We start from the raw sequence: 72,089 nt of genomic DNA, 5'->3' as shown, positions 1-72,089 counted from the left end.
CTTAGGTTTAGTTAATATCATATGGGTCGAGGTCTGACCCCGGGCACCCTCACTGATCAGCTGTTCTTAGCTCCGGCGGTGGCCAGATGTTAACAATGAACAGAACTGCCAAGTCCTGCAGATCCTATGCTCACTATTTTATCTCACATGTCATAGATCTGTATTCCCCAACTCCAGTCCTCAAGAGCCACCATCAGTGCATGTTTTCAGGATTTCCATAGCATTGCATAGGTCATGGAATTATCAGGTGTGCAATAGTAAGGAAATCCTGGAAGCATGAACTGTTTGTGGCTCTTGAGGACTGGAGTTGGGGAATACTGCCGTAGAAATATTCACTCACTTATTTGGGGAATACTGCCGTAGAAATATTCACTCACTTATTTGGGGAATACTGCCGTAGATATATTCACTCACTTATTTGGGGAATACTACCGTAGATATATTCACTCATTTATTTGAGGATGCTATTAGCAGCTCTCTCCTGTTCTTTCTATAATACGGTATGTATTTTACTTTCCTAAAATGACGCTTAGTGCTCCTTTTAGCTTATACAGACGCTATCGAGGATATAAATGGCTACAGACAGTTATTTAAAAATGATCCTTCACTGATAATGACATATTGCACATAGATAAGCTGGTCTGCCCAGCTTGCTAAGGTTTCAGCACTATCCCTTTAAACTGTGAAGCCTGGGGATTGGCTCGGCACCGATATTCAGCAAGCGGAAAGCTGCACCATAGCAGGTGTGAGTGGGAGGAGTGGGAGGAAGGAGGAGGAGGAGAGCAGGGTGAAGCTACACACAGATGTCCCAAGGTTCTCTCACTATGCCTGCCTTTCCTCTCATCCATCCTTGCTCTCTTCCCCCTGCCTTCCTCTCCATGCAGCATATTCATAGTACGTAACGCAGGCTGTGCAGGCAGGTGCTGTCTGTATACTGGTGATATGACTGTTGCCAGGCAGATATGAAATATGTGTGGACGTGAGTAGGTGTGGCGGTAGAAGCTGAATGGAGGAAAGAAATAATAATGTCAGGGTGGAAGTGAGATCTCAGTCATCCGTGCCCTTACAGATTGGTCATTGGCGGAGAGACCCCAAGATACGGTGACACAAGCAAGTCCAGGACGAGGGAATTATTCTGCGGAACAGATATCCTCTACATGGGCATTTCCTGTGCAGCTATGAATGATTGGTGGCTTATAGAGGGTTAACTGTATATCGACACAATACGTTTCAGATTATAACTATTCGATGACCAGGCATATTGTACATGACCAGTCCCTGCACAAGTCATCAGATACAGGACTTAATCAATGGAACAAATAATTTTAGAATTATTACTTCTATTGGTTGTCAATGTTGAGGGCAATGGAGCTCGGTCACTAGAGATGCAGATCTACAAGAAACAGGAAAATGTGAGCGGATAGAACAGCCTGTGCTGAAGGGGATATGCAACGCAGCTTTAGGGTGGGAGACCTCCTTACAGGGCTCGCTACCTAAGGTGTCGCCTATGTGTCCTTGTTAAAAGGATCATGGAAGTAAAGTAGCATCCGCACCCCCAATGTCCACTCCAGAGAGCCGTACACCAGGGGCTCTAAATATCCACAGCTTTAAAGGGGTATCATTATATCATGAAAACATAGCATTTTTCAAGGTTTTTCTTGAATCTATCCGCCATTGTTTTTTTTCACAATCTCTATTTCCAGTCATTCAATGACCATAATCATTATTTATGTCCATGACCATGTCATCAGTGCACAGACTAGTATTTATAAAGGTCTGCCCAATACCTGCAGGATCATCACATAACCAGGACAGATCCTCTTTTAGATTATTGATGAAGATAAATCTGGTTCACAATAAATAACAAAACACAGACCTTAAAAAAAGGGGGGAATAAATATGGAAAATAAACTAAAACATCTGTACAATCTTTTCATACATAAGAGCTAAGCATTTTTTGCTGAAACTATTCTATCTCCCCAGAACAATAAACCTACTGTATACACAGATATATCCATTTTTTCAAGAATTTTTGTCATAAAAAATTAGGTCAACTTAAACTATTGATTTTTTTTTTTAGGATGAAGGGGTAGTCCTGGAGAAAAAACCTAAAATAGGCCACCACTGTCAACTGGGAATGCCAGAAAAAGGTGTGAGCTTACGGTACTAAATGTGCAATGCATTCCCAGTGGCTTTTGGCTGTGGCTAGGAGATTGCGTGCTAATAAATGGTCCAGATGCCAAGACATTTAAACCCCCATAAAGAGTTATATTAGGCTATTTCCTATCTATTTGATAGGTTATAACTTACTAATTGCTGGGGGTCTGACCACTTGAACCCCTTGCAGTCCTGAGATGGGGGGTTTGAAAACCAGGAACCGAGCATCTTGATTGGTGTGGAGGTGCCCGTGATCAAGCTCCATTGATTCATTGTCTATGGGACTGTTGGGCAAAGTTGAGTTCTGTACTAGACTATCTCTGGTTGTACTATTGGTCGAGGATGCGCGCCTCCACTCCTTTCTAGATGTGGAATTGCAGAGCCCAGTTCCAGGGATCCGGAGTCCCAAACCTGGGATCACAAGGTCTTCTTAGTAAATGGATGATGACCAGTGATCACTTAGTAATTCTCTGTTATTTTCCATAAGGGTTAACATTTTTTTGGGACTAACTCTTTTAAGGGACACAAACAATTATTGCCTCGAGCAGCATGGTCAGGTTTTTCAGAATGGTATATGCATATAAAACTTCTAACCTTTCATCAAAATCAATATGATCATTCATAACGTCTCTTTAGTAGGAATGTGCGGACCCATGGCAGTTGAGGTTTACCCAGACTTTAGCTAAAAGTTTGATTCTCGACTCGGACTTGACTTGAACTTGATCCCAAACCCCATATAAGTCAATGGGAACCTGAACTTTGGTGCTGTGAAATGGCTGTTAAATAGTAAGGGCTAAGGGGCTGCAGGAGGAAGCAGGATAATTTCCCTGCAAACCAATGTGGATAGGGAATAAATAAAAAAAATCTAAGTGGGGACCCCCTATTTTTGATAACCAGTGCAGGCAAAGCAGACAGCTGTGGGCAGCAGCCCTCAACTGTCAGCTTTTTCTTGCCTGGTTATCAAAAATGTAGGGGATCTCATGCCTTTTTAAAAAATCATTCATTGAAATAATTTGAAAAATAGCATGGGTCCCCTCTATTTTTAATAACCACCCAAGGTAAAGCAGAAAGCGGAAGGCTACAGCCCGCAGCTGTCTGCTTTACATTTGCTGGTTGTTATAATGGGGGGAACCTCACGTCATTTTTTAAATTTATTTCTTTAAATAATAAATTGGTAACCTAGGGAGTGTGGGGAAGTCTTTATTCCAATAAACTATTTTTTCCAGTATGTGTGTTTTCTCAATTGGACTCTTACTGGGTTAGTAATAGGGGTGAATGTGGTATTTGAATTAGCATACGAACACCACACAAACACAGACATGGACTTCTGTTAAAAGTCCGTATTCGAGTTCGAGCTCCGGACACCCGGTGTCTGGTACAAACCCTGAACTTTACTGTTCGGGTTCGCTCATCCCTACTCTTTAGCTTTACCTATATAGGAGGAGGAGAGGGTAGTGAGGATCAATTATGTTCTTTTATTGTGTTTAGTCCACCATAGAATAGGCCACTATCATTGTTGCTATTGACCATTGAATTTGCTTGCAGAGAAAATGCAGTTTGAAGATCCAGCCAGCGGCCACAGCCACAGATAAGACTAGTCTCGTGCCACTATTGGCTTTTCCTAGTTCATTAAAGGTGATTGACAGGTCTCTCAATGTACACACTCATGGGAGATATCTGTCAATCAACCAGAGTGATGTGGGGAGAAGTCAACCAGAGTCAGCCTTGGATTAGTCTCTTCCGGTCTCTATCAGAATTTCAGATATTTTCTCTGCAAGAAGAGATTCAGAGAAAAATATACCTGGCTACAATTGTGCAGCCGGTCTCTGATTCATGCTGCCCTTGGTTGGATTGGTTGAAGCAGCATGAATCAGGTGACACATTCCTTTTAAAAGCTGATAAGATGCAATAGAAGACAGACTGATTGTGTATATTATGTGAAACACTCCGAGTTACCATATTTCAATTCTATGTGTTGTGACTCCACTATTTCAACACTATTCTTCATAAACCCTTTAACTCACACTCTGATTTCAAGTTTGAACTGTTTGACCATTTCTTTGTGTTTCTTTCTGACCTTCGCTCCTTTCTCTGACTTTACAGTTTGGCTTTGATAGCCCAATGATTCTCTTGTTTTGAGCCCAGCTTGGTTAGTCATTGCAGTTTGCTACTCCAGTCAGTGTCTACTCTACAGATGGCGTCTTGGAGCAACAGCAGCAAACTCCTGCTCCCTGTATAAGGCCCCTTTCACATTGTGTTCTGAACCCCCTACAAAACGGGTTTCGGATGTATGCACCGACGGGGCCATTGACCATAATGGTGCAGATGCAGTCACCGTGTGCTCTGTCGTGCATCATCTTCGGGAGTATACGCTTTCTGGAGGCAAACACTCAGACATAGTAGACTGCATCTGTGTGTCCGCTTCCAATATGCGTATACTCCCGAAAATGGTGCATGGCAAAGCACAATGGCCCGTCGGCGCATATATCCGAAATCCGTTTTGTGGGGAGTTCGGACAGAAGCCCCGACGGAACCACTGAACCGAAATTGAAACGCAATGGGAAAGCAGTCTTAGGATCTTAGGTGAATGCAAGGGATCTCCCTAGCTTCTGCCGCAGAAATTTATTAGCACAAAATCTGACGGTAGAAGCCCATTTGAGCTGACAGTACCAGTACACATGTGAATATTATAAACTTAGTAGTAAACTGAATACTCCCATGCAGGGCCAGACTGGGACTAAAATTCAGCCCTGGCATTTGGGGGTACACAAGCCCACTTTTTGCGTGGTGAATGTGTAATATCTTTGTGCACTTGTAGATGTGTGTACTGTATGGCATTATGTGAGCACTATATGGCACTATGTGACACTGTATGGCACTATGTGACACCGTATGGCACTATGTGACACTGTGTGGCAGTATGTGACACTGTATCACTCTATGTCACATTGTATGGCGCTATCTGACACTCTAGAGTCATGGCCAAAAGTTTTGAGAATGCTACAAATATTAATTTTTACAAAGTCTACTGCTTAAGTTTTTCTAATGGCAATTTGCATATACTCCAGAATGTCATAAAGAGTGATCAGCTTAACATCAATTACTTGCAAAGTCAATATTGGCTAAGAAAATGAACTTCAACCCCCAAAACACATTTCAACATCATTGCATTCCTGCCTTAAAAGGAGCAACTAACATTGTTTTAGTGATTGTTCCATTAACACAGGTGTGGGTGTTGATGAGGACAGGGCTGGCGATCAGTCATGATTAAGTAAGAATGACACCACTGGACACTTTAAAAGGAGGCTGGTGCTTGGTATCATTCTTTCTCTTCAGTTAACCATGATTATCTCTAAAGAAACACGTGCAGCCATCTTTGCTGTGCACAAAAATGGCCTAACAGTGAAGAGTATCGCAGCTACAAAGATTGCACCTCAGTCAACAATCTATCGCATCATCAAGAACTTCAAGGAGAGAGCTTCCATTGTTGCCAAAAAGGCTCCAGGGCGCCCAAGAAGGACCAGCAAATGCCAGGACCGTATCTTAAAACTGTTTCAGCTGCGGGATCGGACTACCAGCAGTGCCGAGCTAGCTCAGCAATGGCAGCAGGCTGGTGTGAGTGCTTCTGCACGCACTGAGAGGCGGAGACTGCTTGAGCAAGGCCTGGTTTCAAGGAGGGCAGCAAAGAAGCCACTTCTCTCCAAAAAAAACATCAGGGACCGACTGATATTCTGCAAAAGGTACAGGGAGTGGACTGCTGAGGACTGGGGTAAAGTCATTTTCTCAGATGAATCCCCTTTTCGATTGTTTGGGACATCTGGAAAACAGCTTATTAGGAGAAGAGGTGAGCGCTATCACCAGTCTTGTCTCATGCCAACTGTTAAGCATCCTGAAACGATTCATGTGTGGGGTTGCTTCTCAGCCAAGGGAATCACTCACTCACAGTCTTGCCTAAAAACACAGCCATGAATAAATAATGGTACCAGAATGTCCTCCAAGAGCAACTTCTCCCAACTGTCCAAGAGCAGTTTGGCGCCCAACAATGCCTTTTCCAGCATGATGGAGCACCTTGTCATAAAGCAAAGGTGATCACTAAATGGCTCATGGAACAAAACATAGAGATTTTGGGTCCATGGCCTGGAAACTCCCCAGATCTTAATCCCATTGAGAACTTGTGGGCAATCATCAAGAGACGGGTGGACAAACAAAAACCAACAAATTCTGGCAAAATGCAAGCATTGCTTATTCAAGAATGGACAGCTATCAGTCAGGATTTGGTCCAGAAGTTGATTGAGAGCATGCCAGGGAGAATTGCAGAGGTCCTGAAGAAGAAGGGTCAACACTGCAAATATTGACTTGCTGCATTAACTCATTCTAACTGTCAATATAACCTTTTGGTACTCATAATATGATTGCAATTATATTTCTGTATGTGATGTAAACATCAGACAAACACAATTAAAAACCAGAGGGCAACAGATCATGTGAAAATATAATTTTGGTGTCATTCTCAAAACTTTTGGCCATGACTGTATGGCCCTATGTGACACTATCACTCTGTCACACTGTATGGCGCTATGTGACACTTTATGGCACTATGTGAACACTGTATGGCATTATGTGAGTACTGTATGGCACTATGTAAGTACTTATGGCATTATGTGACACTGTATGGCACTATGTGAGTACTGTATGGCATTATGTGAGTACTGTATGGCACTATGTGACACATTTTTGCAGTGTGTAGCAGACCTTGATGTATTTTCTGCTCTTTGCTTCCCTGATTTGTGGATTGTTCCGCCACATACCTGTGTCCTAATCACTCTACAAGTGCTGCAGTCACTACAGAGAATTGTACCTGTGTGGACAGGTCCAGGACTAATATCACTGATATCACACTAATTAGTCCACGATTAATGACTCCGTGCCCCTCGCCACACACACACAATACAATGCACCCCCATTACCCTCACACACACACACACACACACACAATACAATGCACGCTCCATTACCCCTCCCCCCCACACACAATACAATGCACCCCATTAACCCTACACACACACACACACACAATACAATGCACGCTCCATTACCCCTCCCCCCACACACAATACAATACACCCCCCATCATCCACTACACACACACACACAAATACAATGCACCCCCCATTACCCCCTCCCCACACACAAAATACAATGCACCCCCCATCATCCACTACACACACACACACACACACACACAAATACAATACACTCCCCATTACCCCCTCCCCACACACACAATACAATGCACCCCCCATTACCCCCTCCCCACACACACAATACAATGCACCCCCCATTACCCCTCCCCCCACACACAATACAATGCACCCTCCATTACTCCCTCCCAGACATAATACAATGCATCCAGCATCACCACCTACACACACAAATTACACTACCCCATCACTACACACTCCTGCCTCCCCCCCTCGGAATACAGTACTGCCCCACTGCCTGTCACAAAGCTCTGCTCCTTCACAAATGTTCCCGTGGTGCCCTCAGACCCTCCCCACTCATTCCCATTAATTAAACCTGTCTCTTCGGCTCCTCCATGGAGCGCTTACCGCTGCCTGATGCATCCAGAGTGGCGCCCGCAGCATTGTGATGATGTCAGGAAGGTGCTGTTCTCATCACGTTGCTGCACGTCGGGGGCGGGGCCCAGTCCCGGCGCACTGTTCAAATATATTTACGTCTGAAAGACGCAAATACATTTGAATAGGAAGGAGGAAGCTGCGGTCACCGGCACCGCCACCGCCGCACTCCTTAGCAGTATGTGCATGCCGGGCACACTGTCACACAACAGAGCTGCCACAGCAGAGCGCAGCGCCTCCTGGTACAGCTGCAGCTAATGTGCCCGGCATGCACACACTGCTGAGGAGCGCGGCGGTGACTGCAGATACAGCGGCCCACTACAAGGACCGGCCCACTACAGGGACCGGCCCATCTGGCATTTGCCAGAATTGCCCTATGGTCAGTCCGGGCCTGCTCTCATGGGTTAAGCAGAAATACTGGACATGGGAGAAAATCTATATGTGGCAGAATATATCTAAAGGCTGCTTTACACGTTACAATTAATCGTGCGATCGCATTTGCGATCGCACCCGCCACCATCGTTTGTGCGGCACAGGCAATTTCTTGCCCGTGTCGCACAATGCTGTAACCCCCCGTCACAGGTACTTACCTTCCAAACGACCTCGCTGTGGGCGGCGAACATCCTCTTCCTGAAGGGGTAGGGACGTTCGGCGTCATAGCGACGTCACACAGCAGCCGGCCAATAGAAGCGGAGGGGCGGAGATGAGCGGGACGTAACATCCCGCCCACCTCCTTCCTCCGCATTGCCAGCGGGATGCAGGTACGCTGCAGTTCATCGCTCCCGGGGTGTCACACAGAGCGATGTGTGCTGCCTCGGGTACAATGAACAACAGGACGTTCGATTTTTAGAAAATGAGCGACGTGTCAACAATGAACGAGAAGGTGAGTATTTCTGCTCGTTCATAGCTGTCACACTCTACGATATCACTAACGATGCCGGATGTGCGTCACTTACGACGTGATCCCGCCGACATCTCGTTAGATATATCGTAGCATGTAAAACCAATCTTAAGTGCTCAGGTGGTTTCTGTGTCATTCTTAACCATTGAAAGTGGTCACCAGCTGAACTACATCTAGGATTAGACTATGAAGTGGTGTTACTATGTACTTTTATTTGTTAGTCAAATTAACGTCGATGTGATAATATGTGATAACTTAGTAATTGGTGGCTGGGACCCACAGAGATCAGCATCATGGGGCTCTTTTAAAGAGGACCAACCACCAGGATTTTACTACATAAACTAAAGCCAGTGCTATACTGGCGCTATCAGGGCGATTCTATACATACTTTTAGTTGTGAGATCGGATATATAGTTTCTGAAATACAGACAAGTAAAGTTTATGAAATACACTGTAACTTGATGATAGGTACAACAAAATAACTAATAGGTGGGTTGTGTTTTGCTAGTTATTCCCACCCTTATCTGCCTGCCTGTCCGTCCCCCCCATCTCTGTTATTGCAAGGGGAGGAAGGAGGGAAGAAGGACAGGGGGGAGGAAGGCCAGGCAGCAGACAGGGGCGGGAATAAGTAGCAAAACCTGACCCACCTATTAGATATTCTACATCACCTATCATCAAATAACAGTGCATTGCACAAACTTTACTTGACTGTATTTCAGAAAGTATACATCTGATCTCACAACTAAAGGTATGTTTAGAATCAGCACGATAGCACCAGTATAGCACTGGTTTTAGTTTATGTAGGAAAATCCTGATGGTTGGTCCTCTTTAACTTGATAAAATGGAGCAGCCGTGCACATGCCCTATAGCCACTCCATTGATTCTCAGTGGGGCAGCGGAAGCTGCACTCGGTGTTTTCTAGTAGCCTCATAGAGAATGAACAGATCGGCAGTCAAGTGTCCAATCTGCCTCACCATTTTGCCACTGGGAGAAAAAAATCCACTGGGGAGTAAAAATACCCCATTCTGTCAATTGGTGCAGGTCCCAGCGGTCGGACACCCACTGATCAGCAAGTTATCTTGCGAATTGTTGATAACTTTCTGGAGAATCCCTTCAAGGTTGTGTCTGAGCTGAATTAAAGGTTAATTTAGTAAGGTAACATGTTTGTGTGGAATAAGAAACTTTGGTGAAAAAAAAGTTTTTCATCCAAGTGAGGAACAATTTATACCGTATTTATATCATTCAATTGTATTTTTCGGGGGTCGCTTGCTGTTTGCAGTTACAAAGTGTGACACCTGGATATTGCTGTTTATGAGTGGGTATTTAATACTGGGCACAGAGTGTAAACTGTGACAATCATGGATAGTTTCTGTTTTAATAATTGATCATGGTAATAGGAAAGTAAAACATGAGTGAGCGCACTCGGTCACACAATTCCAGGCTTCATAAACTGAGTCATGAAAGTTTAATCATCAAACTTTTTTTTATTTCCTATGATTCCAGTTCGATGAACATTCCCTTTTTTCTTTTCTTTAGCCCACGTGCACACATTGAGTATTTGGTGAGTTTTTTACCTCAGTATTTGTAGCCAAATCCAGGACTGGAACAATCAGAGGAAAAGTATAATAGAAACACGGGCACCACTTCTGTATTTATTACCCACTCCTGGTTTTTGCAACAAATACTGAGGTAAAAAAGTCACCAAATACTCAATGTCTGCACATGGCCTTAGGTTACATCCTTATATTGAGTATTTGGTGAGTTTTTTACCTCAGTATTTGTAACTAAGCCAGGAATGGGACAATCAGAGGAAAAGTATAATAGAAACACGGACACCACTTTTGCATTTTTTACCCACTCCTTTTGGTTTATAAATACTGAGGTAAAAAATTCACAAGATGCTCAACATGTGCACGTGTCCTTACTCTTCTGATTTTCCGCCTCACTCACTCACTCACTCACTCACACACTCACTGAGTCACACGTACTTACCTTCCATATGACCTCGATGTGGGCGGCGAATGTCCACTTCCTGTAGTGGGAGGGACGTTTGGCGTCACATCGACGTCACGCAGCAGCCGGCCAATAGAAGCGGAGGGGCGGAGCTGAGCGGGACGTAAACATCCCACCCACCTCCTTCCTTCCGCATTGTGGGCCGGGAGCCGCAGGAGGCAGGTGAGATCTGTTCATCGTTCCCGGGGTGTCACACACTGCGATGTGCGCTACCCCGGGTACGATGAACAATCTGACGTTCAATTCGTCAGGAATGAACGACGTGCATGCGATGAACGGTTTTTCGTTCAATCGCAATTGCAGGTCGCTGTCACACACTACAACATACCTTACGATTCCGGATGTGCGTCACTTACGACGTGACCCCGCCGACACATCATAAGATATCTTGTAGCGTGTAAAGCAGGCTTAACAGCTGACTGAAGCTCTCAGTGCTGTCCACTACACAAACGAATGGACCTGTGCTGTTCACCTCTGTTCAACGTGTACATTCGGCCACCGGAGCTCCTAACAGTTGATTAATGAAGGTGCTGTCAAATCCCCACTGATGTAAAATGCTGATAAGCTAAGTATTGGTCATCTTTGTTAGATGCCTGTACAACCCCATTAAGGCTCTGTGCGCACGTTGAGTATTTGGTTGCAGAAATTTCTGCACCATTTATATCTACTGGCTATCATGTTACAAAGATATATTTTAACTGCACCATGCGTCTCTTGGCAGAAAAAAAGCACTGCAAAATCGTAGTAAGAATTGACTTGCTGCAGATTATTTTCTGCATCAAATCTGCAATTTAAAGAAAGCAACAAGTGCACAAAACTTCACAAAACTTAAGGATTCTTATTGACTTTGCTGACAAAAAAATACGCAATAAATATGTCTTCAGGAGCATTTCATAGCTAAAAAGGTTACTTTTTTGTTGCAGAGATGCTTTAAATCACGGCGCAATACTTAGAAGGTTCTGTAAAATTAACTTTATACTCTGCCTCAATGTGTCAAGAATTAATTCTAACAAATCTTCTATATCCAAATATATTGCAAAACATCCATTTTAACATTTGATAAAAAAAAAATACTTTAAATAAAACCATAATTTGGAGCTGTATGTTTTAGGGCTGCTGATCCTTCGGTGAATCATAATTTTTCTTTGAATGATACTCCGATATGAAAACTTAGTCCCCTGATCTTTCCATCCTCCCACCTTGCTGTTAATTCTAATCTATTCTTATCCGTCATCCGAGTCATGCAGTTGAATGCGTAGTGCAGACGAGGCTTGAAATTTACTTGCTAAACCAAAGGTTTCTGCTTACACTGATGTATCACTACGAATGTTCAGAAAGTTATCACATTAGTTAATGTGTGAGACTGATCATTTCACAACTTTAGTGCTAATTTACATATAGCATATTACACTAGGATTTCCTTCATTTGGATATTTTTAGCCTTTTTTACATATAGAATAATAACAATATTTCTGTTTTATTTGTATGTATAATTTTGTTATATTTAATATTATATCTTAAAAATTACTCTCCCTTTTCCCCTCATAACATTAACTTTCTTTGTATTAAATATTGCTTGCAAGGTTTGCCAAACCAAACTCATACCATTGGGTGCCATTGTTACTTACCTTTCTCTATACCAATGCTAGGCCTACTCCAGCTATAGGTCTACTCCAGCACCAGGCCTACTCCAGCACTTGGCCTATTCCAGCGATGGGCCTTCTCCAGCGCCGAGCCTATTCTAGTGTCGGGCCAATTCCAGCGCTGTGTCTACTCCAGTGCCAGGTCTACTCCAGTGCCGTGCCTACTTTAGCACCAGACCTACTCCAATGCCAGGCCTACTCCAGTGTGAGGCCTACTCCTGCACCAGGTCTACTCCAGTGGCAGGCCTACTCCAGCACCAGATCTCCTCCAGTGCCATACCTACTCCAGTGCCAGGCCTATTCCAGCACAAGGTTTACTCCAGTAGCAGGCCTACTCCACTGCAAGGCCTACTTCATCGCCAGATCTACTCCAGCAACGGGCCAACTCCAGTGCCAGGCTTTGCTTTCTCCTTCTCCAGGATCAAACTTCTATTGTGCCTGTGCGCTTTCGGATACTGTTGTAAAACCAAGTGCACACCTTTGATATCATGAATCTATGGCCTTTTAAGGCAGGCACAATCAGCTTTTGAGGTTTGAGCAGGCAAGCTCACACTATTACTACATACTATCCAGTAGTATTTTCAAATATCCTACTCATCACTGCTATAACCAGGTGCCCGATTCCCTACTGAACACTACTATTCCTAAGTGCCATCAGCACATTCATCTCCACTACTGCAAGGTGCCTGATTTTTTACTCAGCTCATCTGTTCCTGAGTGCTCTCCACACATTCAGCTCTTCTACTACAAGTAGCCTGAATGTCTACTCAGCTGTGCTGTTAAAGGGTGCTCTCCACAAATCCAACTGTCCCTCTACAAGGTGCTTAATTGTCTACTCGGTTCTGCTGTTCCTGAGTGCTATCCACACCTGTCACTCTGCTGCATCACTGCCTACTCATCTCTACAAATTCAAGTAGCTGTCCGCACCCTCAACTCTAGTGTATCTAGAAACATCTCTGCTTACTCAGCCCTGCTGATTTCAGGGGCTGTCACACAGTCAGCTCTGTTGTATCCAGTACTGTGGTTGTAATTGTTAGCTCTGTTTCATTTCAGTGAAATAGGCAACACAGTTAAAACTTGTCAGGGGTGACATCTGTTCAAAGTTTATATGATTTTTATGAGTTTGATTGCATTTCTTCAGGATGTTTCAGCGTCTCAAAACTTTGTACTCCTTTCTAGAAGTTTGTGGACTCAGAATACACAACCTTTACAATCTCCAGCATGATTCAGAGGTCTCCATACTTTGGGAATAATAGGTTTCATAAACCTAGTCTTCAAATGTTAACCTTTAAGCCACTGTACAAAATAATGGGCCTCTGGGTACCTGAATAGATCGCTGTGCTTTACTCAGTAGCCCCCAAGGTCCTTAGACCTCAGCCCACGTGATTTTACTTGTGGACTACTTAAAAGTCATCGTATTCCTGGATTAGATACAAAACGTTAGTCACCTAAGGAAATGCACTTGACATGAAATTACACATGCATATAAGAAAATGTAAGATCTCAGAGAATGCGGGAAACTTAGTTATGTATCATGGTGGACTCTGCTAGATATGTTTTGACAGAGAAATCTCTCTTGGGACACAAGAAAAATAGGAAAATGTTCCTTTCCTCAGAATGCCGGCCTGTATCTGTACGATGGTGGATTGACGCTCCAGTTCTTAGTGTATAATGGCTCTTCAGACATATGACAACTATTAGATGATGCCTTAAGTCCAGAACTTCATTGATTCTTGTGTCTGCTGAAGTTATACAACATTCTTGTTGGAGATGGTGTACAGTATTGGAAATCACTTAAAGCATAACCGCTTAATTATTATTTCATACATCAGTAGTACACATGAAAATAAGCAACTGTGTAATGTATCTTATCAGAGGAATCTGCTTCTTTCTCTGCCAGAATTGATCAGTCATTATCAAAATTCTCAGTTCTGAGGTAAAATCTGTATTCAGTGAAGACTTTCCCATTACTGAGATAGGAGATGGCAGTTGGTGCTGATGAGATTTTATGATCACAGGAGGAAGAGCTAGAAGCAGAGGGAGGAGCTAAATGCAGAGGGAGGAACTAGATGCAGTGCCCAGCCCAACCTCCCTCTTCTATCTACTTAGAATCTCATCAGTACCAACTGACATCTCCTATCTCAGTAATGGGAAAGTCTTCACTGAATACACATTTTACCTGAGAAAAAAATTCCAAATGCCAAAATTACTTTTTTTGGTTGCGGCAATTTAAAAAAAGAAAAAATGCAATACTAGGCAATCAAAATGTAGTAACTGCACAAACATGCTATCATTAAAAATGGCAATACAAGGTGCAAAAAATAAGCTATCACTGATCCCCAGATTCAGAAAAATGAGAACGCTATAGGTCTCGGAAAATGGTGCCAAAAGCTCTATTCCTTCTTTGGACAAACTTCTGAATTTTCTTCACCCCTTAGATAAAAGTAAAAGTATACATGTTTGATATCTACGAATTTGTACCGACCTGAGACATCATCCCGACACATGAGTTTTACCATATTGTGAACATGGTAAATAAAAGACCCCAAAAACAATCGTGCATTTGCAATTTTTGTGCAATTTCACCGCACTTCCCGATTTCCAGTACACTATATGTTAAAACGGATGGTTTCATTCAAAAGTAGAATTCGGTCCACAACAAACAAGCCCTCCGATGGCAAAGATTGCTGGAAAAATGACAATGTTATGGCACTCGGAAGAAGGGAAATAAAAAAACAAAAAGAAAAACGGGAAATCCTCCAGGGGTGAAGGAGTTAAACATTAGAGGTGAATACATTTTACAAGACAAAAAAACAGTTTTCTATGTTAGCAATAGCAATGACACCAGTAAAAATCGCATGTTGTATGGTTGATCGGTATGGGATCTGATTTTTGTTTTGTGCACCCAAAGACTAGAATGGGTAAAGGCCCCGTTACACGCTATGATATATCGGGCGATATGTCGTCGGGGTCACGGATTCGGTGACGCACATCCGGCATCATTTGACATATCGTAGCGTGTGACAGCTACGAGCGACTGTTAACAAGCAAAAATACTCACCTTATCGTTGCTCGTTGACACGTCGCTCATTTTCAAAATATCGGTCACATTCCTGGATGCCGGTTGTTCATCGTTCCTGAGACAGCACACATCACTCTGTGTGACACCTCGGGAACGACGAACACAGCTTACCTGCGTCCCGCCGGCAATGAGGAAGGAAGGAGGTGGGCGGGATGTTTACGTCCCACTCATCTCCGCCCCTCCGCTTCTATTGGGCGGCCACTGTGTGACGTTGCTGTGACGCCGAACGTCCCTTCCCCTTCAGGAAGAGGATGTTCGCCACCTACAGCGAGGTTGTTTGGGAGGTAAGTACGTGTCACAGGGTGACCGACTTTGTGCGACACGGGCAACAAATTGCCCGTGACGCACAAACGATGGGGGCGGGTGCGATCGCACAATAAATCGACTCGTGTAACGGGGCCTTAAGTCTTATTCAAGATACGGAAGAAACTAGTGCCTGCTGACATTATTTTCATGTGAATGTAACCTACTAATGGATTTTGAAAGCCTTTTTTTAAATGATAGAATTAGAATCTAGAGTAGTTTTACATTTTATTTAACTTGTGACATATTTTCAAATTTTACTTTTGGCGGCTAGATAGGGGGGTGGAATGTAGCATCATGGCCAACATCTATATGGTCATGTTCCTTTGGTAGACTCTTCCCGGCACTGTTGGGTGCGTATTTGTCAGAGTCTGCCCCACACATAGTCAATGCCCCCTCTCTTCTACACACCGCCTCGCTGTCCATTGCATGTGTATTGCATGTAGCCCTCAATGGCTGCATAGAGAAGTATTAGCAGTGAAATGTATCCTCCTGGAGAGCCCAGTCTATGAGATTATGGCACATAGTTATCTGATTTTGTTATATAGAATATAGAAATGTGGCACTCCTTCTATAGTCGCTGGTGCTTGGATAGGGTCCCACCCCAGATCAAAAAATTGAAAAAAATCCAGCACTCAAAGCATTCAACTGAAATTGTTTTATATTTTATTCATTGATCTGTGTAATTATTAAAGACGTTTCGGTCATCCGACCTTCATCAGTTTACACAGAAAGGGCTCTGTAGAAATATATGGAAAAGCTGGACCAGAGGAAAAAGCTGCCCGTCCGGGTCTGCAGTCAATGTCATGAGATTATGGCACATAGTTATCTGATTTTGTTAGACATTGCCAGAGCAATGGTGAGTGCTGGTATTGCGAAATGGTAATATCTAGAAGCAACATCATCCGAGCTGTAAAGTGGTATTCTACACAATGGGAACCTCCACATGTTGAAGCTTCAGCAGTTGATTCGACATGTCCCTGAAAACAACACAAATGGTTTGAAACCTTATGGATTGGTTTGCCTTGGTCAAGCAGCCACCCAACAATGCCACGTAAAATAACAGGCATCAATGAAAGTGCTACAATACAATGCCATTGGTCACCAAGTCATGAAAATCTGCTTTCTGGACTGCTGACAATGGTTGTACCAATCTTACAATCTGGCAATTGATTATGGTGTTGGTTATAAAATATCTAATGTTAAAATGTTTCATTTAAAAGGGTTGTACAGGACTCAAAAACACGACTGCTTTCTTCTAAAAACAGCGCACCGCTAGATTAAAGATCAATAAAGGGAATCTGTCAGTAGGATCAACCCTCCTGAGCCGTCTATATGGGCATGTGGTCATAGCAAGCTGAATAAAGGGTACATTGATATCTGCAATCTGATGGCCTACTCTAGGGTAATCCACATTTTTCTTAATATGTAAATTAGCTTTTAAGATCTATGGGCCAGACACAAATCTCCTCCAGAAAGTTCCTTATTATCGGAATCTTTATGACCCCGTACCATTCCAAAGTGTATAAACCAAGCAGGAGCACCACTTGGTGATCAATGCAGATCAATGTAAGTTCACCCCTAACCCCTATCATGTTATGCTGTCCCCCTGTGTTACAAAACGCTGAGTTAGGGTATTGTATATATTGTTGAATATTATATAGAATGTGATAGGATATATTGTTGCTTGAGAAATGCTGTTCCTGATGTAGCAGAGTTGAGACCGCTTTGCGGCCGGTGCCACCTAACGTTGTGGCCTGATAATACAAACGTTGTAGTTATGTGATGTTTAATGTATAATGCAGTGTCTTAGATAAATGTTAGATTAGATATGGCACCTTAGACACTTCCTGGTTTGGAGGGAATTGAGAATCAATAGGGAAGGAATGACAGATGGCCAGGGCTTTGTTTGAAAAAAAACCTGTCCTTCCCTCCCCATTCCCAGGTCCAGCGCTGAGTCTCCGTCACTGGTCATATGGTCTGTTTTTGTCTGCAGTACTACTGCCAATCAGTAAGATCAGTGGCTCTGAGTGGCTTGCGCCGGCAACTCAGGCAGACATGCTGAGCTGAGTTAAAGGGTTTGTCCACTATTCATACAACCCGTTCTCAGAGTGTTTGTCCCCATTAAAATAAAAACACATACTCCCCTCCGGCACTCTCTCTCGCCATGTACGTTATTACATCATGCGAGCCCTGTGCCTAATCAGCGCTGGATTCTGACCTATCAAACATCAGTAGGAAGTGAGTGGCTGGCTGTGACTTCCTCTCGATGCTCAATTCGACTGATAGCGGGGAACCAGCTCTGATTTGGTGCAGGGCTACCATGATGTAACAACGTCAAAAGGGACCCTGGGAGATCGAGTGCTGGCAATGCTGGAACTGTGCCGGCACCGGAGGGGAGTATTGTTGTCGCGGGCAGGGAGGAGGGTGTCAGCACACTACGCTCACCCCTTCTGCTCGGGTCCGGCGGCTGCTGCTCAGTGGTGGCTCGAGCTGTGGGCCGGATCCCGGGGTTCTCGAGCGGCACTCCTCGCCCGTGAGTGAAAGGGGGGCTGTTGGGTGTGGGAATTGTTTATTGTCCGTGACACCACCCACGGTTGTGGTGATTTCACCACCGCTGCTCTATAGGCCCGGGGACGATGGTGTGTAGCAGCGAGATGTTGCGTTTCCCCTCCGTGGGTAGGGGTTGGTGATCCCGGGGCCCGGTGATGGAGAGGGAGGTGCAGGGCCTGGTGGGCGCAGGGACGCGGGGGCAGCGCTGTGCCTTGCGGCACTGTGGTACTCACTCAGCCTGAGACGTTAACACAGTTTTACGGTAAACCACACGGCTGGAAAGACGGTTCCCACGGACGGCTGCACTTGCTCTCCCAGTAGGTAACGGTGATGTCTCTCTGACCTGCACCTGATGTTTCTAAGTTGGTAGCGATGGGTTCCCACCGGTAACCCGCTCCCCGGCTTCAAGCTGGACCGGGGGAGCTCTACTTTGCCCGCAGACGCTGGCCCTGAGGAACTGGTGCCTTGGCGGTGGCGGTGTTCCTCCTTAATGGTCGGACTGTTGCCTTCAATCGGGACTTGGTTGTTGGGGGATCGACATCCCCTTCACTGACGGATTCAGCAAATTATGGCGACTCCTAGCCTTGCCAGGGTCCGAGAGGCCCCTGCCCTGGTGCTGACTGTCCTTTGCACGCTGCTCCAGACCGCTGGGTCACTACCCGTCCGCGGTCCTTCCAGGAACTCCCGAACAGTCACCCCTCTGGACAGTCACCGTTGTTGCTGACCTTGCTGACCCGGTCCTACACACAGCTGGACCACTTCAGGCTTTCCACTCTCTTTCCTTTCTGTCACCACTCTTGCTTTCCTCCTTTACCACTTTACTTCCTTCCACTTTCACTTCCTTAAGTCAACTCATCTTTACTCCTCCACTTAGCTCCTCACTCAAGCTCCCCCTGAGCTATTCTGCCTGGTTCTTCCCGCCTCCAGAGCTGTGTCCTCCTCGGTGGGCGGAGCCAACCGCCTGGCCCACCCCCTGGTGTGAATCACCAGCCTCTAGAGGAAGGCAACAAGGATTTTTGGTTAGCTTTGGTGTTCCTAACTGGGATGTAGGGTGTGGTGGTGTGTTGACCTGTGACCCCTGGCTTGCCCAGGGCGTCACATTCCCCCTTAGCAAAATGCAGACCGTCCGCGGGCTGCCCGTCCAACACCGGTTTTATTTTTCTGCAAAATATAACATGGTAAAACAAAAACATGTAAACATTTTTAATGAATCTTCCCATAACGGGAGGCACATTTACTTTAACGTTGCAAAACGGTTTACGGTTACGGTTTCCGCTCTCTCCCACCCAAGCAACCTGGCCCTGATGCTGCCCTTAAAGCCCAGGCAGCACCCCTTGACCCACAGTCCAGCACAAGTTACCCGAGCGGGATCTGTCCTTCCCCTCCAGAGGGTAGCCACCGGTTCCTTTGGTGGCTGGGCCCCAGCCTGCTCTGCTGAGGGCCCTCCCTCCAACCTGCCTCTCCGGAGGCGGCATTGCGGAAAACGGTAACGGTAAACAACTTATTTACAAGCCACTAACGTTTGTGGTTGCCCTGCAAGTTCACGGGCTTGTCCATGGATAGTTCCCATGCAAAATAACTTTTAAACGGTCCCCACGGGGACAACGGTGCCGGCTCCGGCCGGTTGCAAATCAAGCAGACAATCAGGTGAAGTACTCGGTATCATTTCTCTTATCATTTTCAACTTTCAAACAAAATGGTGGTCCCAACAGGGACTGCTGCAGCGGGCCTCCGCTGCCCTACTGGGTATTTTCGTCCTCCCCACCCGGCTCGGGGTGGAAGGACACGGGCACCAGCCCCTCCAGTGCGTAGCAAGCACGGCGTGGAAGGGCCGCCCGATACCCATTGCCCCCGGTTCGGGGAACATAAGTGGCCTCCATGCCAGGCAGGGCAACGACCCCCTCCTCTTCTTCTGACACAGGCTCAGTGTCAGGCCCGGAGTCGCTATCTTCTGCCCCCGCCGCAGTCACAGAGAGAGGCACACCCGACGGGCCAGGTGCGGTGCAGCACGCGAGTGAGTAGGACGGAGGAAACACAGGAGCCAGGGGCAGACCGGGTCCCTCAGCCGCAGCGGCCGGTCCCTCGGGGACACAGGGGCGTGGGTCACTCTCCAGCTCCTCCATCACGGCCTCCACTCCATACACTCGTGCCACAGCAACTAGCGCCTCCACCTCTGCGGCCCACTGCTCCATCAGCCAGCCGATCTGACTCCGATAGTGACAGCAGATCTCCGCCGCCCGTGCCCTCAGCCATGCCGCTGTTCCAGACACCAGCTCGGTAGTCTCTGCAGAACTAGGTGGGGCGGACATTTCCCGTTAGGGTCGGTGGACCGGGGGGGTCCCAGTGTGTTTGCTGCACCGCCACACTCACATGCCTCCAGCCGCCATCGCATCCCCCTTAGCTCTTTCCGGCCCCTCCTCTCTCGGGGCGGGGTTTTGGCCTTCGCGCCTCTACTACTCGAGAAGACACTCGAGCGGGAACTTTTCGCGCCAAAGATGGCGGCTTCTGAAATTTTTCAGCCGGATACCTCCGGCGGTAACAAGGCGTACCTCTACCAAACGGCAGAGCGGTAAGATCCTGTTCGTGACGCCAAGTTGTCGCGGGCGGGGAGGAGGGTGTCAGCACACTACGCTCACCCCTTCTGGTCGGGTCCGGCGGCTGCTGCTCAGTGGTGGCTCGAGCTGTGGGCCGGATCCCGGGGTTTCTCGAGCGGCACTCCTCGCCCGTGAGTGAAAGGGGGGTTGTTTATTGTCCGTGACGCCACCCACGGTTGTGGTGATTTCACCACCGCTGCTCTATAGGCCCGGGGACGATGGTGTGTAGCAGCGAGATGTTGCGTTTCCCCTCCGTGGATAGGGGTTGGTGATCCCGGGGCCCGGTGATGGAGAGGGAGGTGCAGGGCCTGGTGGGCGCAGGGACGCGGGGGCAGCGCTGTGCCTTGCGGCACTGTGGTACTCACTCAGCCTGAGACGTTGACACAGTTTTACGGTAAACCACACGGCTGGAAAGACGGTTCCCACGGACGGCTGCACTTGCTCTCCCAGTAGGTAACGGTGATGTCCCTCTGACCTGCACCTGATGTTTCTAAGTTGGTAGCGATGGATTCCCACCGGTAACCCGCTCCCCGGCTTCAAGCTGGACCGGGGGAGCTCTACTTTGCCCGCAGACGCTGGCCCTGAGGAACTGGTGCCTTGGCGGTGGCGGTGTTCCTCCTTAATGGTCGGACTGTTGCCTTCAATCGGGACTTGGTTGTTGGGGGATCGACGTCCCCTTCACTGACGGATTCGGCAAATTATGGCGACTCCTAGCCTTGCCAGGGTCCGAGAGGCCCCTGCCCTGGTGCTGACTGTCCTTTGCACGCTGCTCCAGACCGCCGGGTCACTACCCGTCCGCGGTCCTTCCAGGAACTCCCGAACAGTCACCCCTCTGGACAGTCACCGTCGTTGCTGACCTTGCTGACCCGGTCCTACACACAGCTGGACCACTTCAGGCTTTCCACTCTCTTTCCTTTCTGTCACCACTCTTGCTTTCCTCCTTTACCACTTTACTTCCTTCCACTTTCACTTCCTTAAGTCAACTCATCTTTACTCCTCCACTTAGCTCCTCACTCAAGCTCCCCCTGAGCTATTCTGCCTGGTTCTTCCCGCCTCCAGAGCTGTGTCCTCCTCGGTGGGCGGAGCCAACCGCCTGGCCCACCCCCTGGTGTGAATCACCAGCCTCTGGAGGAAGGCAACAAGGATTTTTGGTTAGCTTTGGTGTTCCTAACTGGGATGTAGGGTGTGGTGGTGTGTTGACCTGTGACCCCTGGCTTGCCCAGGGCGTCACATTGTTATTTCAAAGGAGCAAGCACTCTGATTGAGAAGGGGTTGTACAACCTCTTTAAAGGGAACCTGCCAGGTGCAATAAGCACCCAGAACCACGATCAGGTCTGGGTGCATATTTCTAATCCCTGCCTAACCGTCCCTGTATCTAGTAGCATAGATAAAGAGATCTTTAGAAAAAGTATTTCTAAAGATCTTTTATGATATGCTAATGAGCGCAGGGACTAGTCACAAGGGTGTTAGTTCCTGCGCTCATTCTGCCTTCTTAGCATGATAGCACACCCATAGGGGCATGCTAACATGCTTTTCAATGTCTACTGCCCAGCGTCATCATGGGCAGTGACACATGTTCCTGTGTCCATTGCACCACATCAGAACACTGGGCTTAGGGTCAGAGCGCATGATCAGAAGTCCCCGCCACTTCCGGTCATACGCACTACACCAATTTGAAACCGGGATGCGTATACGTGGCTTCATAGTACACATGACCGGAAGTCTGGGGATCATGCGCACTGAGCTGAAATCCAGCGTCGAGTGCGGTGGCAGTACAGGTGAGCGCGACCATGCCTCTGACACTGCGCGTTCATTAGCATGTTAGCATGTCCACAGGGGCGTGCTAACATGTTAAGGGGGCCAACTAGCCAATGGAACTAACGCCCTTGCAACTAGTCCCTAGGAACCATGATCTAAGTTTTCTTGGTTTTTGATGAATGGTCAGTGTAGAAATCTCAGGACCAGCATTGGGCAGAGGTGGATTCCAGGACTGTTCAGAGTACAGAGGTATATGGAGACAGAGTCAGTGAGGGGGTACAGTGTTCCTCTCCCTCAGGCTCAGTGATTAGGATGGGCTGCGTAGGAAGAAGCATATACAGCTCAGCTGGGAGCGCTCAGCACTCTGTATGGGTCTATTGACAGTAGCCCACTCTCTTCTACAGGGAATAGCTGACATTAATGACAGCCTGCGCACAGCCCATCAGCCTCATGTTCTGCACATCCCTAATGCAAGACATCCACAGACGTGAATCTTTAACAGAAGAGACAGTTATAGATGTCCTCTGCTGACAAACATGTTATGCCCCATTAAAATAAGTGATCCAAGATATTGGTGCTTCCTTTGTATATGAGCTGGGTGTAATTCCCCAACCTCCATGATTAAACCTGTCATCAATCTTCTCTGTATCTGAATAAAACGCTTTAAACTCCACCGAAGTTCTAATTCATCCACAGCTTCTGCTTTTGAGGACTCTCCACCCCCCACCAACTCTACAAAAACATCCTCCCTCCTCACCTCATGATGCCTCCCTCCTTTGAACACCAACAACTTGCAAACCCAAGGATCCCAGGCTGCACTATCTGCAATGTGCAAGAGGTGGGTGACTGCTGAGCTCTCTAATGCCTGCTCTTCTTTCTTGTCCCCTTCTGCATTCCATCTCCTACCTGCATCATGTCCTGATTCACTTTCCCATGGATGTAACCTGTGGTGCTCTCCATGAGGTCCTGACCATGGTCTCTGCAGCACTTCTCTATGATCTCTTGACCATGGTCTCTGCAGCACTTCTCTATGATCTCTTGATCATGGTCCCAACAGCACCTATCCATGATCTCTTGATCATGGTCCCTGCAGCACCCATCCATGATCTTCTGACCAAGGTCCTTGTAGCACCTCTCCATGATCTCCTGACCATAGTCCCTGCAGCACCTAATCATGATGTGCTTACCATGGTCCCTGCACCACCTCTCCATGAAGTCCTGGCCATGGTCCCTGCAGCACCTCTTCATGAGGTCCTGACCAGCTCCCTGTAGCACCTCTGCATGAGGTCCTGACGATGGCTCTGCAGCACCTCTCTCTAATCTCCTGACCATGGTTCCAGCAGCACCTTTCCCTAATTTCCTGACCATAGTCCCTGCAGCCCCTCTCCCTAATCTCCAGACCATGGTCCCTGCAGCACCTCTCCATGGTCTCCTGACCATGGTCCCTGCAGCACCTCTGCTGTCCTACCTGCCCCTCTGCTCATGATTTGGGCACTTCTCGCTATAATGTTGCATACACCCCAGCTCCTGGCTGCTTCTGCCTTGTAATACTTGAGGGAGACACCAAATCTGGCTGCAATTTCATCTTGATTAAACAGTACTGGGACATCGCTTTATTTTTGGACTGGATCTAATTATCAGCGGGATATTCTGGTGACTTAACCCCTTGTACCCCTGGCGGGCCAGTCACTTGGGGCTGGTCACCTCTCTTCTTCCGCTGCCCTCTCCCCCTCTTCTCTCCCTCTCTCTTCCTCCCTTTCCCCCTCTCTCCTGAGCCTGCTCCCTGCTGATATAAATAGTAACATCTTCCCATTTCCTACATGGTGTCCGGATGACGTCGGAGACACGTAAATGTGTAGGTGCTGCTTGTGAATGAATGAGGAGCCTCGCTTGCTAGTACTACAGGCTGTGTATAAAAGCAGAGCGGGCACTGGCTGGATGGAGCGCAGAGTTGTGGCAGGAGCTGCTGGGAGCTGTCCAGTGCTGAAACTCCTACAGACGGTGATGGCAGCCATCAGGAGCAGGTAAGTTCTGCACCGTCCTTCATACCCCGGGAAGGGGCATTAACCACGGATAGACCGGCAGAGTGCTGGAGACTAGTGCGCCTGATATTGGGAGAAATACGGTAGCTCCAGAGTAACACGTGCGGGGCTGCTCAGATCAACCTGCAACTAGAAGCCCGCAGTCTTCTGTCTGTGCAGTGCCCGATGTCTTCCAGTATAGTGCCCGATGTTCCCCAATATAGTGTCTGATGTCCCCCAGTATAGTGCCCGATGTCCCCCCAATATAGTGCCAGATCTCCCCAGTACTGTGCAGTGCCTGATGTCCCCCAGTACTGTGCAGTGCCTGATGTCCCCCAATACTTTGCAGTGCCCTATGTCCTCCAATATTGTGCAGTGCCCGATGTTCCCAATACTGTTCATTGCTGATGCCCCCAAAGAGTGCAGTGCCCTGTTCACCACAATACTGTACAGTACCCGATGTCCCCCATTAATGTGCAGTTTCCTTTGTCCCCAAAAACAGTTCCGTGTCCGATGTCCCAAATACTGTCCATTGCCTGATGTCCCCCCAAAAAGGGAAGTGCCCGATGTCTTCAACACTTTGTAGTGCCCGATGTCCCCAAATACTGTGCAGTGCCCTATGTCCACAAATAGTGTGCTGCGTCCAATGTCTCCAGTATAGTCCAGTGCCCGATTTCTCTACTACAGTATATTGTCCCATATAACCAAATACTGTGCAGTGCCCTATGTCCCTAGTACAGTGCAGAGCCCGATGTCCACCAATAGTGTGCTGCGTCCAATGTCTCCAGTATAGTCCAGTGCCCGATTTCCCTAGTACAGTATATTGTCCCATATAACCAAATCCTGTGCAGTGCCCTCTTTACCCCAATATTTCCCCATCTCCAGGGCATTCTCTCTAGGCTGTGATTACATCATATCCTTCTTATCTGTTCTCATGTTTTGACATAATTTATAATTGTTACACTTAATTTCCCATTTTCCCTCTTTGCCATGTGATCTCAGGGTTTAATTTTCTGGATCTTCTAAAATGTAAAGTGATCCTAAAATGTTGAGAATAGTGAAAAATATCTGTGCAGGGTATATAGATCGACGATAGATATATAGATAGAGTTATATAGATAGATGGATGGATGGATGGATAGATATAGACGGGAAAGAAATATAGGTAAATATTGCCTAGAAGGTTTATTCCAATGTGCACATACAGCTAAATACAACCCATCCATCCATCCATCTATCTATCCATTAACTATCTATCTATCTATCTATCCATTATCTATCTATCTATCTATCTATCTATCTATCTATATATCCATCTATATATATATATATATATATATATATATATATATATATATATATATATATCTGCAGTACTTGTATTTCTATTGTTATGCCTATGCAGTATCTCTCTCTATCATGTTTCTGGCTTTCTACATTTTATCTGTTTATCAACTTTCCTCCTAAAACTACAAGTATCCATGTATCTGCAGTAGTCCGGTGTGTTTCTGTACCCTCAGTATTTCTTCTGTCGGGCTGTTAGCAGTACACTGTGTTGCTCAGGATGGCCATTACTAATGCCAATTGCATATGCCCAGTGCTTAGTAATCAGTGCCCCCACATTGGCTTGCGGAGTGCACAGAATAACAATCAGAGCTCCAATGCAAACCCATCACCCCACAACCCGCACCAGTGCTGTGCACCCTCGCCACAGACTCCCACTCACAGGATCATTTTGTTCTTTAGAATTCCACCCACTTCTGATCCACGCATTCCGTTCCTTACAGCCTTCTGTCTGTGCACCCACTCCCTCCCCATTCTGTTACGCATTCAGCCGCTGTCCATCCTGTATATGTGTTAGCGCATGTATATTATATATATATATATATATATATATGAGTATATAGGGTCTATATATATATATATATATATACACAGTGTATATATACACATATATGTGTATATACATACACGCACGCATATACACATACAGTGCCTGCTGCCCTGTGAGTATCCGGCTGCTTCCCCTCTATGTGTTGGATGTGTATGGTGGGAGGTCTTTCTGTGACTCATAATACAGCAGATCCTTTCCACTCTCCTTCCTTCCAATTCATCTTTCTGCCCCTCCCTCAGCTTTCCCTCTCCCTCTCCTGCCAGTCAGTTCTCTCCCCATTTGCTCGCACTCTCCCTATTCCGATTGCAGCTCTTCTCCTCCCTATAGATTTCTTCTCTGACGTGTTTGTGGGGATGAGAAATTCATCTCTGCGTCAATGCAGCCCTTCCATTCACCTGCTGCAACCTGTTCTTAAAGGGGCCCGCAGTTTCCTTTGTACCTGATGGGTCTCCTGCACACGCTCCCCGTCTCATGCACCCTCTACCACCTTTTCCTCTCTCCCCCCTTCTCTCCCTCCTTCTCTCCCTCTGTAACCCTCTCCTGCACCCTCTCCCTCTCTCCTGCACCCTCTCCCCTTCTCCTGTACTCTCTCCTGCACCCTCTCTCCATCTCTCCTGTACCCTCTCCCTCTCTTCTGCAGTCTCTCTCTCTCCTGCACTCTCTCACTCGCTCACCCTCCCCTTTCACCCTCTCTTCCCCTCTCCCTCTCTCCCTCTCTTCCTCTCTCCTGCACCCTCTCTCTTGCCTCTCTCACCTTCACCCTCTTTTTCTTTCCCTCTCTCCTGCTCCCTCTCTCCTGCACCCTATCCTTCTCCCCCTCTCTTCTGCACGCTCTCCCTGTCCCCCACTGCTCCTCTCCTGCACCCTCTCTCGCATCCTCTCCCCCTATCCCCCTCTCGCTCTTTCCTGCACCTTCTCACTCTTCACCTTTCCTGCACCCTCTCCCTCTTCCTCGCTCACTGTCTCCTGCACCCGCTCCCTCTCTCCTGCACTCTCTCGCATTCTCTCCTTCATGTTCTCTCTTGCGCCCTCTCTACCTCTCGCTCTCTCCTGCACTCTCCCCTCTCCTGCACCCTATCCCGTTACTCACTCCTCTCCCACTGACCCCCTATCCCTCTCTTACTCTCTCTCCTGCACTCTCTCCCCCTCTCCCAATCCCTCTTTCCTGCTCCCTCTCTCTCTCTTGCTCTCTCCTGCACCCTCTCTCCTTCACCCTCTCTCCTGTACCCTCTCTTGTTCTTTTCTTCACCCTCTCTCCTGCACCCTATCCCTCTCTCCTGCACCCTTTCCCCCACTCCTCCACTCCATCTGGCCCCCTATCCCCCTCTCACTCTCTCCTGCACTCTCTCCTTCTCTCCCAATCTCCCTATCCCTCTCTCCTGCACCCTCTCTTTCTGTTGCTCTCTCCTGCACCCTCTCTCCCTCTTGCTCTCTCCTGCTCTCTCCTGCACCCTCTCTCCCTCTTGCTCTCTCCTGCACCCTATCCCTCTCTCCTGCACCTGCTCTCTCTCTTGCTCTCTCCTGCACCCTATCCCTCTCTCCTGCACCCTCTCCCTCTCTCCTGCACCCTCTCTCCCTCTTGCTCTCTCCTGCACCCTATCCCTCTCTCCTGCACCATCTCCCTCTCCCCTGCACACTCTCTCCCTCTTGCTCTCTCCTGCACCCTATCCCTCTCTCCTGCACCCTATCTCTCTCTCATGCACCCTATCCCTTTCTCCTGCACCCTCTCCCTATCTCCTGTACCCTCTCTCCCTCTTGCTCTCCCCTGCACATTATCCCTCTCTCCTGAACCCTATCCCTTTCTTCTGCACCCTCTCTACCTCCTGCTCTCTCCTGCACCCTCTCTCCCTCTTGCTCTCTCCTGCACCCTATCCCTCTCTCCTGCACCCTCTCCCTCTCTCCTGCACCCTCTCTTCCTCTTGCTCTCTCCTGCACCCTCTCCCTCTCTCCTGCACCCTCTCCCTCTCTCCTGCACCCTCTCTCCCTCTTGCTCTCTCCTGCACCCTATCCTTCTCTCCTGCATCCTCTCCCTCTCACCTGCACCCTCTCTCCTTTACCCTCTCTCCCTCTTGCTCTCTCCTGCACCTTATCCCTCTCTCCTGCACCCTCTCCCTCTCTCCTGCACCCTCTCTCCTTCTTGCTCTCTCCTGCACCCTATCCCTCTCTCCTGCACCCTCTCTCCCTCTTGCTCTCTCCTGCACCCTATCCCTCTCTCCTGCATCCTCTCCCTCTCACCTGCACCCTCTCTCCTGCACCCTCTCTCCCTCTTGCTCTCTCCTGCACCCTATCCCTCTCTCCTGCACCCTCTCCCTCTCTCCTGCACTCTCTCTCCTTCTTGCTCTCTCCTGCACCCTATCCCTCTCTCCTGCACCCTCTCCCTCTCTCCTGCACTCTCTCTCCCTCTTGCTCTCTCCTGCACCCTATCCCTCTCTCCTGCACCCTCTCCCTCTGTCCTACACTCTCTGTCATTCTCTCCTTCACTCGCTCTCCGTCACCCCCTCTCCCTCTCTCCTTCATGCTCTGTTAGTTGCAGCCATTGTACTCTGGGTATATTTAACACCAGCTTTATTAGTTGCTGTAACTACAGGACTTTGGACAGTGCCCAAGGATATCTGCATGGCTGGAGCAGGCTTCTGAGATCTATTTGTCTGGAATATCTGGGGGTCCGGAGCTGCAGTGACAGCCTGTCAGCTCTGTGCAATACAGAAGGAATGGCTGGATCACTATCAGTATGGAGAGCTCTACATGTAGCTGTAGATAGGGGACAGGTACAGACCTATCATATATAAAGTCTGCACTAACAATGGAGACTAATAGACTGTTTGAACAACAAATTCTGTATATAGAGCTCCGTGCAGCTTCATCTACCTGCCGAAAATTAGAGCCTGGTGTAATCAGGTAATGATCACTTTCCGCAGCAGATTATTCAACAGATTTCCTGAAGACGTGATCTAGCTGCAGCTCCTGTCTGACATTGTGCGACAGTGTGTATGGAAGGAGTGCGGTCCACAGTGGATGTGATTGCATTTCACTTGCAGGCTCCCACGCTCCTCCGAGTCACAGCTACTGCAGAGCCAGCTTTTCCTCCCACATTCTGCCCAGATGACGCCCCTTGCTGCTGCCATGCTCTCTGCTTCATCCAGGAGGTTCCCTGCGCCAGTGATGCCGCTCATCCATCGGTCATTGCTTCGGCACCTTGGCTCTAGACTGCTTACTGTGAAACTGAGCAATAGGAACAGTAACAGTCTACAGTCATGGCTACTGACGTATGACCGTCACTTCTCCACCTCGGCCACTAGGGGGCGCAAAGTCTGGAATTCTAAATGGAAGAGTCAATACAGAAGGACAATAGTGATTTGATCCGGAAATTGTAGATATAAATAGCAAAATACAAGCCGGCTGTATGAATCACCATGCAATATCAGGAGCTGGGTGCGTGCTATTGTAACTTCATAAAGAAATGTCCATGGTGCTGAATATGGGTGCAAGAGCAATGTGCAGAAAAGGTGGGCTCAGCTCGTGTGCAGAGATTAGTGCTAACTGTCCATGGTCCTGACATAGGGTGCAAGAGTATACTGCTGGAAAGGTGCAGTAGGGGGCTACATTCACAGCATGCAGGCATAATAGTGCTGTAGAGTCCATGGTGCTGACATAGGTTGAAGAGCAAACTGCTGGAAAGGGGCTGGAAAAGTGCAGTAGGGGGCTACATTCACAGCATGCAGGCGTAATAGTGCTGTAGAGTCTATGGTGGTGACATAGGATGAAGAGCAAACAGCTGGAAAGATGCAGTAGGGGGCTACATTCACAGCATGCAGGCATAATAGTGCTGTAGAGTCCATGGTGCTGACATAGGATGAAGAGCAAACTGCTGGAAAGGGGCAGTAGGGGGCTACATTCACTGTATCCGATCATATGTTGGACTGTCTATGGTGCTGAATCAGAAGAAAATAAAAAACCTGTTGTAAGAATGTAGGGCTACATTCACAGTATCCCTGCATAATAGTGCTGTAGAGTCCATGGTGCTGACATAGGGTGCAAGAGCAAACAGCTGGAAAGGGGCTGGAGAGGTGCAGTAGGGGGCTACATTCACAGTATCCAGGCATAATATGCTACACTGTCTATGGTGCTGAATCAGAAGAAAATAAAGAACCTGTTGTAAGACTACAACCACCAGCATGCCTTCAGATACTCATGTTTTGATCTTTCTTGGAGCCAATATACAGAGTGCTGTCCATGGTTATGAGTTCTGGGTATCACACATGTATTACTGAACTGTATGCTCACACTAATAATATTAATGGTGATAATAACTGTACAGAGTAATCCAGGGCTTTCATCCTGATAGCAGCACAAACATGCAATTTAACTATTATCTATGGTATTGCACAATGTTCTTTTCAAATTCTCCATTTTTTTCCCCTGTATATAATGCATTTGCCCAGAAACAAATCATTGGCTTCATGCAGCCCATATGACTAATGAGTTTACCTTCTCTTTGGGGTATTTTATATGGGACAATATAAAGCAGTTTTATTACTTTAGTTTAAACGTATCAGACGTGGCATCATTATTTTCTTGTTTTGTATTATTCTGGGTCTTATATAGGGTTGTATGTAACACCTACTAAATCATCTAATGCACAAAAATGAAGCCCCAAACAGACGACAGATTCATCCTTACTAGAGCTTTATGTTGTTGGTAATAAATGGTTCTGCGGACATCGATCTATATCACAATACAGGCTCTGATTTTTATACATTGTGTATTGGGTGCAGTTAGAATAGGATGTCCCTCATTCAAGGCCCCCATTTAAAACCAGGGTGATTACAAAGAGTACCTCTCGCTCCATAGCCTTTGTAAGCCCATACATTTAATATTCCATCCATTGATTTCAATAAGGGCTCTGTAATGCATCACTTCTTCTGTTGTGGGGCTGCGGAGATATTAAACATTGACTGCTGGATCCCACAGATTTCAGCTGATCGCTGACTATGTGATCAGTTTATTGTCGGGGAACCTGTCTAACATAATGAGGATCTCTTAAACAAATAAATAAAAGGCATATTCAAACATATAGGGCTAAGACTCCAGGAGCATGAAAGTGCACCTTGTTATTAGGTAAGATGCTTTCATTTTTTGGGTTGACAACTCAGGTTGGAATTCCCCTATATATACAGATTATTGTATTTGGTCGGAATGAATATACACAAAATGACAATTAGCGTTAGCGGTAGTGAACTAAAGTAAGATCACATTACCCAATTTGGTAGCATTAAAGGGATGGTTCACTACTCACCATCACTGGCCACACATCACTATAAAACGTATAGGGAAGGCTTTTCTCAAATACCTTGTGTAGTAAATTCTGACTCTGAGTGGCGCTATTGTGGTCCACTCATTCTCATCACAGGACCCCCGGGCTCTGTGACCTCTGATGTCTGGTGATGTCACTTCAACTTCCAGTTGACCTGACATCACTGAGGTGGCCTCAGTCTTACTAAGTGACTGGGCTGTGGGCGGAGTTTCACTGCTTGTCACAGCTCAGCATCACTCCTCTTTGTGGCGCTCTGCAGTGATGGAGAGAGCGCACAAGGTGCTGGGCTGTGAAGAGCCATGAAGCTCTGCCCACAGCCCAGTCACTCGGGGAGACTGGGGCCACCTCGGTGATGTCAGGTCAACTGGATGTTGGCGTGACATCACTGGATCTCTGAGGTCACGCAGCCCAGGGGTCATGTGAGGGAGATGAGTGGACCGTGATAGTGCCACTCAGAGGCTGAATTGGCTAACCAAGGTATTTGAGAAAAGCCTTCTTTATGAAGTTTACATCGATGTGTGGCCACTATACTGAGTAGTGAACCACTCCTTTAAATGATCACAGATTGATCAATATTTACCAATCGGCGGCCATTTAACACTAGAAGTCCCAGAAAAGGGTCATTTGACATTTCTACCATTGAAACCCTATGGAGCTCGAAATTCCTGGGACTTCTAGTGTTAATAGCCTGTTTACACACAATTAACGATCTGTAACAGACCCTCAGTGTGCATAGGATGCCATTGTTCTTGGCAGTCCTGTTTTCTTAAGACGATACACTGCCAACAGCAATAATCTTTTTCAAAAGCCAAAAGATCATTTCAGCCAATGAATGAGCATTTTGCCTTTGTAACTCTCATTCACAATAATCTCAATGTACATGTCCCTTACCTTCACGTAACCTGTGATTGTTAGGTCATGTTCATACAACCATATTTTCAGTCCGACTGTAAACTAAGAAAACATCAGATCATCCACCAACCAATGTTATTCTATGGCTTGTGCACATGTCTGAATTTTTCCTTGGACAGAGAAATGTGAACCACCCTATAGAATAACATTGCTGTATGTCCGAGTTTTCTCCCATTTTCGGATTTCACTTAGCCATGCAAGTCAATGAGTGCATGGTAACCATCTTGCTGCACTCGGTTGACATCTGAGTGCAGTCCGATAGCCACAGACTGACAGAAGGGAGACGATAGAGAAGGTTTTTTTCTCCATCTTCACCTCATCCAAGAGAATCGGCACACACTATGCTCAAACCACTGATGGATGGACACAGACAGAACAGAGCCCCTGTGCAAGTACAATATATGGACCCTTTACAATCCAATAGCTCCTCATAATGCACAATCCTACCTATTTTGGAGGTAGAAATGAGCCCCTTAACCTCTTAGATCCCTGTGTGGTTGCACAGGTTGCATCAATGATGTGTCCGTCCCTGGCATAAACTCTGATCAAACTCTAATCAGTGTTTGATCAGTGTCATTTGCATAACCAGCCAGATTATCTTGGATGAGAGCATATACAACCGTCTGCACAAGCCCGTAGAATGGTTTATATCTACGCACCCTTTGTTGACTGACATCAGATAAGACTTTAGAAATAATGCAATATATGAGCACTTTTCAATCACGAATTTTAAGAATTTATGTCTCTATAGTGTTTGAAATTTCACATTTCATTTAGAAAACTTTAATGAAGATTATTTATATTCATATAATTCATTATATACCCTACGGCCCTGATGTGGTGGATTGTGGGGCAAACAGTACAAAACATGTGAATGCAGTTTTGAAAGTTCTGTCGTCATTTGGCTAAAAAAATCCACATGGAACATCAATCATATGGTGGATTCTGAAATCCGGCATGCTCATATTCATCAGATATGCCACAGGGTTTCACCATGAATTTTACTCCTATGTATAATCCAAAGCAAAATACCAATGCAACATATGTGGATTTTGCTGGAGAATGGCCATGAATTTTTATGAATTTGTGGTTATATCCATGGCAAAAAAATGTCAACCCATGTAGCCTTAATCTAAGGCGGGCTTTGCACACTACGACATCGCAGGTGCGATGTCGGTGGGGTCAAATCGAAAGTGACGCACATCTGGCGTCGCAGTCGACATCGTAGTGTGTAAATCCTTTTTGATACCATTAAAGAGCGCAAAAGCGTTGTTATCATATCATCGGTGTAGGGTCCGACATTTCCATAATTTGGCAGCAGCGACTGGTACGATGTTGTTCCTCGTTCCTGCGGCAGCACACATCGCTGTGTATGAAGCCGCAGGAGCGAGGAACATCTCCTACCTGCGTCACTGCATCTAACGCTGGCTCTGTGGAAGGAAGGAGGGGGGCGGGATTTTTACGTCCCGCTCATCTCCGCCCCTCCGCTTCTATTGGCCACCTGCCGTGTGACATCGCTATCACGACGCACGGCCCGCCCCCTTAATAAGGGTTTAACCCCCACAGGGTTCACGCTACCATCAGGTGGACAGAAGTGGGCAAACCACAAACCGGGGACCCCCAGTGTTCCATACCACAGGGACCAACTTATGCGCCACAACTGGTGCGCCACTGATGATTGCCAGTTTGGACCAGTGGCTTGGTTGTAGCGCTGGCCTCAATTGTATGCTGCAATGCTGTAAGCAGATACAGCTTTTCCTGTGCAGCATAAAAGGAGCGCATGAACACTAAGGGTACGTGCCCACGATCATGACTCACTGCGTCTTGGATGTTATGGGTCCTAACCTGCGGGGCCGCGAGTCTCCTCTAAAGGAGAACTCAGCAGTCTGCAGCTGACTGTGCCCACGATCAGGGTTCAGTGCGCTGCGGTCTCTCACTTGTGTTCTCCCTACAGAGGATGCATGTGACCCCGCAGTAAAGAATTAATATGCTGCGGCCTTGGAAAGCTATACCACAGTTCAGTTTCCGCTGTGGGTCGTACACGTACAGTGGGCATGGGATTTCTAGAAATCCTGTCCGCTTTGCTTGTACTGTACTTCGCAGCATTTTGGACGCAGCTGAAGTATGCTGCGTCCAAAACGCTGTGAACACTGATCGTGGGCACATACCCTAAGGGGTACTTTGCACATTGCGACATCGCTACTGCGATCTCGTCGGGGTGAAATCAAAAGTGACGCACATCCAGCGCCGGTAACGACGCGCAACGTGTAAAGCCTAGAAGCATCGATAAACGATCGCAAAAGCGTTGAAAATCGGTGATCTGTGTAGTGTCGGTCATTTCCATAATTTCGCTTCAGCGACAGGTACGATGTTGTTCCTCGTTCCTGTGGCAGCACATATCACTGTATGAAGCCGCAGGAGCGAGGAACCTCACCTTACCTGCGTCCCGCCTGCAATGAGGAAAAAAGGAGGTGGGCGGGATGTTTACGTCCCGCTCATCTCCGCCCCTCCGCTTCTATTGGCCGCCTGCCGTGTGACGTCGCTGTGACGCCGCATGACCCGTCCCCTTAGGAAGGAGGCGGGTCGCCGGCCAGAGCGACGTCGCAGGGCAGGTTAGTGCGTATGAAGCTGCCGTAGCGATAATGTTCGCTTTGGCAGCTATCACAAGATATCGCATGTGCGACGGGGGCGCGTACTATCGCGCTCGGCATCGCTACCATCGGCTAGCGATGTTGCAGTGTGCAAAGTACCCCTAAGGCTGTGTGCGCACAGTGCATTTTTTATGTTTTTTGATGCAGTTTTGGTGCAGATTGTGGCGCAAATCTGCATGTCTATCCTTATGACAGCAAAGTCAATGAGAATTCTCAAGCGCTGTGTGCTCGTTGCTTATTTTTTCCTTGCAAATTTGGCGCAAAAAACAATCTGCAGTGTGTCAATTTTCCTGCTTTTTCAGCCCTTCCATCCATTGATTTCATTAAGAAAAACGCACTTGTTTTTTGGTGTGTTTTTCTGCCAAAAGGTGCAGCTTTGATGCAGAAAATTTCTACACCAAATATGCAACATGCAACAGCCTAAGGCTAGTCGGATACAGCAGTCTGGCTGGACTCAGGGGCACTTTGCACATTACGACATCGCAAGCCAATGCTTGTGAAGCTGAGCGCGATAGTCCCCGCCCCTGTCGCAGCTGCGATATCATGGTGATAGCTGCCGTAGCGAACATTATCACTACGCCAGCTTCACATGCACTCACCTGCCCTACGACGTCGCTCTGGCCGGCGAACCACCTCCTTATTAAGGGGGCGGGTCGTGCGGGGTCATAGCGACATCACACGGCAGGCGGCCAATAGAAGCGGAGGGGCGGAGATGAGCGGGATGTAAACATCCCGCCCACCTCCGTCCTTCCGCATAGCCGGCGTGAGCCGCAGGACTCAGGTAGGAGATGTTCCTCGCTCCTGCGGCTTCACACACAGCGATTTGTGCTGCCGCAGGAACGAGGAACAACATCGTAACATTGGTCCTTCCTAAATTATGGAAATGACCGACGCTACACCGATGATACGATTTGGACGTTTTTGCGCTCGTAAATCGTATCAAAAAGGATTTACACACTACGATATCGACAGCGACGCCGGATGTGCGTCACTTTCGATTTGACCCCATCGACATCGCAGCTGCGATGTCGTAGTGTGCAAAGCCCGCCTCAGAGTAGCATTTGCAAGTTTTATAGCAAAGAACTATAGCACTGCACTTCTAAGTTATTAGGAGACCGGCCACCACTGATAGAATGCGGAGGTGGGTGGTAACCTAAGCAACCAATAAACGATAACATTAAACATTCTTGTTGCTTGTTTCTATAAACAATTTGCAATGTTAGCCACTTAAGATCAGTCAACCCCTTTAGTTGATGCTGTCTGAGGCCAAGCAAAATCAAGGAGAGTCCTAAACAGTCCTCGTAATTCTCTACTGCCAAATAAGAAATGTCTTCAAATAGTAATTGACATGACAAATAAGAATTCTTTTTATGACCCAAAGGATGTATAACCCTAATTAGATAAGCGTTGTGTTGATTGTATCTGGTTGTATAGAAAGGGAGAATAAATAAGAATGGAGCCATGAAGTATAGGCCATATATTGTCCCATGCATGGGATCTTCTATATTTGCAATTATGGAGACCCCCTACGAGTGATGAGACAACCCTTTCAGATTTTCCTTTTCAACCTTTGCATATTTTTCGGGGTATCTATACTTAGGGTGTTAGATGCAATGCCTTTACTATGGTACAATAAGTCAGTAAGGAATAATTATTGTGATAAAATATAAGGTTAAATCACTCTGTTCATCCCAGATCTCTGTAACTAGGGCATTTTTTAGAAAGTATCAGCTCCATGGTACATGTTTTCTATCAAATAGAAGGAAGGAAACAGATGGGACATACGGATAGGAGGGGAAAGCTTCCCAAGCATGAATGCAATGACAGAAGGCAAAAAAAAAGTGAAGACATCTAGCATAGAGTATATCACCAACATTACATAACAAGTAAAAGTAGTAGGCAGACACTCCAAATGGTAATAAAAAGTGATGAGAAATATTACTGGAAAGATGCTACAATCAGATGACTAACTTTATAGAGATATGGAATAAAATTTAAAAGTGGGATAATAATTTTCAGACTGGGTACTAATACTCAGCGGAACTACGAGGGGAGCAGACAGATTTTTACAGTGTGTATATACAGTACAGACCAAAAGTTTGGACATACCTCATTCAAAGAGTTTTATTTATTTTCATGACTCTAAAAATTGTAGATTGACATTGAAGACATCAAAACTATGAATTAAAACATGTGGAATGAAATTCTTAAAAAAGTGTGAAACAACTGAAAATATGTCTTATATTGTAGGTTCTTCAAAGTAGCCACCTTTTGCTTTCATTACTACTTTGTACACTCTTGGCATTCTCTTAATGAGCTTCAAGAGGTAGTCACCGGAAATGGTTTTCCAACAGTCTTGAAGTAGTTCCCAGAGATGCTTAGCACTTGTTGGCCCTTTTGCCTTCACTCTGCCCTCCAGCTCACCCCAAACCATCTCGATTGGGTTCAGATCTGGTGACTGTGGAGGCCAGGTCATCTGGTGTAGCACCCTATCACTCCCCTTCTTAGTCAAATAGCCCTTACACAGCCTGGAGGTGTGTTTGGGGTCATTGTCCTGTTCAAAAATAAATTATGGTCCAACTAAACGCAAACCGGATGGAATAGCACACCGCTGCAAGATGCTGTGATAGCCATGCTGGTTCTGTATGCCTTCAATTTTGAATAAATGCCCAACAGTGTCAGTAGCAAAGCACCCCCACACCATCACACCTCCTCCTCCATGCTTCACGGTGGGAACCAGGCATGTAGAGTCCATCCGTTCACCTTTTCTACAAAGACATGGTGGTTGGATCCTAAGATCTCAAATTTGGACTCATCAGACCAAAGCACAGATTTCCACTGGTCTAATGTCCATTCCTTGTGTTCTTTAGCCCAAACAAGTCTCTTCTGCTTGTTGTCTGTCCTTAGCAGTGGTTTCCTAGCAGCTACTTCACCATGAAGGCCTGCTGCACAAAGTCTCCTCTTAATAGTTGTTCTAGAGGTGAGAAGGTGTGTCCAACCTTTTGGTCGGTACTGTGTGTATATATATATATATATATATATATATATATATATATATATACAGTATATTATATATATTATATACAGTGCCTACAAGTAGTATTCAACCCCCTGCAGATTTAGCAGGTTTACACATTCGGAATTAACTTGGCATTGTGACATTTGGACTGCAGATCAGCCTGGAAGTGTGAAATGCACTGCAGCAAAAAAGAATGTTATTTCTTTTTTTTTTTTTTTTTAAATTGTGAAAAGTTTATTCAGAGGGTCATTTATTATTCAACCCCTCAAACTACAAGAATTCTGTTTGGTTCCCCTAAAGTTTTAAGAAGTATTTCAGGCACAAAGAACAATGAGCTTCACATGTTTGGATTAATTATCTCTTTTTCCAGCCTTTTCTGACTAATTAAGACCCTCCACAAACTTGTGAACAGCACTCATACTTGGTCAACATGGGAAAGACAAAGGAGCATTCCAAGGCCATCAGAGACAAGATCGTGGAGGGTCACAAGGCTGGCAAGGGGTACAAAACCCTTTCCAAGGAGTTGGGCCTACCTGTCTCCACTGTTGGGAGCATCATCCGGAAGTGGAAGGCTTATGGAACTACTGTTAGCCTTCCACGGCCTGGACAGCCTTTGAAAGTTTCCACCCGTGCCGAGGCCAGGCTTGTCCGAAGAGTCAAGGCTAACCCAAGGACAACAAGGAAGGAGCTCCGGGAAGATCTCATGGCAGTGGGGACATTGGTTTCAGTCAATACCATAAGTAACGTACTCCACCGCAACGGTCTCCGTTCCAGACGAGCCCGTAAGGTACCTTTACTTTCAAAGCGTCATGTCAAGGCTTGTCTACAGTTTGCTCATGATCACTTGGAGGACTCTGAGACAGACTGGTTCAAGGTTCTCTGGTCTGATGAGACCAAGATCAAGATCTTTGGTGCCATCCACACACGTGACGTTTGGAGACTGGATGGCACTGCATACGACCCCAAGAATACCATCCCTACAGTCAAGCATGGTGGTGGCAGCATCATGCTGTGGGGCTGTTTCTCAGCCAAGGGGCCTGGCCATCTGGTCCGCATCCATGGGAAGATGGATAGCACGGCCTACCTGGAGATTTTGGCCAAGAACCTCCGCTGCTCCATCAAGGATCTTAAGATGGGTCGTCATTTCATCTTCCAACAAGACAACGACCCAAAGCACACAGCCAAGAAAACCAAGGCCTGGTTCAAGAGGGAAAAAATCAAGGTGTTGCAGTGGCCTAGTCAGTCTCCTGACCTTAACCCAATTGAAAACTTGTGAAAGGAGCTCAAGATTAAAGTCCACATGAGACACCCAAAGAACCTAGATAACTTGGAGAAGATCTGCATGGAGGAGGGGGCCAAGATAACTCCAGAGACCTGTGCCGGCCTGATCAGGTCTTATAAAAGACGATTATTAGCTGTAATTGCAAACAAGGGTTATTCCACAAAATATTAAACCTAGGGGTTGAATAATAATTGACCCACACTTTTATGTTGAAAATGTATTAAAATTTAACTGAGCAACATAACTTGTTGGTTTGTAAGATTTATGCATCTGTTAATAAATCCTGCTCTTGTTTGAAGTTTGCAGGCTCTAACGTATTTGCATCTTATCAAACCTGCTAAATCTGCAGGGGGTTGAATACTACCTATAGGCACTGTATATATATATATATATATATATATATATATATATATATATATATATATATATAAAATACAGGAAGTCGGAAAGTCAAATAGTAATCTATAAGAACAGTGTTTTCACCACTAGGAATAGAAGTATCAAAGTGTGGGTGAAAAAAGGGGACATTTCTCAAGCAAACATGATGAATTGTCATAATTATTATTATTTTTTTTATTTCTTACTATTTCATACACTGACCATTTTATTGTAGAGTAGAATGAGATCCCAAGTACTTCTAATTGGGATCTCAATTGGAAATTCTAATATTTATTGATACAATGGCAAGTTATAGTACCTATTACCAGGGTAATGCAGGCGTAAACACTATGCCCCAATATGACGCTGCATAAATGTGAAATATTGAAGAACATTCACTCAGACACCTACTATTCAGGAGGGAATGGCTGCCTAATAAACTAATTAAATACAGAAAATACTTTTTTTTATAAGGAACCAATCACATGTGCATATACAGTTGAAAACAGAAGTTCAATTATACTATCTATAGACACATCTGCATGTTTTTCTCACTATCTGTCTTGAAATCAGAATAAACCTTTCCCATTTTAGGTCAATTAGGAACCAAAATTTTTTATAGTTTCCAAATGCCAGAATAAATGGGAGAGAGAACTGTTTAGGGCATTTTTATTACTTTCTGCATAGTCAAAAGTTTACATACATTTTATTATTATTTGGTACCATTGCCCTTAAACTGTATGACTTGTAACTTGGGGCAAACGATTTGGATCTTTTTCCACAAGCCAAACTGGTTACAAAGTGGCTTAAGGATAATAAAAGTCAATGTTTTGGAGTGGCCATCACAAAACCCTGATCTCAATCCTATTAAAAATGTATGGCCAAAGCTGAAAAGGTCGGTTCCAAGCAGGCGACCTACAAACATGGCTCAGTTACAGCAGTTCTGTCAGGAGGAATCGGCCCAAATTCCTACCAACTATTGTGAGAAGCTTATGGAGGGAGATCCAAAATATTTGACCCAAGTTATACACTTAATCACAATGGTACCATATACTAATGAAATGTATGTAAACTTTTGACTTTGCAGAAACTAATAAAAATGCCTTAAAACAATCTCTTTCTCTCTCATTATTCTGGTATTTGGCAAATATAAATAATTTTGGTTTCTAATTGACATAAAACGGGAAAGGTTTATTCTGATTTCATGTCAGATAGTGAGAAAAACATGCAGATGTGTCTTTTTAGCTAGAGTATGTAAACTTCTGGTTTCAACTATATATCGGCCCCTCCAATATTAGATGTATTGGTATTCCTAATCTACCTCCCTGCATGTATATACACTGTTCACTGTCAACACAACCAGTTATGAAGCGATTTTCAGTATACTGACAATGTACATTTGATTCAGAACCTTTTATTCTTTTTGTTTTCAACATCTAACATTAAACTTGAAGTACAGAATAATCTAAGCATGACTTATTTTTTTATTAAGCAATAAGCAAGTTAAAATAATGAAACTAAAATTAGGCTTAAAGGGAGCCTGTCATGTAAAAAACACTATTAACCTGTCAATATGGAGATAATCTGCAGGTTAATAGCATTTTGAAGCTGTAAAGCTCCTGCACTGAGAGCCCTACTGCTGGGAGGAAAGTATCTTTAGGAAATTATCCAGCTTTCAGTTATAGCGGTGAGGATTCAGTCACCACTCAGTACATACTGAGTAGTATATATTAACCTCTTGATATGGGGTTAATCAGCAAGTTAATAGCATTCTGAAGCTGTGATGCTGATGCACTGAGAGCCCCGATGTTAGGAGGAAAAGATCTTTATTCCTTTGTCAGAGTTTGGCTTTCAGTCATAAAGCCACAGCTTCAGTCACTGCTCAGTACAGTCCCTGACAGAAGTTCTGTCGCTTATCCATGTTATGTAAATGAAAGCTAATAACGTTACTTTAAATTCATCCATTGGTTTCATAAATTACTGGTTTAGGTTATGAAAATAAAGTTGCTGCAAAGCTGAAATATTGATCATTTACATGAACACAGAAAGGTCGGATTTTGGTAAGACAAAAGTTTTGTCGCCCACTGAAAGTAATGTGAAAATCAAACAAATATTTAACTTCTAATACAATGGTATGTAGCATAACATTGGTGAATGATGTTGTGGTGCTAATAGAGCCATATTTAATATTTTGTGTGACTTCCATGAGCTTGAAGGACTGCATTCATGTGGTTCAACAATAATTCATACAATTATTGATGAAGTCACCAGGAATAGCAAAGAATGCAGTCTTACATGCCTCCCAGAGTTCATCTAGATTCTTTGGTTTTGTCTTCAAAGCTTCCTCTTTCATCCTACCCCAAACATGCTCAATGATGTTCATGTCTGGTGACTGGGCTGGCCAGTCCTGGAGCACCTTGATCTTCTTTGCCAGGAGGAACTTTGTTGTAGAGATGGATGAATGAGATAGAGCACCATCCTGCTAATGAATTTGACCCCTTTTATGATTGGGAATGTAAGAGGTAGCTGATACTTCTTGATATTTTAGGCTTTTGATATTGCCTTCCACCTTGCAAATGTTTTGCACACCCCCATACTGAATGTAACCGCAGACCATGAACTTTTCACCACCAAACTTAACTGTGTTCTGGATCCATACAGGCTCCAGTAGGTCTCCTGCGGTATTTGTGGCAGCTGTGGTGTAATTTAACTGAAGATTCATCAGAGAAATCCACCTTCTGCCACTTTTCCAGCATCCATCTGTTTAGCAGACTGTGGGACTTGGCAAATGCCACACGGTGTTTTAATTGCCTCTTGTTTAGTGCTGGCTTCTGGGCACTGATTTGACCATGGAGGCCATTTCGAGACAGAATGCTACAAACTGTTTTAGTGGACACAGGGACTTGAGGTGACCAGGCCTTTTGGAGCTCTGAAGGGTCTGGCTTTGGATTTTCTAACCAACAAACATTCCTCCTGAGCAGTTGTCTTGTGGGGTCTGCTGGACCTGGGCTTGTCAAAAACATTTCCAGTCTCTTAAAATCCTTATTTAATTCTTTATACATAACGCTGAGACACATTAAAGGTGCCAGCCACCTCTGCAGTGCATCTGGTCTTCAGCCTCTTGATAATCAAGGCTTTGGTCGCAGGGTGGATTTTTGGCATGTTGTCAGAGGTCAAGTTGCAGTTCAAGTGAGAGTCTGGAGTGCTGGGTTTCTTTTTATACTCACCCACTAATTAACCGATCATTTAGTGAGCACAGGTGAGGATGTAAACTAGGATTGGGTGCATTATATGACAAGGTGATAAAACTTTTGTCTTGCCAAAATCTGACCTTTCTGTGTTCATTAAATGATCAATATTTCAGCTTTGCAGCAACTTTATTTTCATAACCTAATCCAAATTTGGGAGGGTTTCAGCTTTCAAAAGAGTAATTTATGAAACCAATGGATGAATTTAAAGTCACGTTATAAGCTTTTATTTACATAACATGAATAAGCAACAGAACTTATGTCAGGGACTGTACATAGTGAGAAGTGTATATTAACCTGCGGACATGGCGTTAATCTGCAGATTAATAGCGTTCCGAAGCTGTTTGGCTGCTGCACTGAGAAACCCGATGTCGGGAGGAAATTATCTTTTTTTCTCCCGGCAGCCTCTGGATTTTAGTCATTGAGGTGTGGCTTCAGTCACTGCTCAGTCTATAGTGAGATCCGGCTCAGCAGTGGATAAGTGCAAGTTAATAGCATTTTTATACATGACAGGTTCCATTTTAAAAGCCTATTCGTAGAGTTTATTTTACCGACATAGTCTCTTACATCCAGTGGCAAAAGCTCTAACAGGGCCTCCAACTATTGCAGGTCTGTAAAAGCAATGATCTTTTCATATAGGCCAAAATGACCTTTGAGGTCCACTAAGCTCCAGTGCCCGGGTGTGATTTCAACCCCTGCACCTATTGCAGTTATATCACTACTTCCTTCTGCCAATACACTGATTTTCTGAAAAACAAGACCCTTAAAAAAGGTAATAATTTCTTGTAATAATGTAGCTGCCTCCAAAGACCTGGAAACACATAGAAGGTCAGGTGTATAAAGTTCTGAAAGGCACAAAGGCAGAAACATTCATCCAAGTGCTGCTCTTTTTGAAATTTAAAGGGAAACATCACACTAATCATTCAGCTCTATCTGCCAGCAGCATGTTAGAGGGGCAGCAACGCAACGTTTTTAAGGAGTTTTGAGATTTGGAGAGTTTCCACTCGGTTTCTGCTCCAAAAAGTCTCTGTAAAACTCTATGTGCACATAGCTTCATAGAGGGAACACTGCCAGTCCCTGATTAGGAACTTCCACTAGATTTAGTAGCTCAGAATGAGAAGGGATTTCAGAGAATAAAGCACAAGTTATACTAAATCACTTCCAACAATCCTCAATCTGCTCTGCTTCTCCCGCTCTATAATGTGCTGCCCATAGATTGCACAGGATTTTCAGTGTGATAGGTTCCTTGTAAGATGTGCTCAATAAAAAAGTCAATAAGTCTATTTCAGTCTCAGTGGAGACCTGCACTTGGCTAAGTGTTCTCAAAGGTCTCGGCAACTACTGATCTAATGACGATGAAGTCTCGTGAAAGTGCAGTTATTACTTGCTTTGAACTCTTTTGACACATGAGAACATAGCCATACAAATTTTAATATACCCGAGGACACATGTTAAAAGTAGGCCTCAGGGAAGGTGCAAACTTCAACTAATTAGTAAAAAACAGGAGAAAAACGAAGAAAAAGCACCAGGAGACTAAATAAATAAAATATGACAAATTATTTTATTAGTGTGAGTAAAAAATTGTGCAGACAATAAAAACATCATATGAAGAGAAACAAAAATTAATGCGGAGGTGTACAAACTATGACAATGGAATGGGGGGACATTGATGTTTTAGAAATAATCCACCCCTCTGAATATCAAAATCCCTATAACAACTACATATGTATCAGACAAAAGGGGGTATGGGTAGGCAAGGGAAGTCCCAACAATTTCTCATGTATTATAAGATATGGGCGAATTGTCCAGATAATATTTATACCCAACCACAACCCAGAATATGTCTGGAAGAGGGAAATTAATAAAAAGAGGCAGTACAGGGAAGAGATCTGCTAGAAATAGATATTACATATAAAGTGCCTAAAAGGTAGCTATTGTATCTCTAAAATGCAGACATCATTACCTGTACTACACAGCAGAGGGGGGGGGAGGGGTCCGACGGACGTTTCGCTGCACAAAGCAACAGCTTCTTCCAAGGGACAATCCTGTGATGCTGCACATTCATTAGCATGTTTGCACACCCACAGAGGCGTACTAACATGCTAATGGATCCAACTAGCCAGGGGAACTAATGCCCAGGGGACTAGTCCCGTCGCTCATTAGCATATGATAAAAGATCTTTAGAAATACTTTTTCTAAAGATCTCTTTATCTATGCTAGTGTATACAGGGACAGTTAGGCAGAGATTACCAATATGCACCCAGAACTGCTCGTGGTTCTGGGTACATATTGGACCTGACAGGTTCCCTTTAAAGCCCAGAGTGCTTTTTTTTCGTGTTTTTTCTTGCAGATTTTTATCAATACTGCAAGGAAAAATGCATTCCAGCAAAGTTTATGAGAATCCTGACTTGCTGTGTGCATGTTACTTCTTTTTTCCTTGCAGATTTTGGTGCTGAAAAAAATCTGCAGCATGTCAATTCTTCAGTGTGTTTTTCCTGTAGATATATTCCACTGCAGAGCTCTATCACTGTTATGGACTATATTTGTCAGTGCTGCACTCACCGCTCTGACACTTAAGGCCACTTTACACACAGAGATAAATCTGCGGCAGATCTGTGGTTGCAGTGAAATTGTGGACAATCAGTGCCAGGTTTGTGGCTGTGTACAAATGGAACAATATGTCCATGATTTCACTGCAACCACAGATCTGCCAAAGATTTATCTCTGTGTGTAAAGTGGCCTTTAGCTTCACACACCATGTATCTGGCATGGTATGTGAGGCTCTCCATAGCTCAGTAACCCGGGGTTGTCATGGTAACCACCCAGGGTTGCCATTTCAGCGATTGGGTTCCTGTGATCGCATTACAGGGACTTGATCGCCAGGGAGAGGTAAGAAATCCCTCTCCCTGCCTCCTGAATACTGTGATCGCATTGACCGCAGCATTCAGGGAGTTAAACTACCGGGAACGGCATGGGCACAGCTCCGGGAAGTGAGAGCCGGGTCTCCGCTGTAACATCAGCCAGAAACCCGGTGGCGATCATGGGGGTACAGCACAGCAACCCTTGTGATTGCCATGACTAAAAGAAATAATGGAAAAATGCATGAAAAAAACTTTAAAAAAAAAACAAAAACGTGATAAAAAAACAAGCATTTTTCTGCTGTGTTTTTTCCTGTTAAAACTTGCAGTTTTGTGTGAAAAAAATCTACACTCAAATCTGCTACGTGGGCACATACCCTAAAAAGAGATTAATCAGCACAGATGGCTGGATCTAAAAATGGAGTGAGATACATGGTGAAGACATAAAAAGTCATTGCAAGGTTATAAATGTTACTGCCTTTTCCAGAGGCATAACTCTAATAGGTGGCAGGGTTACAATGGCACCCGGGCCCTGGAGCCTAGGGGGCCTTTGGCCTATATGAAAAACCAATGCTTTTAAAGACTTGTAATAATTGGGGTCCATGATGTGAAACTTATTTCTAAAGAAACTTGGCACCGTGAAGTCTCCTGTAGACGGCAGAGGCATCCATCATTCAGCTGCATTGACCTTCTTATGATCCATCCTTATGGAAACATAAATCAGCGCCGCGCTCGTGTACGCTATATCTTAGCATTGTACCATAATTGTGCATGTTATATATCATTTTTTATAATTACACACAGAGCTGGGGCATTTTTCCTCTTCTTGTGACTAGGATTGTATCATTTGCATGGAGACGTGGGATAGCGCACACCCCTCCGGGTATTTACCTCTCTGCCCAATTCGCTGTTTCCAGGGCAACCGTGGCTTTAGATTGTTACTGTCATTCTGCATTTGGTAACAGTCTACAGCCATGGTCGCTCGGGCAAGACGCAGGCGGCAAGATTATCACGTAGAGGTCAAGGGTCAATACTAGGATTTGTTGGTGTAGACTTGGCTGCGTGCAAGGATAAAAGGTAAGACGCAGGTGAGTACATTCCCACATGGTTACAGTATAGTATTACTAACAAACTCGGAAAATCTTTGTATGATAAATCCCGACCTTAAAGGGGGTGTCCACCTCCAAAAAGTTCTTAAAAAACACTCAGAATTCTCTAAATAATAAAATAAAATATAACTATCCTACCAATACCCTACTGCTCCTCTTCCAATGCCGTCGTGTTCCTCTGCCAATCTCTTAACAGACTCTTTATATATAATATTTAAGAAAGGGTTGTCCAGTAGTTGACAACCCCATTAATGAGGGCTAAGTAACTGAATAGCTTTCTTTCCAGTCAGGCTAGTCCAGCTGGGACAACCCCTGTTACTCCTTAAAAAGTTATTCCCATCTCCAAAATCCTATCCCAATATGTAGTAGGTATAATAATAATAATAATAATAATAATAGTAATAATAATATTAGCAAATGCCTCTAATTGGAAATGTAGTATAGTTCTCCTGATATAGCCATATCTCTTACCTCATGTGCAGGGCATTGCAGCTTAGGTATCCATGGTTATGTCCACTCATATAGTGACAATTAGCTGCAAATGGTTATAACCATTAATACTTCAGCTGTAAGAAAAGCAAGAGACATTTCTAATTGGAGATATGTAGTAATATTATTATTATTATTATTATTACTATACCTACTACATATTAGGATAGGATCTTGGAGATTGGAATAACTCTTTAAAGACTCACATTTTTTCTGTCTTCAGGACAAAGCATTTACAGCGGGGAAAAAAGTTTTTAATCAGCCACCAATTGTGCAAGTGCTCCCACTTAAAAACATGAGAGAGGCCTGTAATTGACATCATAGGTAGACAGCTCTTTGGGTGGTCTTGACCATAGTGGAGTTTGGAGTGTGACTGTTTGAGGGTGTGGACAGGTGTCTTTTATACTGATAACAAGTTCAAACAGGTGCCATTACTACAGGTAATGAGTGGAGGACAGAGGAGCCTCTTAAAGAAGAAGTTACCCGTCTGTGAGAGCCAGAAATCTTGCATGTTGTTAGATGACTAAATACTTATTTTCCACCATAATTTGAAAAAAAAAATCTTGCCAAATCAGACGCGGTGATTTTCTGTATTTGTTTTCTCATTTTGTCTCTCATAGTTGTGGTCTATCTATGATGTCAATTACAGGCGTCTCATCTCTATAAGTGGGAAAACTTGCACAATTGGTGGCTGACTAAAGATTTTTCCCTCACTGTATGTATTTTTTTTTTCATTGTTGCATTCTAGGCGATATAATATTTTTATTTTTTCCTTGACATAACAGTATGACAGCTTGTTTTTTGTGGGATGAGTTGTATTATTGTATTATGAAGTGCATAATAACCTATTACCAAGCTTTAATTGAGTGTTATGGGGAGAAATGGAAAAAAACATCAATTCTGCAGCTATTTTGTAACATTTGATAATATACGCTATTCATATGCTACACAATTAAAGTGTGTTAACTTTATTCGGTGGCTCATACCAAATTTATGTAGTTTTATGTATATTTTATGATTTTTGTACAATAAATACATTGTACACTGAAAAAATATTTTTTTGTGCTGCCATGTTCTGTGAAACATACGTTTTTCAATTCTCTGTCTAAAGAGCTGTATGTGGGCTATTTTTGTGTACGACAAGTTGTAGTTTTCAGTGGTACCATTTAGTAGTACATATAACATTTTGATCACTTTTTATTACACTTTTCGGGGAAGTGGAATGTACAAAAAAAACCTTTTTTTTACAATTCAGTTTAAATAACATGTTAACTTTATTCTGCAGGTCATTCCAATAATGATAATATTTAAAGGGTTTGAAGGGAAAAGGAGGTATTACCAATGAAGGGATCACCAGACAAGATATATAACAAAATACAAAATCTTTATTAGTAGAGCACAAAAAGCACATGGCCACACATTGGTTAAACAGGACACACAACTATTAAAAACATTTAAAAGCCAAACAGGCATAGGTGCTAAGTCAGAACCCTGTAATCATATATTGAATATTGAATTGATAAATTTCAGAAACAAACCCCCTGCAAAAATAACAGATATCAGTACTTGGTACAGGATTAAAGGTAGTAAATACATATATTCCCCCATAGGAGGTACCAGAAGTGCGAATTTATAGTTTTAAACAATAAATGTAAGGTTGTAAGCAGATGGTCACAATAAGATCCACAAAAAAACTCCTCACTTAGAGCATAGATGTACTGCTGCCCAAGTATTCTGTCAGCCCGAGGGCACAGTAAGGCTGGGTTCACACATAGCGACAACGACGTCGCTGTTACATCACCATTTTCTGTGACGTAGCAGCGACCTTGTAAGTCGCTGTTATGATCGCTGCTTAGCTGTCAAACACAGCGACGCAGCAGCGATCATAACGTCGCTACATGTGCAGAGAGCAGGGAGCCGCGCACACTGCTGAACGCTGGCTCCTTGCTCTCTTAGCTACAGTACACATCGGGTTAGTTAACCCGATGTGTACTGCAGCTACATGTGCAGAGAGCAGGGAGCCGCGCACACTGCTTAGCGCTGGCTCCTTGCTCTCCTAGCTACAGTACACATCGGGTTAATTAACCCGATGTGTACTGCAGCTACATGTGCAGACAGCAGGAGCCGGCACTGGCAGCGAGAGCGGCGGAGGCTGGTAACGAAGGTAAATATCGGGTAACCAGAGAAAGGGCTTCCCTTGGTTACCCGATGTTTATCTTGGTTACAGCTTACCACAGCTGCCAGATGCCGGCTCCTGCTCCCTGCTTGCTTCATTTCGTCGCTCTCTCGCTGTCACACACAGCGATGTGTGCGTCACAGCGGGAGAGCGCCTTTGAAGAAAACGAACCAGGGCTGTGTGTAACGAGCAGCGATCTCACAGCAGGGGCCAGATCGCTGCTCATTGTCACACACAGCGAGATCGCTAATGAGGTCACTGTTGCGTCATCAAAACGTGACGTAGCAGCGATTTCGGTAGCGATCCCGCTATGTGTGAAGCACCCCTAAGATCATACAAGGCACCACTCAGGGTATATTGTATGTCCCAATTAGTATACAGTCTATTAGGTAACAATACAAGTAATAACGCACTATGCAAGTAAAAGGATTACCAATATTATCAGTCCTAAGATACAATGGGGTCATATAAGACACCACTGAGGGTGTATAGGACATCCCGATTTAGTGTAGAATAAACGTGATGATATACTGAGCAGACATGGATACCTATACTTAGGCAGTATCTAGTATATCTCTCAGGGACATAGGTGCACCTGGGTTACTGACTGTGGAGAGCCGGTGGATACTAAGAAAGCTGATCAACGGCACTTACAGTATACAAACTGAATCACAGTTTCCTGGACAAGACCATGGGCAAGTATCAATACATTTACCCAGTCAAATATGTATAACGCAGGGAGAAAAAAGGGTCCTGGCGTGGTTACCCCAACCCACGCGTATCGCCACTTGGAAAAGTGGCTTCCTCAGGGCATGGTCTTGTCCAGGAAACTGTGATATGTTATTTGTGTTTTACTCCCCAAAAAGTATGTACTGTATATTTTTGGGGAGGTTTGCCACATTCCAAGACCCCTATGTTTAATTTTTCTGTAGCTTAAAACCTTACATTTTGCTAGTTTTACAGAATAAAAGCTATAATGTTTTCATTTTTTCATATACAGAGCTCTCGAGACTTTCTTTTTGTGTACTAAACTGAAGTTTTTATTGGTACTATTTTGGCATTCAGTATACTTTTTGATCATTTTTAGTTCATTTTTTGTTAAGCAAGATGAACAAAACTAGCAGGGTTTTTTTTTCCAGCATTCACCTTGCAGGATAAATAATGTTATAATGTTTTAGTACATGTCTATATAAATGTAGCAATACCAAATATGAAGAGTTTTTAAAGTCTGCTTTTTCTAGATTAAACTAATTGTTTTATTAGGGAAACTGGAATTTTGAAAACAAAGTTTTTACATATTTTTTTAAACACTTAAAAACATTTTTTATACTATCCATTAGTCTCCCAAGGGGACATGATCATGTAATCTTAGGAGTTGAAATTAAATACACTACACTAGATACAGCAAGTTCAACACGTCACCAATTTTCCAAGTAAATATATTTCTATAGGTGCTATTGACATTAATTTCTCTCGAGATGTCAGTAACAACCTATCCAATCCACATGGGCAAAGAAATCAAACCATAAATGCCCATAAATTTTGTGATGCGTAATATTGAGAAATATCACAGGGAAAAAGTATCGAACACGCTTACTGAAAAATATTTAATACTTTGTACAGAAGCCTTTATTGGTGATGACAGCTTCATGATGCCTCCTGTATTGGGAAACTAGTTGTATGCATTGCTCAGGTGTGATTTTGGGTCCATTCTTCCACACAAACACTCTTCAAATCATGAAGATTCTGTGGGCTCCTTCTATGAACTTTGAGCTTTAGTTCCTTCCATAAATGTTCTGTTGGATTCAGGTCAGGTGATTGGCTGGGCCATTCTAACAGCTTTATTTTTTTCTCTAAATTCCTTGGCTGTATGTTGGAGATCATTGTCTTGCTAAAATGTCTATTTTCATTTTATCTTCATCATCCTGTTAGATGGCAGCGATTTTTATCAAGAATGTCTCAGTACATTTATCCATTTATGCTTCCTTCAAGTATATAAAGTTTGCCAGTTCTGTATGCTGCGTATGAAAAACAGCCCCACACTTGCTGATTCCAGCTCTTTCTGTAGCTTTCCATAGGTGGTTCTTTGCTCTTGGACAACTCTTCTGAAAATTATTTTCACTTCTCTGTCTGAAATCTTGCAAGGAGCACCCGGTCATGGCCTGTTTTTGGTGATATGATGTTCTTTCCATTTCCAGATTTTGACCCCAACAGTGCTCACTGGAATCTTCAGCAGTTTAGAAATTCTTCTGTAACCAATGGCATCAGTATCTTTTGCAACAATAAGGTTGCGAAGGTCTTGAAACAGCTCACTAGTTTTACCCATCATGAGATGTTTCTTGTGTGGCACTTTGGTAATGAGACACCTTTTTATAGGCCCTCAGTTGAACCAGCTAATATTTTTCCCTTAGTGGCAGGATTGCTTTCTAATAACTGATAGATTTCAGATGATGTCTTGACTTTCCATGGCTTTTTGCACCTTTCTTTTTTCTTCTTTTCAATAATTTTTTCCCTATGTCATTTCTAATTATTACACAGAACTAAATTTATGGACATCTATGGTTTGATTTCTATGTCTGTGTGGATTGGATGGGTTGTTACAGACATCTAGGGAAAATTTAATGTCAATAGCACATTTAGAAATTTATTTACTTTGCAAATTGGTGACTTGTTCAATGCTTAGCTTACCCGCTGTATATAGTGGAGTGGATTATATAGCTGGTCAGTGCTTGATTGATTGCCAGTGGTAGCCCATCAGACCATGACTCTGGTGATCTGACAGGCTGTAATGTGATGCAGACCTGGAAGCCATTATCAGGCCTCCAGTTGCCATAACAAGCCATCGACATCCCAGACGCACGCTTTTGGTGTGCTGCTGAGTTGGTGGGGGAAGGACTCCACCTCAGTTAAACTCTTCATGTGCTGCTGTAATGTTTGACAGGAGCATATGATGGGTTAAACTGTTGTGATCAGGGAGAACACCTATTTTAGCAGTTACAGTAGGAGCCCGGCACTGTAAATTAGTTGGGCTTCTGCAGCTGATTACAATGGTTCATAAGCTGTACCCGATGCTCAGCACGATGGATGTGTCCATCCATCATGGAGCACAAAGTGACTTGTGCTCATGATGGATATGTACATAATGTAATGTCAAGGGGGTTAACTCTAAGGCAGGGGTCTCAAACACGCGGCCCGCGGGCCGCATGCGGCCCGTCAGGCTGCTTCGTGCGGCCCCCAGGCCCGTGCCCCTGTTCACTATCACGGCCGGTGCAGGGGCCGCAGCCACTGTCTGCACTTTGTTAGATGAGTGTTTTGCCGACGCTGCGCTCTCAGAAGCAAGGACTGTGCGCGCGCAGCGCCGGCAAAACAACCATCTGATCTGACATAAATCGCTGCCAGTGGCTGCGGCCCCTGCACCGGCCGCGATAGTCACCGGGGCACGGCTGCAGACAGCAAGAAGCAGAGGTGAGGAGCCGAGGGAGCGCGAGACAGGTGAGAAGAATGGTGGTTTTTTATTTTTTGTGTATGTGAAGGACGGCACATTAACCCCTTAGCGACCTATGACGTACTGGGTACGTCATGGCTCCCTGGTACTTAAGGACCCATGACATACCCAGTACGTCATGGCGAAATCGCATCCCCGGTGGCTGCGATCGCCGTTTGCATTGCCAATAGCCAATACCTTAGATTCGGGGAGGAGGGAACCTCAGGAGGGGTGGTGTCTCCTCCCCGGACCTACGGAGGCTGTGATTGGCTGTGCGTCATTCGTCAGCCAATCACAGCCACTTTAATGTTACAGCCATTGAAAATGGCTGTAACATTGAAATCCAGCCCTGATCAGTGCAGCTGTAGCACCGATCATTGGCTGGAGCTGGGTGACCTCTGTTTCACCCGCCCCCAGCTCTGATTGGAGAGACCGGCCTTGTGACTGATCTGTCCAATCACTGTGGATCTGGGGCCAGAGACCGCCCCCTCAGCTTCACTCCGGCGTCTGTGGATGGAAGGAAGCCGAGAGCGATCGGTAAATTATAGCGCCCCCTTTCACCCGCTGCCGCCACTGCCCCCCCCATTACTACAGGATGGTGACATCACTATAGAATAGGGACAAGGTGGGCACATGACTATAGAATAGGGACAAGGTGGGCACCTTACTATAGAATAGGGACAAGGTGGGCACATGTCTATAGAATAGGGACAAGGTGGGCACATGACTATAGGATGGGGACAAGGTGGGCACATGTCTATAGGATAGGGACAAGGTGGGCACATGACTATAGGATGGGGACAAGGTGGGCACATGACTATAGGATGGGGACAAGGTGGGCACATGTCTATAGAATAGGGACAAGGTGGGCACATGTCTATAGAATAGGGACAAGGTGGGCACATGTCTATAGAATAGGGACAAGGTGGGCACATGTCTATAGAATAGGGACAAGGTGGGCACATGACTATACAATAGGGACAAAGTGGGCACATGTCTATAGGATGGGGACAAGGTGGGCATATTACTAAAAGATAGGGACAAGGTGGGCACATGTCTATAGGATGGGGACATTACAAGGATGGGCATAATACTATTGGATGGGGAAATTAGAATAGGGACAAGGCTGGGGTCATTACTATAGGATGGGGACAAGGTGGGTACATTACTATAGGATGGGGAACATTACTAAAAGATGTTGGCCAAAATTTCTATATAGTGATAATTGTAACACTATTAGTTACAAGAAAGGAATAAAATGTAAAAAAAAAAACTAAATAAGGCATGACTTTTTTTTTACCATCAAATTTTTTTTTTTTTTTTTATATTTAACCAGAGAATGTGCACATTTGTTAAAATAAACAAGTGAAAAATGTTGAAAATAAGTGATCCAAAGGTGTGTAAAAAAAAATATATGGTACCAATAAAAATGTCACTTTGTCCCGCAAAGAATGCGGCCACCCAAATTATTTTTTTCCTCTGTGCGGCCCATACACCCAACCAAGTTTGAGACCCCTACTCTAAGGGGTACTTTGCACACTACGACATCGCAAGCCGATGCTGCGATGCCGAGCGCGATAGTCCCCGTCCCGTCGCAGCAGCGATATCTTTTGATTGCTGTCGTAGCGAACATTATCACTACGGCAGCTTCACATGCACTTACCTGCCCTGCGATGTCGCTCTGGCCGGCGAACCGCCTCCTTCCTTCTTTCCGCATAGCAGCCGGGACGCAGGTAAGCTGATGTTCCTTGCTCCTATGGCTTCACACACAGCGATGTATGTGTGGCGCCCCTGAGGCTTCCGTCGCCACAGGACATTGCACCCCATCCAGCGGTGTGATGCCCCATTCTGCATGAGGAAGGGAGTGAACAGCGGTCCCCTGGTAAATCCACACTACACCCATTGCTAGGAACAAACTGGGACCAGGGATAGTGGCAGAAACCCTCCCATGCTGCATGCTGGGAGGGGCCGTAAGACCCATCCCTGCTCCTATAGGGTAGATCAGAGCAACTGGGGAGGTGGGAGGAGCCACATGAGAGCAGACACAGAAAGGAAAGTCTAGTGTGAGCAGATCGAGAGAGAGTGGGGAAGGAGAAGGAGGCCTGCAGGAGGCAGGCAAGGAGGAGAGAAAGGAAGAGAGCTCCAAGTCAGTCAGGAGCTAAGGAAAGAAAGCAACGCTTCCTGGTGAAGATCCTGGGACTCAGAGGGTCCAGGTGACACCAAGCAGAGAACAGAAGGGATCCCAGGGCCACGGGTAGCTGTAGAGCTGCGGTGGCCTGTTCCACAGGAACATCGGTGGAGGGATCAAGCTGCAGCAGGGGACGGTCGCTAGAAACCGGAAGAGTGCAAAATCACCTCCAAACAGTAAAAACCGAGGCCCAGGGAATGTTGTAAACTCCCCGGGCCACAGCCCACAGCAGAAATTCTAGAAAAGGGGTAATCAGCCGACAGGTGACCTCCCAGCCTGGAGGCTGTGGTGGAGGCCGAGCAGGTTCATCCTAAAAGAGCTAGGCTTAGGAAGACAGCTGAAAACAGAGACACCCCAGAGAGAAGAGTACCGGTATTTACTCCAAGAATCACCCAGAAACGGCGGAGGTCCCTGACAGTGGGTTCCAGTCGTCTGAGGGCACCAGTGTGCACATACCAGGATGTGTGAGTAAAGAACTTGAAACTGCATCCTTGGAGTGGTCTCTGTTATTTTATCTGCTTAGCCTTCCATTACACCATAGACTCTCACGAGCACCAACAGTGTGCCCCGGGGCATTGCTTCACCTGTGGGGAGCAGTACCATCATTGCTGCCATATCATCACCCCGGAGGCCTTACACAGCAGCGGCGGCTTAATAGCCGCATACCATAGGTGGCGTCACGAACACAAACTTTATTCATCACCAAGTCATCAGCCACTTATTTAAACTGACACCCACCAGGGCCACGGAGCTGGGCCCCGCCACCACTGACGACTCCCGGACTCGTCCGGCCCGGCACCGGGTGTCCCATAGCCCTGGGGTGGGCGAGTCATATGCTGCCTGCCAAACGAGGAACAACATCGTACCGTCACTGCTGCGAAATTTTGGAAATGTCAGACCCTACACCGATCATACGATAATGACGCTTTTGCACTCGTTAATCGTATGTTAAAGGATTCACATACTGCGATGTCGACAGCGAAGCCAGATGTGCGTCACTTTCGATTTGACCCCACCGACATCGCACCTGCAATGTCGTAGTGTGCAAAGTACCCCTAAGACTGCATTAGAAAGTGGTGTTCAAAGTTTGACACTGATAAAATGTGTATTGAATCCTATGGAAGATAAAGGGAGTGAAGATATCGCTAGATGCATACAGGTAAGGCTATATTCACACAGATAAGTTGCATAAATATCTGAAAATGTTAGATTTATCTTAATGAGACATTGTTGCAGAAATCTATGCTTATGCTGCAGAAACAATCTCCTTCAGAAACTGATTTTCAGGTGCAGATTTTAACCTAAGGGTTCAGAAGCCGCACTCACATCTGTGTTGATGCTTCTGGGAACCCAAAGCTCCTCCTGCCACATACTGCAATCCCTTACCCAATGGATATGGGATAACCTCCAAACTTGAGAATCTCTCTTTATGTGTCTATGTTGCACACGAATCTTATATATGTCCAGCTCCCAATACTGATCACATCTCTTTATCAGGGTTAGCAGCTCCTCTTCCCATTCCAAACCTCTCCTGTTATGATTCAGTGACCGAGGAGGATCAATAGAAAGGCAAAAACTAGGAAATCCAGAGTGTCACCAGAGTGGTTGGGAACTCAGCTGACTGCAGACCTCACACTGACAACACAACTAATTCTTCCTAAAGGGAGAAAAACACGAAAAGCTAATCTGCCTCGGAGCAGTTCCCCAAAGATATAGATAGTCCCCAAACATAACAAACCAGGGAGACAAGATTAAACACAGTACACAGGTAGAAAACAGATTCAGCAAAGATGAGGCCCAAACTATCTATATAGGAAAGGACAGAAAAGAGCACACTGTCTGCAGCCGCACAAAACCATAGGAAAAAACCAACACACCTGATAGCAAAAAAGCTGAGACCACACGGCCTCTCCCCCACTATAACAGTACTCTGGTGTTACTGGGATCCAAGCAAAACACTAATATAGAGGAAGGACTAACATTAATATCAAGCATGACAAAACACAAATACATTGCAGAATATGGAGCAAGTTACACAGACATTCCCAGCAGGGAATAATCCAACTCTACCCAGTACTCCACAGGCAAAATCAGGAGACCAGCCTTAATACCTCCAATATTAACAACAGAAAAATGGAAACAAAACCAGCAGAGGTACAAAGACCAAACTTATCTGTTAGGAGTTCTGGTAGAGACAGAAGATAGGGCAGGCTTCAGAATATCCACAGCACCACAGGAAGCAACATTGATCACCGGCCCAGACCAAGAGAAAACTGCTGAGTTATATAGGCCCAGTTTGAACAACCTGATTTCCAATCATCATCAGCTGTCTGGCTTCTGTTAAGCAGACCAACTCCACTACCAGCAGTGGCCACAAGAGGGAGCCCCAAACCAGAACCCAGTCCAAATGTGTTCACAACACTCTCCCCTAGATGTGTGATCAGCGAAGCAGGAGAGAGGGGTTGTAATGCCGTGCTGCGAGATAGACTCAGAAGAATTTTCATTAAAATCAGCAGGTTTTATTGTTTATCGTTCTACACGTTTCGGAGCTAGCATGCTCCTTCTTTAGGAACCAACAGTACCTGTATTGTTGTTTCCTGAAGAAGGAGCAAGCTAGCTCAAAAACGTGTAGAACTATGAAGAATAAAACATGCTGATTTGAATGAAATCCGGCAGCGTGGCATTACAACCACTCTCTCCTGCTTTACTAAATTACTTCTCACCATGAGGCGGCAGCAGCTGTTTTTTCACGCTAAGGCCGGGGCCACACGGGGACCTACTGTGATCTTCACATTACATTCGGCTCATGCTGGCAGCACAGCAGGAGCCGAGTGGCATGCGAGTGTCACTGCCACTGAGGTCCGATCATGCGATCAGATCTCAGCTGCAGGGGGCGGCCCGGCTCTCAGGAGGGGCGGGCCAGTGCTGAGGAGGGGTGGGCAGGTGCTGCGGGGGGGAGAGAGGGATTTATCTCCCTTTCTCCTCCGTTGCCGGCTATTGCCATTCTCACCCTGCACTCGCGGTACACCGGTGTACTGCGAGTACAGTGCGATTTTTTTTCTCGCCCCATAGACTTGAATGGGTGCGAGAGAAACAAGACTCATATTACAATCGCAGCATGCTGCGATTGTTTTCTCGGTCTGATTAGGGTGAGAAAATAATCGCTTATGGGTCCAGGGACATAAGCTAATATTGGTCCGAGTGGAATGCGATAAAACATTGCATTCCACTCGCTCCGATTTTCATGCCATGTGGCTTAGGCCTAACAAGAGATCTACAGTAGTTGTGACTTGAACAACTTACCCAGGTGAGTGATCCTCTACACCCTCTTGCATTGGTTCCACCAGGATAAGACGCCAGGTTTGTGCATTTTTTCTTTTCAGCTCCTTTGTTGTAGATATGTGTAACTCATACACTGAAACATTCATTGCCTACAGTACATGGTTGCCCCATACAGTGTTGGACTGTGGTGCCAAGGACCCACCAGTAACACTGACTTTGAGGGCACCTGCTCAGCTACATGCGAACATTACATTACCCATAATCACAAGTTTACCTCTATTTCTATATATTAATAAACTGGACCGTTTTATAAATAAATGATAAGATGTTTTCTTTGTCTTTACGTAGTGAATTAAGTACATTTAGCCAACGGCTGCTAATACAGATAGAATTAAGGTCTACTAGGGCATAAGGGCCTACCAGGAAATTCTCCAGTTCCTCTTTGGGCCAGTTCGAGCATGGTCATTTAGTAAAAAAACTCCATTCCTTAACGTATGGACTAAAATTAAATGGTTCTGATACCCAAGCAAATATTAGCATGGTTTTAATCCATATATTGCAAACCTCTGCACTTGAAGCTCATGCAATGTTTCCTCGCTTGAGAAATAAGGTAAATGAAGCTTAAAATATGCACCACAAAAGTGTCCAACAGTGGATGTACACAGTGCTTTGACTGCCGAGACCCCACCACTGAACCAATGTCCCATGCCCGAACAAAACACACAATTGTAGTAAACCAAATCAACTTTATTGGAGAGATAATCAAATATTTATACAAACTCTCATCTTTTGTTGGGTTGGGGTCGGTCACAGCTTTAAATTAACCGTTGTAATTATCCAACCGGATATACCATTTAAAACGAGGCGTAATGCCAGGCCGGACTCCCGACACAATCAGCCTTTGCTTAACATCCACCATTTTCAACCACTGACCGCTGTGACTTAAAACAATATAACATACAATAAAAGGGGAGGAAGGGTGGGACAGCAGCAGACTGTGTCCGGGTTGCCAGCAGCACAGCAGCGTCCGGATCTCAGGATGAGGAGAGGCCAGGAAGTAGGGGGATTATATAGGGGAGCCAATAGTGAGGAAAATAGTGTCATTGTACACCATAAAGGGGGCAGGGTTTGGGCATGGGAGTGGGATTTTAACCTCTTACATACCAGCTCGGCAGTCAGGGTGCATTCAGTGCAGCCTCACTGACCTGCCCTGCAGTTTAGGATGCAGTAGAATAAAACCATCACGGCCAGTCTAAAAGCTCTTAAAGGGAACCTGTCAGGTCCAATATGGAGCCAGTACCACGAACAGTTCTGGGTGCATATTGCTAATCCCTGCCTAACTATCCCTGTATACACTAGAATAGATAAAGAGATCTTTAGAAAAAGTATTTCTAAAGAGAGTGCAGTGACTAGTCACAATGGTGTTAGTTCCTGCGCTCATTCCGCCCTCTTAGCATGTTAGCACACCCACAGGGGTGTACTAAGATGCTATTCAATGCAGCATCACCAGCGGTGACATGCATACCTGTGTCTGCTGTCACTGTTGATCAGAATGCCCATCCCTTCCAGTCATGCGCTGTATGAAGCCAGGTTTACATGTCCCGACTTCAGAGCGGTCTAGTGCGCATGGCCAGAAGTGCTAGAACTTCGGATCAGCGGTGACAGCGGACATAGGTACACGTGTCACCGCTGGTGATGCTGCTTTGAATGGCATGTTAGTACGCCCCTGTGGGCATGCTAGCATGCTAAGAGGGCAGAATGAGCGCAGGAACTAAGACCCTTGCAACTAGTCCCCGCACTCATTAGCATATTATATAGGATCTTTAGAAATACTTTTTCTAAAGATCTCTTTATCTATGCTACTAGATACAGGGACAGTTAAAGGGTACTTTACACACTACGACATCGCTAGCGATCTCGTTAGCAATGTGAAATTCTAGATCGCAAGTGCGATCTTTAGAGAGCGCACATAGGTCATTTTACGCATGTGCGATCTCGAAAGATCGCACTTGCGATCTAGAATTTCACATCGCTAACGAGATCGCTAGTGATGTCGTAGTGTGTAAAGTATCAGGCAGGGATTAGCCACATGCACCTAGAACTGCTCATGGTTCTGGATGCATATCGCCCCTGACAGGCTCCCTTTAAGGAGTTGCAGGGATGAAACTTTGCAGTTGTAGAGATACAACATACTCCTTGACTGATTCATTGACACCACAGCTCTGATAAATTAACCCCCTACTAACGTGTAGGTAGCTTACAACTTTGCCTATGTTGTCAAGTCTTGTTTTCTACTGATTTCAGGCAGAGCAACACACTTTATTTTGTTCTTGTAAATGTCAAACATGCCATTAACAGCGGAGTTTTGCCTTTTATTCATGTTTTTTTATAATGTGAATGTTAAATGTTTCCTTCTCTTTCTCAGGCAGCAAATCATTCTTTGTGCTCTTGGCTGGAATGTTAAATAGCCGGGCAGCGCGGCAATTTACATGTCTGCCGCCTTTAAGCGGACCAGATTTAACTGTAGTAAGTAATGTTATTATGCAAAATAAACAATCCATTTTATAAAGTCTAAAAAATATTCAGTTGTGAGTTGTCTGTGTAGGCTGATGGTTAGACTGGCTTCTTTCTGACAGTGATTGGCAGCAAATATGAATATAGTAATGATGGTTTAACATATAAAAGTGTTGACGCTGTTGGGTTTACTTTAGCTACGGACCCTCTGGTTGTCAATAGAAAGTACTAGAGTCTTTTAGATCCTTTGGTAAGTATTCAGCATGTATTAGAGCACTGAACATGTTTGGATATTTTTATTTTCAGTGAAGCTTTACTATTGCGGGATCTTCAAAAGATGGATCAAGAAGTGTCATCACTATCTATTCTCTAGTTGACAAATGAATGTTTAGACATAAATAACATAATAAATAAACTGCTTTATGTTTCTGGCAGGTTTGTTTCCATATATACAGTATATCAAAAAAGGGAGTACACCCCTGACATTTTTGTAACTACCCTGTTTTTCCAAAACTAAGCCCTCCCCCCAAAATAAGCCCTAGCTTGATTTTAAGGGATTTTTGGAGTAGGCTTTAAATATAAGCCTTACTCCAAAAATAAGCCCTAGTTAGTGAATGCCTCCAGCACTAGGTTGTGTCACTAACATCATGGAGACATAACCTAATGCTGGAGGCACTGGAATAGGAGTCATGTAGCTCCCAAATCATCCTGCCACTTACTCCCACCATGGCAGGGTAAAATCTGCTCACCCGCTTCCTGAGTGTTGTCACCTGGTTCCTGCCTCCTGGCTGCTACTGTGCTATGATGTTTGCTTTGTTGACGTTCCTGACTCCTACCTCCTGGCCGCTACTACATTATGGTGGGGGCTTGGATGCTCCAGGGTCTCACCTCCCGCCTCCCGAGTGTCACCTCTTGGATCCCGGCCGGCCCTGCTTGTTCCCGCATGAGCAGCCACATGTGACATTACAACCACTGTTCCCGAGTCCCGTTCCAGACTCCCACCTTCTGATGCCCTCCCGGATGCATAGAGTAGAGTGCCACTGCCGCACAGTGTTTTGAGAGTGCCAGTAAGTGTTACCCTAAGAGACACTGACCCAGCATTTCTGAATGTAAGTTAGGGTTAAGGTTACTAACCCTAAAGCTGGCCATACACCTTCAAGGTAAATTGAAGCATAAATGTGATTGTTGTTCATGGAGAAAAAATATAAGCCCTCCCCCAAAATTAAGCCCTAGCCCTTTTTTTTTTAAACTAAAATAATATAAGGCCCTGTCTTATTTTTGGAAAAACACGGTATTTGATACCTTTCATTGGACAACACTGAATATACAACATTTTGATACAATGTACAGTAGTCGGTGTACAGCTTGTAGAACACTGTAAATTTTGTTTCCTCTAAATATCTCAACACAGCCATTAATGTCTAAACTGCTGGTAACAAAAGTGAGTGCACCCCTAACTGCAATGATCAAATGGTGCTTAATTAGCTATTTTCCCTCTCTAGTGTTATAAGGTCTCAGGTGTGAATGAGGAGCAGGGGTGGCAAATTTGGTGTTATCGCACACACACGCTCTCATACTTTTCACTAGAAGTTCAATATGGCGCCTCATGTGAAAGAATTGTCTGAGGATCTGAAAGAAAGAATTGTTGCTCTACATAAAGATGGCCTAGACCAGGGGTCTCAAACTCAGCGGTGTATATGGGCCGCACATAGAAAAAAAAATTGAGGGGCTGCATTCTTTGCGGGACAAAGTGACATTTTTAATGACTCCATGATTTTTTTCTTAACACCTTTGGGTCACGTTTTTGAACATTTATTGCTTGGTTATTATATCAAACCTGCACTTTTTTTTTATTTTGTTAAGCTTATATATATATAAAAAAGCATTTTTAATGGCAAAAAAAGTTTCATGCTTTATTTTTATTTTTTTTTACATTTTATCAACTTTTTGTAATATTGTTTTACAAATAGCAGCATCATATAGTAATCTTAGCCAACATCTTGTAATACTGTCTCCCATCTTTTAGTAATGTCCCCCATCCTTGTGCCCTGTAATAACATTCCCCATCCTTGTGCCCTGTAGTAATTCCCCATCCTGTAGTAATGTGCCCATCCTTATGCCCTGTAGTAATGTCCCCCATCCTGTAGTAATATCCCCCATCCTTGTGCCCTGTAGTAATGTCCCCCATCCTTCTGCCCTGTAGTAATGTCCTCAAATCTTGTAGTAATGTACCCATCTTTGTGCTCTGTAGTAATGTCTCCCATTCTTGTCCCCTGTAGTAATGTGCACGTCCTTGTACCCTGTAGTAATGTCCCCCATCCTTGTGCCCTGTAGTAATATGCCCCATCCCTGTGCCCTGTAGTAATGTGCCCATCCTTGTGCCCTCTAGTAATGTGCCCATCCTTGTGCCCTGTAGTTTTGTGCTCATACTTGTAGCATTGTGCCCATCTTTGTGCCATGTAGTAGTGCGCCCATCCTTGTGCCATGTAGTATTGTGCCCATCCTTGTGTCATGTAGTTTTGTACCCATCCTTGTGTCCTGTAGTATTGTGCCCATCCTTGTAGTATTGTGCCCATCCTTGTGCCCTGTAGTATTGTGCTCATCCCTTTAGTATTGTGCCCATCCTTGTAACATTGTCCCATCCTTTAGTAATGTCCCCTTTTATGCTGCTCTTCACAAGCGCAAAAAAAGAAAATCTTCTCACCTTTCCCTCTTATTAGGCTGTGTGCCCACGATCAGTATTTGCAGCGTTTTGGATGCAGTGCGTTTTCGCTGCGTCCAAATCACTGCGATATACAGTACAAGCACAGTGGATGCCCACTGTGCATGTATGGCCCGCAGCAAACACTGACCTGCGGTGCGGCTTTCAGAGGCCGCAGCATGTCAATTCTTTGCTGTGGAGTGGCAGGTGCTCTCCATAGGGAGAACACAAACGATTGACTGCAGCGCCCCAAACCCTGATCGTTGGCATGAGCAGCTGCAGCCTCCTGCGGAGGAGACTTGCTGCCCCGCAGGTCAGGACGCAACAGCGCAGCGGGTCCTGAATGTGGCCTCATACTTTACCTGCATGTTGCCAGCAGTTTATACATTGATTGTGTGTTGTTATTTAGGGGCACACTAAATTTACACTGTTAGGCCGGGGCCACACGGGGCACTAGTGCGATCCTCGCATGACACTCGGCTCACGCTGGCAGAACAGCAGGAGCCGAGTGTCATGCAAGTGTCCCTGCGACTGAGGTCCGATTGTGCGAGCGGACCTCAGCTGCGAGGGGCAGGCCGGCTCTGAGTAGGGGCGGGCCAGCGCTGCGGAGGGTCGGGAGGGATTTATCTCCCTCTCTCCTCTGTTGCCAGCTATTGCGATTCTCGCTCTATACGCGTGATACACCGGTGTACCTCGAGTGCAGTGCGATTTTTTTCTCGCCCCATTCACTTGAATTGGTACGAGAGAAAAAGTCTTGCATTACAGTCATAGCATGCTGCGATTGTTTTCTGAGTCCGATTAGGGCTGAAAAAATAATCGCTCATGTGCGCTGTCACACAGGCTAATATTGGTCCGAGTGGAATGTGATGTTTTATCGCACTCCACTTGCACCGTTTTTCTCGCTGTGTGGCTTAGGCCTTATACAAAATGTACACTGACTAATTTACATTGTATCAAAGTATCATATCTTCAGTGTTGTCTCATGAAAAGACATTAAAATATCTACAAAAATGTGAGGGGTGTATTCACTTTTGTGGTTTACTGTTCATAATGTAGAGTAACAGGTGGACCATTTAGGTTCTCAAGAACAGGATACTTTCAGTATTTGCTTTCTGTTCTTACACTAGGTGTGTATAATGTTTCTGAGCAGGGATCCACCTTTATCATCTCAATTTATAAATTGGGCATTTCAATATAAGTTTTAAGATTGAGAGCCCATGTAATGTGACACCTAAAGTGAATTTCACAATCAATCATGATAATAGTTTTGTAAACAGAAATAACTATAAGAATGTATAAACTAATATTGAACAGAGTGTGTCCACTTCTTTCCAAGGTATGGCAAATATACTAGTGCATATTGTACAGTTTTGTCTATAGTTGCTTGTTTAGGTGTACCCTCAAAAATGTATCATCTATCCACAGAATAGATGATAAACTGACCTCTAGGATGTGGGGTCCAAAATGCCATGCGTGAATGAAAAGGTAGTGCGCATGCGCTGATCTAGCTCCTATAGACAGTGACTGGAGCAATGGACGCACATGATCACTACTGTTTCATTCACACAGGGGACTTTGGGCACCTCATCCTCATGATCATTGGAGGCCTAAGATGTCCTACATTTATCACCTGCCCTGTGGATGTCATACATATATATATATATATTTATATATATGTATTGCTCAAAAAAATAAAGGGAACACTAAAATACCATTTTGTTGTTTAAGTGTTCCCTTTATTTTTTTGAGCACTATAGTTGCAATCAAATTCATATTCAACCACTGATGCAAGTTACAACCCCAATTCTACTAATTTGAAAATCTCTTATAGCCATATTTTATTCATAATACAACATAGAACACAGATCAGAAGTTGAACATTAGACATTTTTCCATTTCTTTAAAAATAACTAAATGAATAGATAAAAATAACGCAATTAGCAACAGATCTAAAAAAAAGTTGGGCAGGACATGTCTACCATAGTGTAGCATCCACTCTTCTTTGTACAATAGTATATACGTAAAGTGAGGAGACCAGTAGCTTGAGTTTTGGGAAAGGATTGTTGTCCCATTCTTGTCTAATGTAGTCTATTGGTGAATAGTCTGGACTGCAGGCGGCCAGGTCATCACCTGAACTCTTCTTCGTTTGTGAAGCCATGCTTTTGTGATGGATGCAATATTTGGTTTATTTGAGTTAATTTATTCAAATGAATTGGAAAAATGTCAAAGGTCGGGGTCACACTTGTGTGCGACTCGTGTGAGTATCGGATCGCACTGCCCGGACCGGCTGGCTTGTATTCTGCCTGGAGTAGCTCCACTGTATGTATTTCTGTGATGCTGACCCGCACATACACTGAATATATCATCAAAGAACAAGAAGAAAGGAGTGTAGGATACAAAAACTTATTTTATTAAGTATTGTGGCAGACTAAAACACCAATGATTTACAGAAAAGAGGAACAATGGTAAATAAGAACTGGGACAGTAAACATACCGACGGTTACAATATTCCACCTATGCACACAATTCACATTATCTAGATATTGCACATCTGCCCATGAAAAGAACAATAGTGCAAGTGAAAAGGGTATACAGCAAATCCAACTATGATATCCAAGTGCACAAAGTGGTAGAGACTATCAGTGGTCACCTGTAAGAGACCTTACAATGAAAGCCACAACAAGATAAAGGAGGAAAAACTTTCCCAGTTACATACCAGTGTATGTGTGACACAAGGGTTAACAGGGACCAACCAGTCAGCAAGTAAACTCCCAGGATCAGGCTCCCCAATGCATGTTTCACATTGGTGACAGAGCAGCTTCATCAGGGGAAAGAAAATTCCATAGTCCTTTTCTCCTCCTTTATCTTGTTGTGGCTGTCATTATAAGGTTACAGTTGACCACTGATAGTCTCTACCTCTTTGTGCACTTGGATATCATAGCTGGATTTGCAGTATGCCCTTTTCACTTGTACTATTGTTTTTTGCAATATTGTAACTGTCGATGTGTTTACTATCCCAGTTCTTATTTACCATTTTTCCTCTTTTCTGTAAACCATTGGTGTTTTAATCTGCCACAGTACTTAATAAAATACGTTTTTGCATCATATACTCCTTTCCTCTTGTTCTTTAATAAACTAATGAAATAGGAACATTTCAGAGGGAATTTGTCAGCAAGTTTTTGCTATGTAATCTAAAGACAGCAGGAGGCACTGTAACATAGATTTTCAGCTATGTGTCATTTATTAATCTGTGTGCTGTTCTTTACTTACAGTGAAGAATTTATCACTAGGATATTATCATTGCTGTGACAAGCTGCCTTGTGCCAAGTGATCGGACCACCTTCCCTCCTCTGATAAGCAGCTCACTGTTAATGGACAATGTACACAGAAAGCTGTGGTGTGGGCAGAGCTAACTTTCTGAACTTTGCAACATCTAACAACTCTGATTGTGTCACAACTGCTGCACCCAGTAAACTTAAGTGGTACATCGCAGGAATCAGGGTCTCTTTTCCTATATTATGCTGATCTCAGATGAGGTAGTAAAAATCTGTTGCCAGATTTTCTTTAAAAGAAACCTGTTAGCTCTGATAACAGTTAAAAACTGTACATATGCCAAATTGTGTAGTCTAATTCAGTCTTGTATGTGACATAGTAAAATAATTTAAAAATGAAGTTTTAATTTTCAGCATCATGTATGCTAATGAAGTAAGACTATTCTGGAGGGGCAGACTAGTTTTGCCTTGGATTCCCGTGAGGATGATTAACATCCTCAGTGGAATTCTCTTCTTGCTAGGACTGTTGGTAAACTTCATTAAAAGATTTGAGGCAGGACTAGTCCGGAGGAAGAGATGACCTACTGAACTGCTATTGCCTCATTAGCATTCGTAATGCTGCAGATTAAATCTTCTTTTTTAAAAGAAAGCTATAGACTAATATAATAGATAACTTCTATAGATAACTATAGAAGAGGTGTTGAACAGTTATGGGATCTGACAGGTTCCCTTAACTACATGCATACTAAATGCTGAAGGTCTCCATGTCCGAGTTCCAAGATGTGCATCTCTACTGACTCAAAAGCACAATAAAAATTTACTCCAATATCAAAACCATATAAATAAGTTACAGAAATTTGGGATTACTGTTCTGTGGAGTGATGAAATATAATTGTAACTTTCAGGACTATGGATCACCAATATCTCTTTAGGAAGAAGAATGAATCATACTCTGAAGAGAGCACCCTGCCTACAGTAAATCATGGTGGAGGCTTAGGGGTGAGCTGGTGCTGCTTTACTTCTTTTTACATTGGAAACCTGCAGCATATAAAGGGTAAAATGGAAGTATCAGAAAATCCTAGGAGAAAATATCATGCTTTCCGTGAGGAAGCTAAAGTTTGGGTGTCACTGGAACATCTAACAGCACAATAATCTAAGCAGGTCTCAAAGTCTACCTTGGCTTAATATAAGAAAATGTCCTGATTTGAAACCCATAGAAAATCTACACTGACTGTAGGCTGGCTCATACTTTTCTGTGCCAATTTTTAACCAGCTGTACAAAATATTGCAGCATTATTCTATTGAAGCAAATAGAACAATGCTACAATATCATGAGTGGCTACTAAAATAGTTCATCAATATCCACTGATGTAATATTAATGAAAATGAATCTAATATTAAGAAAAAGCCATCAACTTAAAATGGCTGGATAACTGTGCTCAAAAAAAGTAAAGAAAAGACAATATTTCTGTCAAGCTGCCACCAGGGGGAGCCGGAGCTCTGCAGCAGAAGACACTACACGGAGAAACAAGAACCAGGAAGTAGATAGACAGTGTGTGCTCGTACACTGCCTCAAAGCACAGCTGGGGAGCAGAGCTGCGGGACATGCGAGGAATGGTCAGGCGGGCCGGGTCAAGCACAGTACGGGCAGAAGGAGGACCGGAGGAAAGAGCAGAAGCGGAGTCGAGGTCAGGCCGAGGTCAGTACCAGAGGAAGCAACCGAGTGAGGAGGTAGGAGAGGGGACAGAGGAATGGGGGGACGACTAGGGGACGAAACACAGACAGGGCACGGGGGCACAGGCACAGATGGATCAGGATAACACTTACAGGACCTGCAATCACAGGCAAAGCAGCGCTAAGCTTATAGCCGGCGCTAGTTCACCGGAGATGTCAGTTTTTAAAGCATCCAAGCTCCGGAAGTGAGGCTCGGGAGAAGGCTCTGCCCCCTAGCCATGTGAACAGGGAGGCGGGACCGTGACAATTTCGATGGACACTACTGAAGTTTATACCAAAATGCCACCGTTTTAGCAAATGTTTCCCTTATAGAAACTTATTGAAACATTACAATATATGTTGATTAAATATATATATTTAAAACAGAAAATTTCATGAGCCCCCGTCATTCTACACCTACCTGCTACATCTGAACACTCCTACATACAGATACTAGTATAATGGCCCGACATTGAGCAGAGCATCCAGAGAAGGAGTTCACAGCATCTTATTGTTTGTTCCAGGCCACCTCCTCTTCCAATTTATGAGAATTTTGGTATATGATCAAGACAGCTATTGGCACGCAATTATTTTTTTTAATGTGAACCAGTGGAAGGAACTGTTCTTCCTACCATATGTTATTGTTGCTGTGATGGATGAGTGATAGATTTAGCCAACATTTTTGGGAGGCTGATACCAACAAAAAAATTCCTTTTCTATTTCTTTATGTTGTGCCAACAAATTCCTCAGAGCTATACTGATATTGTCATTGAATACACATTAGCCACTGACCGAAATGGAGCTTAAAATATTATTTCCCTATGGTAGCTAAACATATGCCTATTTGATTGAAAACCCAGTAACACTATTAGTATGGGGTTTTTTTTTAAGCTTATGAGGAAAAGCAGATAAAACATCCAAACTCCATGCAGGTGTTGACCCTGGTAGTATTGAAAACTAGGACCTTAGTGGTGCAAAATAACCATGTTAACCACAAAGCTGCCTTTTTTTTTTTTTTTTTATATATATATATTACTACTATACTTGTTATGCCTTTTAAATGTTAAGAGCCAATTGTACGATTTGGGCTTTTCTTGGGCTCTCATGGTGTAAATTCCTTTTATTTGCTGACATAGGTCTAGACGCAAAAGAGGAAAAATGATAGCAAGATTTCAACTCATCTTTGACTTAAAGGGCTTGTCCAAGATTTCGATGTTAATGGCCTATCTGTACCATAGGTCATAAATGTCATATAACTGGGGATCTGATTAATTAATCCTACCAATCTGCTGTTATTGGTACCTGACGTGGCCAGAAGAAAGCAGAAGAGCAGTGCTCCACACACTGTAGTGGTCATCCTCAGGTTCTGCTCAGACTCTATTCATTTTAATGGGAGCAGATCTGTAGTAGCAGAGAATATCCACTGCATAGTGTATGGAGCTGTGCTGATCTGGATCTGTATATTCTCTGCTTCTGACTGTCTCAAAACCTGCTACTAGCTGACTGGTAGGGGTGCTGGGTATTGGAACACTTTAATATGATGTTAATGACCTATCCTAAGCATAGATCATCAATACTGAGTCCTGGCAAATCTCTTAAAAGCACACTAATCCCTAGGATTTTCCTATATAACCTAAAGCCAGTGCTATACTGGCACTATCAGGCTGATTCTATACATACCTGTAGTTGTCAGCTAGGATGTATAGGTGTTGAAACACAAGCAAGTAAAGTTTGTAAAATGAGCAGCTTTTTGAATGATAGCAGGTGCCGATCAGCTCATAGCTGGGGGGTTTGATACTGAATCCTGCCCCCCATCTGTCCGTCCTTCCCCAGTTATTTATGCTAATTCTATTACAGAATCGTTTTACTAACTGACTAGAAAGACCTGTGCTGATGTCATACCCATGTGACCAGAAGGGGCGGGGCTTCAGCCAACAGAAAAATAATGTTGCTTCTTGGTATCAGCTATGTTGGCTGAGGCCCCACCCCTTCTGGTCACATGGGTATGACAGCAGCACAGGTCCTTCTAGTCAGTTAGTAAAATGATTCTATAATAGAATTAGCATAAATAACAGGGAGGATGGACAGGCAGGGGGGTGGAAATAACTATGAATACACTCCCCAGCTATCAGCTGATCGGCAGCTGCTGTAATTGTGAAGCCCCATAAGTGCTGTGTCGGTGCATTACCTTCAGGGACTCCACGTGGATGGAACAGTCTGGTCACAGGTAGGAAACCTTCTTTTAGGATTGTCGTGACGCCACTCTCAGACTTGCGGTCAGTGGGGACCGCCACTGCAGATTAAGGGATGCCTGGGGCTGATGGTGGGTGCAGTCAGTTGTAATAGCCTCCTGAGAGTGAGGCAAGCCCCAGGGCCCTGTGTAAGTGTGTGGAACCACAAGGCGCAGAATAACTCAACACAAGCAGAATGTCTTTCAGGGGTTTTACTCACTGTTGATGGCAGGGTGAGTAACCCGGGCGTAGCTGGGATGAACCAGGCTGGAACCAGGCGTCCTTCAGGCTGACTTGTGAGGGTGGCTACTGACTCGCCTTCCTTAGCCCTCTGTTGTTTGTGGTAACCCCGACTTGCAGTCCCTATGGGGGTCACCCAGGGAAGTTGCTGCTCCCCTCGTTTCGGCCCGTTTGCTTGTAGCCTGGACCAGGTCACTCCGGCTGCTTGCCTCCTGTGAACTATGGGCCCTCGCTTTGCTACGTGGCTGCGGACTCTGTGGTGTTGTCTTGGGGGTGTAAAGTGCCCCCTCAAGCAGGTTTGGCAAGGGAAAGGTGAATCTATCCCTGCACTGGGACCTGTTACCCCTGCGGGCCTGGTACCTCCCTGGCAGTCCTCTTACTCTCCACTCCGTTTCTCTCTCTGTAGCCTTGTGTGGATTTCGGACGGCACCACTAGGTGACCGTTCTCCCCCGTCAGTAGTCACTGCGCGGAC

At 44.8% G+C, this 72,089-nt stretch overlaps 1 long non-coding RNA gene across 1 annotated transcript; it reads left to right on the top strand.

Moving 5' to 3' along the window:
• Nucleotides 1-24,503: 24,503 nt before the first annotated feature.
• LOC142285365 (uncharacterized) lies at nt 24,504-67,652 on the top strand. Its single transcript, XR_012746766.1, has 3 exons — nt 24,504-24,664; nt 61,371-61,471; nt 67,433-67,652. It is a non-coding gene; the product is annotated as an uncharacterized LOC142285365 (long non-coding RNA).
• The last annotated feature ends 4,437 nt before the right edge of the window (nt 67,653-72,089 follow it).

The sequence above is a fragment of the Anomaloglossus baeobatrachus genome, chromosome 2, assembly GCF_048569485.1.
Source record: "Anomaloglossus baeobatrachus isolate aAnoBae1 chromosome 2, aAnoBae1.hap1, whole genome shotgun sequence".
NCBI lineage: Eukaryota > Metazoa > Chordata > Amphibia > Anura > Aromobatidae > Anomaloglossus > Anomaloglossus baeobatrachus.
Note: the sequence above shows the minus strand (reverse complement) of the source record. Positions and strands in the feature narration are given on the sequence as shown.